The following is a 72,089-nucleotide window of genomic DNA, read 5'->3' as shown; positions in this document are numbered from 1 at the left end:
AAAATTCAATTCTGTTGAGCCGTATGCACCAAATGTCTTCGTCTTCAAGGTCCAAATCCATCGTTCAAGATTCTGATGCCTTTCAGAGATCGTTTCCGTCGATATACTCATCCTCGTCGGCCTTTGCTTCCTCGACTTCGACCTTCGCCTCCCGCTCGTCGACATTCTTCTCGCGCTACTCCACCATCCCCAAGCCCGTCAATCTCCACGGAGTCAGCCCATGCTCTCCCTCGTCGTCTCCGTCCGTACGGTTTTCGATAGAGCGGCCGACCTCTCCGGGCCGTTCTTCGATCTCCGTGAGTAAGCAAGCGAACAACAATGCGGTGTCTTCCAGCAAGAAGAAGGCGTGCATGTGTTCCCCAACGACGCATCCGGGCTCCTTCCGGTGCTCTCTGCATAGGACTTCGGCCACGCGGCATGGCCATCACCATGGAACGGCGACGTATCACCTGAATTTTCGGAGGTCGGCTATGACGAATTCGCTGGTCAGGATCGGAGGAGTTGAAGGTGGTGACTTGGTGAGGAGGGCCTTGTCGGCCCTGATTAGGCCCTCCTCGCACCAGCAGCGGCGCCGAGCCGCGTTCCAGCCGAGGCCGAGCCGCCTCTCGGCCATGTCCACAGCCGAGGATTCTTGAATTCAGTCGCTGAGTTCACTGGGGAATCACTCTGGAGCTTTTTGTTACTTTCCTAAGTAGCAGGTAGGACAGATGAGGAATTTTCTGTAAAGATTTGAGGGGTAGTTGGTACAATCAAAAACTCTCCACGAAGAATTTCAAAGAATTTAACAGAGTTCTTTTTGGTTAAACAGGACAGATCGAGTGAATCTTTGTTTTGTTTTTTTAAATTTTAGTCAGAGACTCAGAGATCAAGCTTTTCATTCTTGAAATTGTTAGACGTTAGGAAGTAGCTTTTCATCGTGAACTGCGTGATGGGATTTCGAATTTGGCGGGCAAATTCGTGGATGTGAATGCGTATATATGAATTCAATTTTTCATTATTTCGAATTTTCGTGTAAACAATTTTTCTTAAATTTGGATGTATACATTTAGATTGTTGTGGTGGGAATGGTTGAGATGATCTTGAGTTTATCTAATTTAGAAAGAGAACGCTATTATTATTCTTTATTTTATTGTTCTCAATCATCAGAGATAAAAGAATATCAGCAATGGAGCATTCTTTATTTTTGGATTGCGTATTAGACTTGCAATGGAGCATTCGGAATCGACCAAATTGTCAGTTTTTTTTTTTTTTTCTTAATCACAATCATTTGCATCCATATATTCGAAGTCTATAGATCCCACTACGAATCAAGGACAGGTTGGGTTGGTCTTGGGAATGGTTGGAGTTGGCAGAACAATCTTATGAGCCGCTTGTTGAGTGATGCATAGTCTCGTGGGTTGATGGTAATTAGATTCATATAGCATTTGAAAATGAGAAGGTAATTAAATTGGAAAATCCTAAACACTAGGTTACCATCTTTCATTCATTCGTGGAATAAAATGTGACATATTTATTATCATTAACATAAAAATAATAATAAAATTAAAAATAGTGATTTTATAATTTACTTACTTTTACCGCGTATATTTTCTTATTGAATAATATTATATATGGTTAGAGGATGTGCAAGTACTCCACACTCTTTGAAAAAATTGAGTAAATATAGAATTTGTATGAAAAAATATATATTTTTAATAGCGAATCATGTTTTTTTTAAAATAGAATATGCATGCGACACTTACATACCAAAAGGCTATATTTAGCATTATCATTTTTTGTTATATTATTTATTAAAAAATAATGTTATATACAGTTTTAGATTGTTCAAGCTTTGCACATTTCCTTTAAAAAAATTAGGGTTCATAATTAAAAAAATTATTATTATTATTTTTATGCGGTTACTCACTTTTCATTTTTTTAATAGTGGACCTTATTTTTTTTTAGGAATGGCAATTCGTATTCGTGTTGTGTCAACTCATGGGCACTCGACTATATGGCTCAACTCGAACACAACCCATTAAGTTAAATGTGTTATAACTTCAAACTCTAATACGACCCATTTAAATAATAGATAGTGTCGTGTCACCCATTTTAACTCATTTAATAATTAATTATAAATAGATCAACATGACATTTCAACTCATTTCAGGTCAATGGATTGAACTAATCTGCATAATCCATTTGACCTAATTAATATAATTTATTGTAAAAGTTAAAATCTATATTTATTAGTAATCACAATATCTAAAAAACCAATTAGACTACCCATTAACAAAAAATATAGATATTTTTTAAATTTTAACTTACAATAAAACCAATATTACAATATGGATATTAGCAAATATGAGTATAGGTTCTGAATTACAATCTCAATAACAAAAACATAAGCATATTGAAAAATACTAATATTACAATTTAACAATAATAAAATTGTGATTGTGAATAAAATCTAAACGGGTCATAACAAGTTGGTTTAGTATTAAATGAGTTGACCCATATATAAATCGCGTCTTACCGGATCAACTCGTTAATTTTGATCAAAATCCGTTAACATATAATCAAAACCCGCTAATTTTATATCGTGTTCATGTTGAATCCACATATTGTGTTATATATTGACACTCTTACTTTTTTAAAAGGCATAATATAGGAGTTGCATATTCTAAAATTATAAATATAATTTTTCTTCCCAAAAAATCGCGACTTTATTTTTATTTTTTCCCAGGCAACAAGAAGGATTGAACTGGGGTAGTGAAGTTGCCGTGAAGAACGTTTCGTAGGTAGGCATCCATTTACGATATTTGTATTTCTGAACCCAAATTCCAAGTTCTCTATTTTTCTAAACAATTATATAGATAAATAATATTTATAGTTGTAGGGTAGCAAGCATCATATAATTAATTTGAAAAAATAATAATATATACATAACTCACATAAAAAAAATTAAATTTTTAATTAATAAATCTTATTCTTTTTTAATAAAATTGCACAGTAATTACATCCTCACTATACTCAATTATATAACATGTTAAAGATTCCCTTTCAGTTGTTTTTGGTCCAAAGAGAAAAACATACTAATTAACAATGGCCTGCTGCCTGCACCAATAGCAACAATTGACAAACATCGACAATAATAATGAGAAATTTTGGTAATTGTTCCCTGCCCCCAAACAAAAACTACAAAAAAAAAACACATACAATGATAATCAATAAGTATGCATGAGCCCATGTTTCAAGGGAGGAGACATGTGCATGGGATTGTGGAAATTGTTTAGGCAATCTGGAACATAGGTTAAGATTAGTAGCGTGCTCTTCTGCTGACAAATCCAGTAGAGCAGACTGGGCCTTACTTCTCTACTAAACCTTTATGGCCCAAAGTAAAATTTCTGTCGGACCGGACCTCCTCGGCCATAAACCCATAAACAGCTTGCAAACCAAACATTTATGAAAAAATAATTAAAATTCGGCATTTCAAAGTCGGTTTCATGGAATCACGTACTCAATTTGAACTCTTCCTCTCCTTTCCCCGCAACGTGGCCTCTGTCACGTCTAGAGCCCACATTTATCTAGTTTTAGGCTTCGTGTGGTTGACAGAATCATTTGAAATTAATTGAATTTAATATCTAAACATTAAATTTTAAAATTATTAAATTTATTTTAACTCAAAATCTATTTACACATAAAATTTACAATATTTTTTTAATTTAATAATTATTTACACGTAGGATCCATAATCTTTTTTAACTTCTTATCTTAACGTTTAAATATATAACTCATATTAGATAAATTCTATAAAACTCACTCTATCATTCTAACTCACTATTATTCATAAAGAATTTAATTCAACTCAACATCTAAACGTAGCCTTAACGTGTGATCTTAATTGTTTGAGCTGTCAACTCTCACGTATCATATTAATAAGAAAAACGCTTTCTTGCAAGCGTTTAGTGCAAACGGCGTGTAAACGTGGCTGACGTGGAGACACTTGATAAGAAAGAGACCGAGCTGATGAGAGAGAGATGAAAAGAGCTGAAACGAGAGAGACCGAACTGATGAGAGATGAATAATTCATTTTAAATATGATGTGATATGAACGACTGCATGTCGATTGTATCTACCGATTGTATATAGAAGAACTATATTAATAATTACTCCATAAAATGGGACAATTATAGAGCTAATTCCATAAATCCCAGCCAATAAACTAAAATAAACTTGTTCATGGATAAGACATACACCGCAAGAAGTGGGAATCCTGCTGCACGGTTATTGATACGACCATCCCATCAAAGTAAAACGACAACGATTAATTATAGGTGTGGTCCTCTAAGCAAATCCCTGTCTTCTCCCTACATCCATAGGTCAAGACTCAACACCCTAGATTGAAGTGCATTCCAATGCATCTTGCCCACTCCCCCAAATGCTCATATTCCCTGCATCACAACCTGGTCATTGAGGAATTAGCATGGGTTATAAGGTTCTCTCTTTAATACTTTGTTATTAGACAACTATATATGAATAAACGATACAGAGTAACTTTTTCTTTTTGCTTCAATCGTAATAACAAATATTTATTTTAATTTTATAAATTAACGTGATTTGAAATTCATTTTAAGTCGTTATAATTAAGATGGGATGTGATTATTAAAATTTGGTTTGGATAATAAGATGAGGCGAGATAAATGTTAAATAAAATATTGTCAGAATATATTTTGTATTTTATAATTTGAAAAAATTAAATTGTTTATTGTATTTTATTTATAAATTTAAAAAAATTGTAATGATTAAATAAATTAGTTTCACAAACGAAACCATGCCTAAGTATTGAAAAATATATACTACAACCATTTAACAAAAGAGAATAACTTATAACCAGTGTCTCTTATAAGTGTTTATTATCGGAGACCAATGAGGATATGCCACGTAAGGAATTATGAAAACACCGGCCTCTCAGCGCTGCAGGGAATCCTTTGTGCATTCCCTCATCCCCTTTCTCTCTGCTCTCTCTCTCCCGATCCTTCCATCTGCAAAAATCTCTCTCTCACTCTCTCCTTCCCTCTCTTTTTCTCTGTAATCACCAGCTTTCAGGCCATGGCCGACTCGAACTCCTTCGTCCCTGGAACATTACCACCTTCTTCTTCTTCTTTTTCTTGCGGTAATCGTCTCTCTCTTAAACACATACTTGCTACTAATCCAACTAATTATAATAGCATTTTTACAATTTTCCCACGAACATGAACAGTTGATGTCAAAGCCAAACTCCGCCCTCGGAGTCGTATAATCGTGGCGAAGGGTGGTCGGAATTGCTGCTTGGAGTCAAATTTCCTTGCTCTGATTTCTTCCGGATTGCAGTCTTCTAACGCTATGAATTCGATGGTGTTTTGTCATTATCATTATCTACAAATGCTAAACCAATCACTGTGCCTGGTGTCTGGTGATCATCTTGTTCGTGGATCGAACCTCTAGTTCTTTCGTGTGTATGTGTGTATTTCGTTTCGTACACAATACATCCAAGTTAATTTGTCTAATAATATTTTACTATCTTTTAAAAAAAAATTGATTTAGATAAAAAAAGGTCATGCCATTGAGCTCAGATCACACAGAGAATTCACAGAAAGACGCTCAACCCAATCAGCAAGCAATTCAGAAAGAGATCGAGATAGTTTCGAAAATGGAAGAAATTTCTGAATCTGTTTCGTCTCCATGTTTACCACTGATACCCATTTCGCAAATTCTGAAATGCATTATCCTTCACAGTCCTCATCATTTGCTATCAAATTTCATGTTAGGGTTTTTGTGAAGGAGAGGGAAGGAGAGAAACGGAACTGAAAGGGAGAGAGGGATTTCTGGTGATGGAAGGTTTGCGAGAGAGAGAGAGAGAGCAAGCAGAGAGAGGGGGTGAGGGTATGCACAAGGGATCTCCTATAGCGCAGAGAGGGCAGTATCTTATCAACCCTTTACATGGCATATTCCCATTGGTCTCCGTTAATAAGCACTTGTAGGAGATACCGGTCCGAATCATTTCTCTTAACAAAAACACCCTTACATTTTTAACCTAAATTATCAAAGCTAGAAATATTATAACATCAAAAGTCTGATTCAAAATATCGAAAGAACTAATTTAAAAAAAAAAATGATGCGAAGAATTAAAATGTAAGTTATTTTGTTATGTTAATATCTTATTTTCAAGATAATTTCGTGCCACAAAAAATAGAATATCAATTTTAATAGATTGGTGTGGAAAATATATATTAAAAAAAATCCGTTAATTCCAAACCCTCACGTCCTCACGTTTATTTTTATAAGCATGAAAAATAGTAATGTAAATTTAAGTTAGATCAAACTTAAGTTTCGAATTCTGGTTTAGGTTCTGTTTAGATACAAAAATAATTTTATTTTATCTCATTTTATTATTATAATTTTTTTAAATTTTCATACAAAATATAATAAACAATTCATATTTTTTTAAATTTCAAAATAATAATAATATTAAAAAATAATATTTTAACAATATTTTATTCAAACACTGCTACTGGAATCCACGAAGGACCAATAAAACATATGTGCAAATGCACTTTTTTTTCTCTCTTTTGTTTCAATCATTTTATATATATATATATATATTTAAATATTTAAAAAAACAAATTTACTAATAATTACTTCATTAGTCATTAAATAAAATAATTAAAAATTAAAAAGTCAATTGCTAATTTTTATTCAAATAATATTTTATATTTTATTTACTTTTAATTTTTATCTAGATTCAACATATCTTTGACTTCGTTTGAGTGCTGAAAGCAACTCAGGTTAGTTCTTTTTTAAACTTCGTCTGCCATCTAAACGTACTTTTGAGCCGAGTTTCAATCTGCAACTCATTTCTACACTGTACATAAACGCAACATTTCTCTACTTTGTAGAGATTCTTGACTCCTCTCTCCACTTGATTTTTTTTTTTTTTTTTCCCCATTTCGTTATAGTGAAATGATAATATGAGAAATAAAGGAAACAGATAAAAAAATTAAAGAAAAAATAATATGAAAGATAACATTCACAAAATGTACGGATATGTGAATAGTGAATATTAACATTGACCATCAACTTATTTCCATAAAACCCGCGTGACTTCGCCCGTTTTGCTACAGTATTAAAATCTGATGATATTTTTTTAGCGCTGCATTTGGCGCCAGATCACGGAATGATTTCCGTTTTTAGTACTGACGTGAACAGTATAAAATAATGGTATGATCCACTTCTTTTACAATTTTTTATAAATATATATAAATTCATTTTAACATCTAAACATATTTTAAATTCATTTTAAATAAATCCTATTAAATTTATTCAATAATCTCAACTCATTACTATTTATAAAAAATTTAATTCATCTCAATTCATTTTAACATCACGCAGCCTTACTGTAACTGTGGGGGCCTTAAACTTCATCTTTGACTGAGGGCTGCAATTGTAGGATGTACATTTGCCGTTCATATTAAAATAATGAAATCCAACTAAACGTGTAAGGGACACGTAAGGGGTGCTACGGATCAGCCGTGAACAGTAACTGATCCGTAGCAACAGCTCTAAAATAATTTCACTCGATACAGCTTCTTCTTCCACGAGATCTTTCCGGCCCTTTAAATTCTTTCTTTTTCCCATCAGAATGATTCTCTGATCATCTTGTTAGTCAAATTACCCATATGATCTCTTTCTTTCGATCAGAATCCATAGCAAAGCTCTCTCTTTTCCATTTCTGACACTTCTGCTTTCCAACATACTGTCATACTCCGTGTGTTTTCACTTGGTACACAAGTGAATAATAGTGAACCCAATGCCAAAACTAGTTCTGAAAGTAGGAAGCAGACCGCCATGGGTGGGTTTGGCAGCCGCGGTCTGGGTCCAAATCGCGGCTGGAAATTCCTACAACTTCCCACTCTACTCCTCAACACTCAAATCCGTAATGGACTACAACCAGCAGCAGGTGACGTTGCTTGGAGTGGCTAACGATATTGGAGAGAGCGTGAGTATTCTCCCTGGTATTGCCTGCAATAAGTTCCCTCCTTGGGCTCTGCTTTTGGTTGGTGCCTTGCTGTGTTTCTTAGGATATGGTGTTCTATGGCTCGCTGTTTCCCAGACTGTTCAGAACCTGCCTTATTGGCTGGTAAGCGATCATTTCATCACTCTATTCCGATCTGATTATTCATTATTTAATTTCAAGAAAAGAAAAATCTTTTCGGATACTATATGAACTCGATTGCCTAAAACCACTAGCTGTTGAGTTAGTTTTGTCCAGAATTGAAGCTTTTTGGGTACCCGATTTAGGATTCAACTGTTTTGGCATTATTGCTCAACAGGTTAATTTGTCTTTATGCAAGCCTTTTTGAAATCTATTATCTGAGACAACTGACTGTTGAGTTTAGTTTTTCCAATACTTTTTTTATTTGTATTTCTTACATAACCTCGTGTATTCCTTTTTTTGTTGTTGCGGTGGGTTGAATTCGCACCGTCAAAATTTAATTGCATGAAAGAACTGTCTCGTAAATGAGATTAATCAAAACATTAGTTTTTAACCTGTTCGTGCATTTGTTTGTTTTGAAAATATTGCTGGATGGATTCAATTGTTTTACTGCTTAGGGCTTGATTTGTCTGCAATAACTGTCTTTGAGCATACATATTTTTCTTTTCTATATTCTGGTTTGAAAAAAAAAGCATAAATCTTTACATACCCATTTTTGAACTTGATCGTCCAACAGATTGTAGTTATTTCCTGAACCGGGTTTGTATGAATATAGAGGTTTGGTGGTTTATGCATGAAGTTTCGTTGATGATTGCTTGATCATAGCACTTCATGTGTCTGGATACTGCAAACATCTACACCTTCTGTTTGATTCTTGGGTATTGCAAAATATCACTTCAGGAGTGTTCCAAACGGCCACATATACCTAGTGATGGATGAAATCTGTTTTTTTTTTTTTTTCTTCTTTTCTTTTAATCAGTAAATAAGGATTTTATCAGTGAGGAATAGGACTAAGGACACAAGGAATTCATGAATATTCAAACCATTGGAATCTATTACAATTGACCAATGGAGTAAAGTGTTATAAAAGAGTACTATAAGCTCATCCATTGATTTGTGATCGCTTGGTTCTACAAAGCTTCTTTCTTTCCTCTTCCTTCAAAGACACCACCATAGACAAATGGGGACCAAAGCTCATCCATTGACTGCTCGCGATTGATGGAATCTTTTACATATTGATAATTTTGAATTTTAATTGCTTCTTTTCAAGTTAATGTATTCCCCTATTTTTGGGTGCTCTCTCTCTCTCTCTCTCTCTCTCTATATATATATATATATATTGAAAGAGGACGTAGCACCAATTTTATTAATAGCCCTCACTTATGGCGGAGGAATATCGTGGATATATATATATATATATATATATGTATGTATGTATATTTGGTTTTAGTCGATTTTATAATCCTGTTATCTGCATGCAAACTACAGAGCTACATAGTTCATTTACCCCCTTGAGCTGTTTGCAGTCACTGCTAATTTCATTTGTTTCCATCATAACATCTCATGCCTTAAATTTTTGTGGTGCACTTTGCATTTAGAATCCTGTTATTGTTATATACATATCCCTGCCCACTAAAGAATATGTAGTTATAATGTGCATCTCCAATGGCAGTTATGGCTTGCGCTATGTATTGGAGCCAACAGCTGTGCATGGTTTGGCACAGCTGTGCTTGTAACCAACATGAGAAACTTCCCTCTCAGTAGGGGCACAGTTGCTGGCATTCTCAAAGGTTATATCGGGATCAGTGCTGCAGTGTATACAGTAATATGCAGTATGGTGCTAAATGACTCAGCTTCAAAACTATTGTTATTCCTTGCACTTGGGCTTCCTTTTTTATGTTTAGCCATGATGTACCTTATTCGGGCTTGTACTCCGGCATCTGGAGAAGACTCTTCAGAGCATGTTCATTTTATTTTCACACAAGCTTCTAGTGTTTTGCTTGCCATCTATCTTCTCGCGACCACAGTGACAAGTGACACAGTTTCTCTAAGTGGCACTGTTTCCTACATTTTAGTTGCCATAATGGTTATACTTCTGATGTCCCCCCTCGTAATTCCTGCGAAAATGACATTTTTTCCTGCAAAGAAACTGGGTGCCCCTGTTTATTCTTCAGATGATTTAGTTGGTTCAACCCAAACAGATCCTTTGTTAACACCAACTTCATCATCTACACATCTTGGAAATTTCCATGAGAGAGAGGATGCTTCAGATGTGGAAACACTTCTTGCTGTTGGGGAGGGGGCAGTGAAGAAGAAAAGGAGAGGCCCCCGTAGGGGGGAAGATTTCAAGTTCCGTGAAGCTCTAATCAAGGCTGATTTTTGGCTTCTTTGGTTTTCATACTTTCTTGCGGTTGGTCCAGGAATAACAGTTCTAAATAATCTGGCTCAGATTGGGGTTGCATTAGGTGTTGATGATACAACCTTGTTGTTGTCTCTCTTCAGCTTTTGCAATTTTGTGGGTCGTCTTGGTGCGGGTGCTGTTTCTGAACACTTTGTCAGGTCATTATTTGTTGCCTTTGATTTAATTGGTCGTAAACTAGTTCGGAATATGATTCCTCTCTCTCTTTCCAATTGGTTACTTGTTTTTCGCAATAAAACTTGATTTTCTCTTACTCAAGTGAACCTTTGATTCCTGTGTGTTTTGAAAGGGGATATTTTCTTGCTACTTTGTAAGGCCATGATTTTCACTAGATATGAGACTATGTTTCTTGCAGGTCGAGAACACTTCCTCGCACGTTTTGGATGATATGTGCACATATTGTAATGACCGTATCTTTCCTTCTATTTGCATTATCCCTCACTTCTACTCTCTATATTGCTACTGCTCTACTTGGAATCTGCTATGGTGTTCAGTATTCTACGATGGTCCCAACCGCCTCTGAGATTTTCGGCTTAAAGCATTTTGGCATAATATACAGCACCATGGCATTAGGCAATCCTATTGGTGCAATCCTTTTCTCAGCTCTGCTTGCTGGTTATTTATATGATGCTGAAGCTGCTACACAAGGAGGGTCTACCTGTTTAGGTTCCAATTGCTTCAGGCTCACTTTCCTGGTTCTGGCTGGAGTTTGTGGGCTGGGCACCATCTTGAGCACAATTCTGACCATTAGAGTGCAACCGGTCTACCAACTGCTTTATGCTGGTGGTTCTTTTCGACTTCTTCAAAATACAAATTACTGACAATGTGGGTTCCTAGTTCCCGAGCTGAGATGATTGAGGTGTTCCAATGTTGTACAGGTATGCTTCCATAAGTTAACTACCAAGGGAATATCCGAGGTGTGCCTTTGCAAATGTACTACTATTACTTGTGTGAAAATCTGTTGAGCCTCCCTCACCCCCAAGGAGATGATTTATTCGGGGAAGCTTCAATCGAAGTCATTTGTTGTTATTACAAAGTTTGGGGGCTTAGAGTAGATGCCTCACATTCATATCGACATTTGCTACATTGGCCTTTTGAGGAACTGTACTTATTATGTATAAACACAATCACATTTCATTTTTGAGGAGAAATCTTCATAATTTTGACATAAATCCAGCTGCTACATCTTTAGCTTAGTTAGTCTGCTATCAGCTCACGTACCCTGTGAGACTCCATAGAATTCTGAAATTACACTTTATATAAATGCTCTTGGTATCCTCTTGCTCTCTTCCATTCTCAAGGGAAAACCATGCTAGAATGCTTTCAACGAAATTTTTTACTCATTGCAATCCAGCCCGTTTGGTAAATATTTCCCGACTAAAACGACCGAAGACGAGACAGATCCCGGATGGATCAACCTGTGTACCTTTCTTTTATGACAATCGAATTACATTTGGGTCAATCCAGTTTTTGTCAGACTCAGAAAACTCATTCATACATGTTTCGTATATACTCGATGGGTCAAAATTATCAACTGAAGTGAATTTGTCGAAGGTAAAAGAAACTAAAAGTCGTACAGAGTAATTTCACCAACTCATATGAATAAGTTGTGTCGGTCGTCGTCATAAAAAAATAAAAATCGATGCATTTAACCATTCTTGAATCTCAGCAGGATGGGGTGAAAGTACCGGACATTGCACGTTATCATTCTGCTCAGCTCATGATTCACGAACACATTAAAGATACTAGTGCTCTTTTTTTTTTTTTCCCCTATCTTTCAATAAAGTCATTGAAAATACAAAAGCAGGGGGAGACAATCTCATTACTGAAGCAGACCCTTGGGTGCTAAAGTCTGTCATCTGGATGATCCCACCATTAATGAAAAAAAAAATAATCTAAAAAGACAAAACAGCTCTCTTCTGAAACACAACCAAAACTCTCTGGTGGAAGAACCCAAAAACCCATCTCTCACCATTGAATTAACTCCACAAACACCCCCCAAAAGAACGAAAAGAAAGAGAGATCAAATGCGAAATACAAGAGGAAAAAACAGAACAGAGAGGGAAAACTCAGGTGGGTTTCAAATCCTGAAACATGGTATCCCACCTGATCTCTTCAGCACCGGCGGACCAGTACCCGTCATCGTTGCCGTCCATCTTTTCCTCCTTACGGAGATCATACCCCAAAGGGCTCGAAAAACTATCTAACCGAAGAGGCCCTGAAGCAAACACCATAGGACTCCCATTTGTGAGCAACAACCTCTCTTGTTTTACCGTCGTCAATGTTTTGTTCCTCTTCAACATTGCTCCCTTCCATCTTGTTCCATAACTAGGCCTCGGCACAAGCACCAGAGCCGACTCCTCACGGCGAATCCATGTGCGGATGCAGTTAGCCAAGCACCTTTTTGTCTTCCTCATGGCGACGAGAAGCCTTGATAAGGAACGCGGTCTTCCTCCCTTCTCCTTTCTAGCAAGCTTGAGGATTTCTAGCCTGTGCTTGGCTATGGAAATCCCCATGCTTTGGAGAAACTCATGGTTGAAATAAAGTATGTCTTCTTCTTCAAGCTCATTGTGAGCAAAAGCGAGACCGTACTCGTAAACTAGAGACGGCTCGAGGCCTGTTTTAGATAGCCATGAGAACCAATCCATGGCTATCTAGGAATGATGCGAATGTGTGTTAATTTTGTCTGTGATAATTTGAGAGATGTGTATATATATATATAGTTGAAGCCTTGAGGGTTGGAGATATTGTAAAAAAAAGAGGGTGATCATCAAGTTGAGGGTGACTTGGACTATTTTTGGGCGGTCTGGTTTTCTCTTGTAAATTTGATGTTAGTTGAAGCTTGAGAGTGACTAAAGAAAAAGAAAGAGCAAGAGAAAGTGGTGTGGGGTCTGCATGGCCATGTTCCGTTCTCTCGTTTTTTTTCTTTGTTTATTCGACGAGATCAGTTGAAATTAAAATTAAAAATTAAATAAAATATTATTAAAATATATTTTTTTAATATTATTTTTATTTTAATATTTGAAAAATGTTAAATTTTAAAAAAATTATAATAATTAGATAAGATGAATTGAAAAAAATTATGAAAATAAGCTAGACGCGTGATGAAACTTTGAGAGTTCCTTCTCCCTTGTGCAAGTTTTTGCCATCAATCACGGCTTGGCCGAAAGAGTAATCCGTGGGACACGCACTACCTGTTTTTTTCCAGTGTGAAGTTGCGAGGAAAGTGGAAAAATACACTCCAATTTAAAACTCGGAAATCCATTTGGCCAAAGATGGAGACAAGGGTTTGGCTTTTTTTTTTTTTTTTCTAGGCAAGTTTAGTAGTTTACTGTTTATAGGTAAATTAAAACATTACAGAATACAAATTTGAAGTCTCTTACAGTCATTCTAAAACTAACAAATACATAAAAACAAAAAAGGCTCTACAAATCAAGTAAATGGCTCACACCTATGTTCCATTAGAAGATGGCACTTGAAGCGGTTTTTGTATAGCGTAAAACAGACAAAGGTTCGGTTAGACAAAAACCAAGCAGTTTCTGTTCATTTCTACCAAACTTTTATGAAATACATGATTGATGGAATTCCCATAATTAGTTGGCCTACATTACTGACCCATCATGTCATGGTTTTTCTTCCTTTTTTTAGGCTACCCGTATCATGGGCACACATGTGTATAGGCATGCACTACAATTCCATTCCCCAAATTTATAATTTCTAGGATTTGATGAATTCTAGATGCACCAATATTTCAACTTATCATTAATACCTCAAAACCCACTCCAGAATTCGATTCATTCAATGCTTGAACTTCAAAGAGATTTTTCGAAGTATATCTGGTCCTTGACATTGACAGTAAAGAAAAAAAAGAAAAACTTTTCTTTTAAAAAATGTACAAAGAAATTGGCAACAATACAATGGACTGATTACTTAATAATATTGTTACAGTATTCATAATGTATAAAAGCTAATATGTTCAGTGTGTCATATCTTTATGAGAATCTGCTTTCTTTCGACTAGTCAAAAAGTAAGAACGCTCAAAGAATATTTTATTTGTAGACTAGAGGCCGGGTTTTACTTGATTAATTCATTAAATTAGGTTTTGTCTCCCATCACTAACTAACTTATACCTATATTATATCTAATGAGTAATGTTATTCATCATCTCAATTTTTATCATCTTCTCATCATCTTATAATGTGGCAATAGGTGATTGGAAATTATTTATTATATTTCACTTGTAAACCTATCATTTAATGCCACATCATGAGATGATGGGAGGATAATGAGAGTTGAGATGATGAATAGATTTTTTCATATCTAATTAATGGGCCACTTAGAACAGGATAATATATATATGATCTCGATTAGTTAGACGTTTGAACTGTTGTCGTGATCAAGAGCCTTTGTGCATACTTTTGATAGTACTGTTTAGCATTTACCAAACATGCATGCGCTAAGAAATTTCCTACCAAATGATTTGATCTCGTAAAGAATCCAAGGGCCTTTTTTAGTTAATTTTCCGCAAGTAAAAGCTTCCTGCAACTGTAATTATCTGGGGAAAAAAACTACGTACGTACGTACATTTTCATGTAGACTTATAAACTTGCAGTATGGTACTGTTCTATTTTTTATTTTTTCCTTTCTTTTATAGTTCATATATATAGAGTAAGGCAACTTATAAAAAGAAACTGAAAATTTCAAGAGCATGATCTGCTAGTACTAATGCATGCAACATTTTGTTTGAAAATTTGTCTCCTCATCAACACGATTTGTCTTGACATTTAATAGATCATGGATCCCTTATAGCTAGCTAGCTGATCAGTACTAACACTTGTCTCAGAAGGCACGTAGTACTACTACTACTAGTAGCTAGTGCTTACTTGCATATATGCATATATAGTTTTGTTTGTCTCCCAACTTTTTCACATGCGCGCGGCCTTATTATAGTTACTTTTTGAACTTTATTTTGTATAAAGAGATCTGCAGGTACTTGTAACTTACTTCACATGCAAGCCCTAATAATTAATTGAGTTTGGTAGCTAGAGATCAATACTATTACCTTGTGAATTATAAGAGGTGTTCTCTTGTTACTTTTTTCTTAATAATGAGGTTTGGACTTTTTGATCATTATATAGACAAAGATCATGATGAGTACGACCTAGACCTAGTACTTTAGTTTCAAATCCACATCATGAATCGAATCTAATCAGCATGCATGCATGTTTACGGAGGATAACGCAATTTTTAATTACACGCCCGTGAATCACCTAGCTCGCTCTTTTTTGTTTTGATCACAAGAATCTTTATCGCACTACAAGAAAATAGATTTTTTATAGCAAAAAAATTCGTTGCAAAAAATATAAAAAATCGTCGCAAATAAACATTTTCATTGATTTCTTTATTTATTCGCGATAAAAGTGCATGACTGCATGCATGCGAGTGGCATTGTCATCATTTTCTGCGCAGATCATGAATCAGTAAGGTAATTACAAATCATGATCATGATATCAATATCAAATAACATGGATGGTCCGATGACCGGCCTGCTTGTGAATTGAAACATTAATTGTCATTTAAACTAATATTCATGTCATCTATAGATCAACAAAAGTAGAATATATATGTATATATATAAGAACTGATATACATTGATCATGGAGGGAATACACCAACCCAAACTACTAACTGCAAACAATATCATGATCACGATCATTAATTAATTAGTTAGTGAAGGGGCTAATTAACTTGCACTAGGTTTGGTACTTGTAATTATTAACAATTTTGCTATGTACAACCGCCCTTGCGAAACCGTGTGTAACCAGATGACGTGGCTCTAACAGATTCTTTTTTTTTTTAAAAAAAAAAGAAGAAGAAGAAAGAAGTACTGAAATCTATAAGAAAGAGGACTGCATGATTCATTAGCTTGAAATTGAGAATGATAGTATCCAAAGAAACTGTAGTCAAAGGAAAATTAAATTCCCAAGAAACAAGCAACCTCCTCACTCTCCTCCTTCAAAATAAATTCAACCCGATAAATGATAGGTTATACTGGGCGGATCTTCAAGGTAGCGATGGGTCAAATCCAACACTACACGGAAAGGCCATAGAGAGAACAGATGACTCCATAATCAGTTCAACCCTTTTTTTTTACTTTTTTTGCAGTTTGAAATGGAAATATTATCATGTTGATCTAGAATATTGACTCTCTTCAGATCTTAACAGTAATTGCAAAAAAACCGGAAGCTTTCTCACATTGGTCTATATATTTGCTTCCCTTCTAAAGCATTCTAACATCTCCCTTAAAATTCCTGAGATCGTCATCTCTTTTCTTTTCCCTACTCAATTTTAGTCTAAGGAAAAGAAAACTAGAGGGATTTTAAAATGAGCAGAGAAATTATGGTGAAATACTTGGTACTGATTTCACCTTTCAAACACTTCCGGTTCAACCATTTTGGCACGTTTTCAAGATCATTTTTGAGTCTCTTGTCTTCATGGGTCTCCCATCATCTTCATGGTCTTCGGAAGCCTTAAATTTCAGCTTTGCATTAGACTTTTCAGCAAAATTAGGAAAAAAATAATAGAGAGAGAGAAGGAACAAAACGAAGAAGTGAGAAAAAAATTGATATAGAGGGAAGGAATGAAGGTAGAAAAAATAAAATTTTTTATCTACCGGTTACGAGGGGATTTTCCGAGCCAGTTGCAAATAGAAGTTTTCAATTATTAATTCAGATCTCATATATATGCATGTATGTCGAGAATAATCTTCACGTGATGTGGGACCTTGTAATTCACGTGCTGATCATGAGGTACGTAGGAGCTTTTGATCAAGTGGGATCGGGTCATGCTATCTTTCACTATAGCCAGCTAGTTAGACGTTTCTGTTGCTAGAGTACCTTAAATTCACGCTGACAACTAGCAAATTGCATTAACATATTAAATATTTCTTTGGATATGCTAATTTATATATATATATATATATATATATATATATATATATATAAAATCATACGTGCACACCATAACAAGGGTGTTGCAACTTGCAAGGATATTGCTAAAAATTAATTATGTCAGATGCGCACTGGCCTTCTTAATTCCATCAAGCAGTTGTTTTAATCAAAATAGATAGATTAATAGATAGACTCCAATTACCTTTAAATATTATAAATTTAAGATCCCGTACGTTCTAATTCAAGCATATATAGCCTCAAAATTAAAAATGTCAGAAATAGTTGACCTCTTAAGTCAGAACAAAATTAGGAAAACCCTATACATAAGAAACGATCGTTGACCGGGGAAATTGGGTTATTTCTGTAACACTCTCAATACAATAAGAACTGTAAATAGATTTTGAGCTCACTTAGAGGGTGAGAATTTTCCAAAAACTTGGTAAGAAAAGGTAGACGAAAGAGAAGGGAAACCTCAGAGAATATATTTCTGTTTTGAATATCTGATACCTATCTATTACACGCCTCAGTAACTTATAGCACCCACTACTGCTAACGGCTTTGACAGAGCCTTTAACCAAACAAGAGTCTGAATAACAAACATAAAAGGGTAAAACAGTAAATGACAACAAAAGTATGCCGTTTAAGGCCTAAAGGTAAATAACTAGACTCAAGCCCATCTGTATGCTTCCCTCACGTCTGGCCCAAACTTCCCGTGTCCCTGGCCCACGATTAGCTTAGCCCCTCAGCCCGATACGTGTGACAAAGCCCCCCTCCTTAGAACACCTTGCCCACAAGGTGTGGGTAGGTTTTCTTCATTTTATGGAAGGGCTCCCACGATGCGTCCTCACCGTCTGCCCCTGCCAACGGACTAGCAAGTCTACGACCGTCTGATTCCCTGCCTTTCGCATCCTTCTGGCCAACACCTCGGCTGGTTCTGGTTTAATCACGCCGTCAGCATCTACAGGAGGTAAAACCGGAACTGCTATTGCCTGCTGCCCTAACTTCCTTTTGAGTTGGGATATGTGAAATACTAGGTGAATCGAAGAAGAGGGTGGAAGATTTAGTCTGTAGGCTACCTTGCCGACCCTCTGCACTACCTGATAAGGCCCGAAAAACCTAGGAGAAAGCTTCAAACTTTGCCTCTGCACCAAAGACATTTGTCGATAAGGTTGAAGCCGAAGGTAGACCCATTCTCCTACTTCGAAATTTTGTTCCTTTCTTTTTAAATCTGCGTACTTTTTCATCCTGCTCTGTGCTCTGTGCAAATTATGCTTGAGTAGTTGTAAAATTTTTTCCCTTGATCTGAGATCTTCATCCACGGCCTTTAACCTTGTAGTTCCAGGGATGTATTGGATAAGTTTGGATGGGGAATACCTGTAGAGGGCCTCAAAAGGAGTGGTACGGGTAGAGGAGTGGTGGTTGGTATTGTACCACCATTCGGTTAGGGGAACCCAGTGTGCCCATGTTTTCGGTTGGTCACCCACAAAACACCTGAGGTAGTTTTCTAGGCATTTGTTGACGGCCTCTGTCTGGCTGTCAGTTTGAGGGTGATATGAGGTGCTGAAGGCTAATTGGATGCCTTGGATCTTGAAAAGTTCCTGCCAAAACATGCTTGTAAAAACACTTCCTCTGTCCGAGACGATGGATTGGGGCATTCCATGTAGTTTAAGGACATGCTTAACAAATAATTGTGCCACTGTTTTGGCATAGAAGGGGTGTTTCAGAGGAACAAAATGAGAGTACTTAGTGAGTCTATCCACTACCACCCACACACTGTTGAAACCCTGTGAACTTGGTAGTCCTTTCACAAAATCCATAGTTATGTGGATCCATGGTTGTGAGGGAATTGGAAGGGGCTGCAATAGTCCACTGGGTTTGGACTAATCAACCTTCACCTCTTGACAAACCTCACACTCCCTTATAAACTTCTTAAGATCAGTTTTGAGCCCGGGCCAATAAAATTCTCTCTTTATCCTCTATAGAGTCTTGTCATAACCCGAATGCCCCCCTAAGGGTCCACTATGGAGTGTTTGCAGTATCTTCAGTCTAGAATCCCCATGGTTCGCCACACATAACCTATGTTTGTAATAAAGCAGGGCTTCCCTTGCTGTAAAGTTCATAAGTAATTACTTTTTCTTGTTTAAACTTAGTAGGTTTTTAGTGAAAGGATCCTTAGTGTACCCATCCTTAATATCTTCCCACCATTCTGCAGTACGTACTAACAAGGCAGAAATGCTGATTTCTAACTCCTGTTTAATGTCCTCATCCCTTCTAGACAACGCATCAACCATCCTATTTTCAGTCCCCTTCTTGTCTCCACTTTTATGTCATACCCCAAAAGTTTTGAGACCTATTTTTGTTGCATCGGAGTCCCTATCTTCTGTTCTAGGAGGAATTTGAGATTCTGGTGATCTGTTTTAACAGTAAAAATCTGTCCAATTAAATACGGTCTCCACTTCTGTATAGCAGCCACCAAGGCATACAATTTCTTCTTATAGGTTGACCAAGCCAAAATTCTTCCCTTAAGGGCTTGACTAAAATAAGCAATGGGTCTATTCCTTTGCATCAGTACAGCTCCAATGGCCTTTCCCGAGGCATTACACTCAATAACAAAGGGTAGTGTGAAATCTGGTAGAGCCAGTACAGTGGGTTTGCTCACTGCTGTTTTTAGCTTAATAAAAGCCTCCTCCGCTTCTACTGTCCAGCAAAACTGATTTTTCTTCAACAAACTAGTTAGGGGACCAGCAATACCACCATATCCTTTTATAAATCTTTTATAGTAACCTGTAAGTCCAATGAAGCCCTTCAAGGCCTTGAGTGTAGTGGGAAAAGGCCACTCTTCCATGGCTCTAATTTTTCAGGATCTGCCCTCACCCCTTCTGCCGAAATCAAATGCCCCAAATAAGTCACTTCATAACAAGAAAAACAACACTTTGATGGTTTAGCAAATAAGCTATGCCCTCTTAAAGTCTCTAAGGTCAGCTGTAAGTGCTGAACATGCTCTTCTGCTGTCTTACTATAGACTAAGATATCATCAAAGAACACTAGGATGAATTTCCTTAAGTATGGCCTGAATATGTCATTCATGAGACTTTGGAATGTAGAGGGGGCATTAGTTAGCCCAAAAGGCATAACTAAAAATTCGTAGTGGCCCTCATGTGTTCTAAAGGCTATTTTAGGAATGTCTTCTTCTCTTACTCTGATCTGGTGATGACCAGATCATAAATCTAGCTTTGAGAAAACCTGGGCCCCACACAACTCATCCAGCAGCTCCTCTATTACTGGTATGGGAAATTTGTCCTTGACTGTAGCCTTATTGAGTGCCCTATAATCGACACACATCCTCCATGAACCATCGACCTTCCTCACAAGTAAAACAGGGGATGAATAGGGACTTTGGGAGGGCTGAATCACCCCATCTTTAAGCAATTCCTTAATAATCTTCTCTATCTCCTCTTTCTAAAAATAAGGGTATCTATATGGTCTGACCGAAACAGGTGTGATGTTTGGCAGCTAGGTAACAGAGTGGTCATGAGTCCTGTTAGGTGGCAACCCTTGTGGTTCCCCAAACACATCATGAAATTGATTTAGTAAGTCCTGTATTTGCTCAGGAACTTTTTCCTTTGTTGATACTGAAACATTCTCCAATAACTGCAGTACTAATCCCCTTTTTTCCAATTTATTATGTTTATTTAATCCCCCAACTCAATTCTGTTTGTAGAGCTTAAACCCTTTAACTTGATGGACTTACTATCTTGCTGGAATTCCATGGTCAGCTCAGCAAAGTTCCAGAGTATTGGCCCCAATTCCCTTAGCCATTGCACCCCTAACACCATGTCACAACCTGCCAATACCAACACTTGAACTTCTGTGGAAAAGCTATTTCCCTGCACTCAAAACCTTAGTTCAGGACATCTTCCTTCACTAGTGAGCAACTCCCCATTAGCTACTTTTACATTAACCCTTTCCTCCCCTTTTACTGTCAAATTCCCTTTTCTTACTACCAAGGGGTCTAGAAAGTTATGGGTACTCCCCGAGTCAACAAGTATGACCACCTCCTGGTCTCCCACCCTACCTCTTAGTCTCATTGTTTTCAGATTTTGGGATCCTAACAAGGCATGTAGAGAAATTTCTAGTTGTGTATTGGATGTTGGGCTCTATAAGGGTTCTTCCTCCCCCATTTCCTCCCCGAGTCCTCCTTTATCCCCTCAATAAGGAATAGTTTTGGGTTGGAGCATTTGTGGTTCGGGTTCCATTTTGAATCGCAGTAATAACATAGGCCTTTATCCCTGCGATCCTTCATTTGGGTCTGGTTTATTTTTTGGATAGGAACTAGGGCTTTAAGAGGTCCTTTTGGTGATGTGGATGGACTATGATAGGGTATTTTGGGATTTTGGGTTCGGGTAGGGGCAATAAGCCTTTGGAATTCTTCCTTATAGCTCCCAACAGTTCCTCCTATATCCTTGCTAGACCATAGGCAGTAAGCAATTTATCTGGTTTGAACATTTTAACAGACAATCTTATATCATCCCTCGAGCCACTCAAAAAACAACTGAGTTTGTAAAACTCAGATAGGCCACCCAACCTATTAGATAAGGCTTCAAATCTGGATTTATAATCCTCAACAATTCCCACTTGCTTCAAACGGGTCAATAATTCCATGGGATCATCATATGAACTAGGACCAAACCTAGTTAGTAAAGCTTGGGTGAATCCTTCCCAATGATCCAAACCACCCGATTCCTCCAAATCCTGAAACCAGATGAGGGCTTGTCCCTCCATATGAAAGGAGGCCAGTCTCAATTTGTGTTGTGGCAGTGTATTGTAAAAATTAAAGAAATGGTTGGCCTTATAAAGCCAACCAGTGGGATCCTCCCCCTTGAAACTTGGAAAATCAATACGTACTGACCTTGGTATCATTTCTCCTCCAGATTCTTGGTGATCCTCACGGCGGTGGTGGTGGTGGTTTGAAGACTCTGCGTGACCAGAGTTGTGGGACAACTTTTGCAACTCAACATTCATGGCTGCCAGTTACTGCATAATAGCATTAGATTGACGCTTCAAGGTCAACATCTCGGTGTCTACTGTCTTAAACTGGGAATCAGTGGATTTGTTGAGATTTTCCAGACCTTCTTGCGATTGACTCATCCTTATACCATCTGCCATTTGTTTCTTGTAAGCACAGTGAGATCGAAATCTCTGATACCAGATTGTAACACTCTCAATGTAATAAGAACTGTAAATAGATTTTGAGCTCACTTAGAGGGTGAGAATCCTCCAAAAACTTGGTAAGAAAAGGTAGACGAAAGAGAAGGGAAACCTCAGAGAATATATTTATGTTTTGAATATTCGATACCTAGCTATTACTCGCCTCAGTGACTTATAGCGCCCACTATTGCTAACAGTTTTGACAGAGCCTTTAACCAATCAAACAAAAGTCTGAATAACAAACATAAAAGAGTGAAACAGTAAATGACAACAAAAGTATGCCGTTTAAGGCCTAAAGGTAAATAACTGGACTCAAGCCCATCTGTATGCTTCCCTCACGTCTGGCCCAAACTTCCCGTGTCCTTGGCCCACGATTAGCTCAGCCCAATAAGTGTGACAATTTCTTTTTTCTCTGAAAAAAAAAAAATGTAAAGCCATACCCTTAATAGCAGAAATAGTTGACCTCATAACAGAATAATTAAAGAAAATGTGTCATAAGAAACAAATACATTGACTAGAAGGAAAAAAAAAAACATTAATATATGCTAATATAAGTCATATACAGATCTACGGGCGGCAGGCAGCTTGCACTGTTGACTCTAATATTACAGGTTAGGGAAAGGGTTTTCTTGTGTTTGTAGGTCATAGCCATAGATCATAAGGAAAGCTAAAACGGCCCTAATGAAATTTGGACAAAACAGGATGATACGAGCTTCTGTACCATGCATGGTGAGAAACTTGCCATCGGCCTAATGGGATCTTGCGCTTGCATGCCAAATGGATCACCAATTCAGATCGTGGATATATAATCTCCGAGTTTTGTGAAATTTGTTTCAAATGTTTACTGCGGGAGTAGATTCCTCCATTTTTTGTGGCCTGGCTGTGTTCTTGTGGGGATTATTGGTCATTATAAATTAGCTCAGTTGCTGAACAGATTACCTTCACTTCTTATGTCCTAATGGATTAGGAGATGAAATGTCCTGCTTTATAGGACGAAACCATATCAATCTCCAAATTATGCCAGTTTGAGAAGGGTTTTGTTACTAACGGTCATGCACTCGTGATCCTAGATGGACGATAACTTTTTCAAAGTTTTTTGTTTTCAATATCTTCCTAGGGTGGTTGAGCTGCATAAAAACATCCACACATCCAGTGCACTCGCTCAGTCGGTGGGTTCCTGGAGTCCAGCTCCACTGTTTTGGCTGACCGACCTCCATTTTAAGCGCATCGGCCACACACGAGTCAACGACGACGATCGTTTTGAAACGGTTTATTACTGAGCAGCACTGATCCCAACAGTCTAAAATTGGGCTGTCTTAACAATAGCCCTCATGCTTATCCTTTCTGGACACCCTTTAGGTACCAAAACAAAAGTGAGGTACCGAATAATGTTCAAAAACCAAGGAGAAATGTTCTGGAGCTCTCTTCATATATACATGGACTGGGACCAGTTAGTTAACATTGATGAAGGATTACTATGACATGATACCAAGAGCACGAGAAGACAAATCTTGGGCCAAGAAACAGAAAATGATGCTTGGTAATGCAAGTTTTTCAGTATTCATTAGAGAAGCTGTTTTGTTTCTGAAGTATACAGTTACAACTTACAAGAGCATCTCCCAATAAGAAATAAACATCGTGGAACTGAGGAAAAGTATGGCATGTCAATCCAAGGAAAAGTTTACGTGGAGGCTACGTCGAAGAAGATTCTCCTCTCAACATTCTTGACATGTCAATTCAACCTGTTACAGTTCTTCTACAGCATAATAGACATCGTATTTGGAACATTACCATGATGGTTTGACCTTTCAATCGTCACATGTTGAAGCAATGCATTATTAAAAGTCCCTGGCCAAAGACCCATCCGTCATGAAAAAGGTCACCCAATTTCATTTGATCCTTCGAACTTGCGTGGAAAATTAAGCAACATTGAACAGAGAAGCTGCGCCCATTACTGCATAAATTTTCCAAATCAACACCAGCAAAAGCCAATCCCATCATCACCATGAAAAAGTCATTCGGATTGGCTTTTGATGCCATAAATATTTCCGATCACTCCAACAATGCCAACTACTATGGCCAACGTTAACATCAGCCAGGACAAGAACTTTTCACCAAAGTTCAAACCACCCCCTAGCGGACCTAACCTTAATGCTATAAGAGACGGAAATATAAACCCCAATGACACTGCCGTAGTTGCCCCTGTAAACTTGAAAGCAGTCCAAATGTTGGGAATAGTGGATCAAAAATAAATAAGTACCAATAAAATTGCTGTCAACCCTAATGACCTCTTCCTACTCTCTAAGAGTGGAGCAGATCCCTCAAACAGCAAAGTATCCACTGTTTGCCGTAGGGAAAAATGAACAACTGGGAAAACAAGAACTAAATGAAGAATGTATCCAACCCGGACGATATAGTTCAATGCTGAACTGAAACAAATCCCTATCAAAATTGGTTAGTATTTAAGATCCAGTAAAAAAGCCACTAAATAACCCCAAAAAATATATTGCTTTTACCACATTTTTAAAATGTTAAAGAAACTAAACTTCTTGATCATATTAATATGTCATTCCACTGTCCACAACAGCAGCCAAGCCATCATATTTTAAAAGAATTCCTACAAATAAAATTAATAAATATATTTATATATGGACCCCAATAGGTAAATGTAAAGTACAATCCAACTACATCACCGTACCCATGCAAAAAAAAAAAAATAATAATTTTCCCTATTTTATATAGATGTGGATAATAAAGTTGGTTGGGTCACTCACTGACTGCAGGCCGTAGATCTGCTAAAATATATGTTTGGGCCACCTTGATAGCTTTAGCCCAGCCCACATAGCTAAAAAAACATATAACCATAGTTTGTTCTTTGTTTGTCTACTTTATATATATATATATATATATATATATATATATATATATATATATGGTTCAATAAATTATTTCTTATTTTTTTGGGGCATGGGTCAAACGAATTTGTTAAACTATGCTTTTAAAAAGTATACCCTTTTTTGGCCTTATGTTTAATTATAGGTGTCTATAAAATTAGACACGTTACCATCATATTATAATCATATTGACGTGATTTCCTTTTCGGTTTACGTGATTAAAACGTAGAACTCTTAACGACTACTCAAGAAAATATTTTTAAAATATATATGTGATCTCTAAGGACGGGGGTTTCTATCATTATCTAAACCCATTTTTTCTGTGATTTCTGGTCATCATTTCTTCCATGGTTTTTACAAAGAGTGTCTTCAGGGTAATTCGAATTTCGGAGTAGCAAGTCAAGCAAGTAGGAGGAATGGATGATGACCATTTTTATGGGGGAGCCCTAATTAACAGATAATATAAATTAATTGGTGACGTCTCTATCAAATTACCTTAATTAATTAATACTCGTTAGTCAAACATATTGCGGAGGATGAACAAATTAGGTTTGACGAGGATTGACATTTTCTTAATTAACACCTGTCGGATAGGTTTGGATAGGGAGATGATGATTTTTAATTTTAGATAAAAGTTTAAAATATTATTTTTTAATATTATTATTATTTTGAGATTTAAAAAAGTTAAATTATTTATTATATTTTATATAAAATTTTGAAAAAATTGTAATGATAAGATGAGATGAGAATTTTGTGTCTCATCCCACTTATCAAATCTAGACAGCCTATGTGCTTTTTTCTTATGATAAAACGTGGTTGAAATTTCCCTTAACTTTTTTAAAAAATAGAATGTTAACGGGGGTATTATAAAAAATATATGTATATATTTACTTTTAACTAATTATTTTTTTTATAAAAATAATTATTTTTTATTAAATTAAATTTATTATTATCGTAAATAATCCAAATACTTATTTTTAGAGCAGTCGCGGTGGCAGGGCATGAAATTAAAAAGTTGGGTGACAGTACCCATGCATGATGCTAAAATGCCTGTGTTGGATGGCCTTGTCAAAAGTTGAATGATAGGTGAATCGCCTGTTTTATATGCTAAGAAACATTAAAAAAATTGATAATGACAATCACCCACCACGACAGAATTTATACGTCATGTCGGCAACGATCGTTTTCTTTCAATTCTTTGTTTGTTATTTATAATTAAATCATGAATTTTGGAGTTATCCTTACTTAATATATTACAAGTATCACATCCAACATATTATTTATTCAATAACCCAACAACAAATAATTATCAATTTTAAATTTTTTTTTATAATTATAATAAATATCTCTCTTTCAAAGAAAAATAATAAATATCTCAATAACTGTTGTCCGCGTTGTCACGTAAGATTTGTAAGTTATAAAATTATAGAAATAAAAGAATTAAGATATAATATTTACAGTTTTAAGATCTCACATACTTTTTTTATATGAAATAAATAATTTTTTTAATGATAATCTTATTTTTTTTTAAAAAAAATAAATAAAACTTACATATTCTATAACTATATTTAATATTATTACGTATTCAAGAAATACGCTCCTCTCATCTAAGAATATTATATCATGAGTATAGTCGTGATGCATTTAGCCTTCAACGTGTAAGAAATTGAGTTGGGTAAAGGCTAAAAAACAAAAATGGGGTCTAATATTTTACTCGACATATCTTTCGTAGTGGGCAACAATTTATCTCTCACTCTCTCTCCTTTGTCTTTTATCTTTTTCTTTGTCCCCACCTCACCTTTGGAATCATATCACAATGTCAATATTATTATATATATATATATATTTCCACCGTCAATATCTCGCATGCAGTAGATCAATTTAAACTCGAGAAAATAAAGAAACTTGAAATTAAGTTCATCGTCTCGAGTACGTACATGAAAAGAGATCTTGTGGTCTTTTTAATTTATTGCAAAATTTATAGTGCGTTAATTCAAGTTGCATCAAAGTCCAAACAATATTATAATTGGATAAGTGTGCGTTGTATATATATGGCAAATGAATGGACGTGGAAAAGAAAGGACAAACGACGTTTGTGATAGGAATTGGGTGCATCAGATTCAAAAGAGCCTCAGCCACTTGGCATTATCATCGATAGTATGGAGTACTAGATCTACGCCATCAAATATTATGGTTTCTGACTTGGAATGGATGCATAATAATTAAATATTAAAAATTTTATGTACAGTTATTTTTATATATATATATTTTTTTTGTGCACTCTATTATGTCATTGGCTGTGTATTAAAAGAAATGTGATGTAGTCAATTACATTAATAGAATACGTAAAAATGACTGTATATAACATTATTCATTAAATATATACCTCCCCAACTGTGCATTTTTAGTTTAGAAAATGAAAGAAATTAAGATATTAATAGAGATTGATCGGTCCAAAATAGGGTTAAATAATTGAAAAGGGCTATCAATTATATCGCTCAGTAGGATTATTGGTATATATTTCCCTCGTGAACATGCACTACTTGAGAAATCATGTACTACAAAGATATTATCATGTTTTTTAAGGAAATAAGAGAAATGATATTTACAGTTATAAAGTGTTCAAGTGCAGCATATATACTCTTTTTGAAAAATATACATAAATATGAGACTTATATAAAAAAATTAATTTTTTAATAGTACATCTTAATTTTTTTTCAAAATGAGTGCAAGACGCTTACATAATTCGTGACTGTATTTAGCATTATTCAAAAAATAATTCCCAAGGGCGTATAAATATATTTATACATGTTTGCCTGAATGAAACCAAAAAGATTCACGCATCATGGATTGGAACTTGGAACAGATGTTCAAATTAACAACCCAGCTGATCATGACCTAGCTATCCAAGTTAGGTGGGGTGTCTCATGACCCGATACCAACTTTGTGAAAGCTAGGATCATGATCTTCATGAGTTCATGCGTTGGACTCTATGGCCTATTATATATATATATATATATCTGTTTAATTATAAGCTAATTGATTGTTGACATGTATATATATATATATATATATATCTGTCGCTATATATGGGTGGATAAGGTATGGGTATTGAATAAAGGAATAATGGCCGTTTTATGATGGAACACTCTTAATTAAGCAACCTCACACGTTGGTTTATAAATAATTACAGTAGCCTTTTAATACCTTCGAGAAGATCAGTCATGCTATATATATATATATATATATATATATATATATATGAGCGGTGCTACTATGCTACCTGAGTAGTATCGTTCAGTGTTACCGCTAGTTGTAAAAATATTTTTTTTTTCTATTCACATTTTTTAATGTATTTAAATATTTTTTAAAAATAAAAAAATATACCGAGCAGTCAAACCGAGCGGTATGTTTGGGGCGGCAGAGTAATGTTTTTCTATATATATATATATAGATATATATCACGTATGCTTTCATTAGTGTAATATTGCATGTATTGATTTGGCATTACCTAATTAATGGTAGATCAACTCTAATTTTTTTAGAATAATAAACTATACAAAATTATGAATAATGTTACATTAATAAATGCAGTAGTACGGTAAGAGTACTACTACCGTATGGTATTGAGAAAAAACGACAATAAACATTAATAACTTTGGGTCATATTTCTACGTTCATCCGGCCTACTTTCAGATCACTTCAGTTAAGGGTGGCGAAGGCGTGTGAGATTATATATAGTCGCTTGCTTTCAGTGTACATGCGTATGTAATTGGTTAGATCTGTCCTTTTATTTTTGTTTTTATGTTTATTTTTATTTTTTATTATTATTTTTTTATACAGGAAGAGGAAAATTCGATCATTGATTCTTTAGTTAGAAATAAATGTGTTACCAATTGATTCAAAGGATTTTGACGACTGTTTTTTTAAATTTAAAGATGATTAGTAATGTTACATATATTTATATTTTTACTTATAATTTTATTTACAAAATTTATTTCGTTAGTTTTATTTTTAGATTTAAATTTTGAATTTTAAAATTCATGATTTTTAGCGTATTAATAATTAACATGTAGAAAAGTAAATTTTTTATAAATTTCTTTTAAGTATATTTAACATTTTCCATAGGCTATATATAAGCCTGGCCTTTTTACTTATTTTATTTTATTTTTATCTTTTACATGGAATATTATGAGTTTTCCTCCGCTTTAAAATACTTATATGCATGCACTTCTTGACACATAAATTTGAATAAATATCTGCAACCTCCTCACATTCTACATCTCACATTTTTTTAAATTTTTATTTTTTTTCTTTTATCAAATATTTATTATATGAATAATGAATAGAAAATTTGAAATAATTTAAAAAGAATAAACTCAACAAATATTTAAAAAAAATATTAAAAATTTTAAAAAAATATGGAGTGTGGGGTGTGGTTGAGGTTATGTAGCAAAATTCTATAAACTTGGCCATCAGTTTTACGATTTCTCATCCATATATTCATAATTCTCACGACTTTCATTTCATGTATACGTCTTCAATAAGGGTGTCAAATCGTGTTAACGGGTCGTGTTCGTATCGTGTCAAAACATGTATATTATACTATATAGGTCAACCCTAACTCGACCCGTTAAGCTTATCGTGTCAAAATTTCAAATCCTGACACGATCCGTTAACATAACGGATCGTGTCGTGTCAACCCGTTTATATAAATCGGTTGAACAGACCCGAAATTAACTTGTTTGATCTAGTTTAGTTTAACATAATTTTATATAAATTTTAAAATCTCAATCTATAAAAATATATATATATATATATATAAAACAAACTATAAGTCCAAAATTACAATCCAAATAATTAAAATATTAAAATTAAAATTTCAACAATTTTATTTTTAGGTATAAAGGTATAATTGTAACTTTAAATTTCTTAACGGGTCATAACGGGTTGACCCATTATCAACCCATTAAGAAATCGTGTCTTAACGGGTCAACCCGTTTTGACCCGAACCCGTTAAAACTAAACCTTAATCTACTTTTATCGTGTCGTGTTCGTATTGAATTAACGGGTCGTATCACATATTGTCACCCCTAGTCTTCAATGATTTTTATTCAAACTCTAAGCTGACCTGTTTGATTATACAATTATTTTAAGTTATTCTCAGCCTATTATTCATTAATATTCGCAAACTATAATTCAATATTATTCACAAAATATTTATTACTATCCACAAATTATTTTACTATTATTTATAGATCATTTTAAATACTCTTAGCATCCAAACCCATAAACTATGTTGCACATTATTTATTGTGCATTAATTAATACTGTATAATAAATTAATTTTCATAATATATTACTGGATCCGTTATTTTAGATGTCGTTTGAATAATAAATTGAGATGAGATGAGTTGAGTTAAGATAAAAGTTGAAAGTTAAATAAAATATTATTATAATATTACTTTTTAATATTATAATTATTTTGAGATTTGAAAAAATTGAATTATTTATTATATTTTACGTGAGAATTTAAAAAAGTTATAATGATAAGATGAAATACTTATTCTATCCAAACTGGACCAAAATGTCTAACTTTTAGATAAAGAATAATAATAAAGTGGGGCAACTATCACCATTAGATCAATCTTGTCCAATTCTTTCACATTATTAAACATGAAAAGCTTTTCTTTCCCACGTGATCAAAATATATAAATGCTTCAAAATTCAAACGCCCAACTTTGTAAGATAATAAGTTAATTAAAGAGGGAATTACATTTATATATAATTGGCATATTTTCGATAATTTTTACCCTTTGACAGAGTTGACAGGCTATTATATATCTCTTGATTGAAGGAATACCTCTGGACCTTTATACCAGCGATCTCTATATATGTCTAAACTTTAATTTTAAGAGGTGAAATTCATTTGCAATTAATATATACATATATATATATATATATATATGCTCATGAAGGGTAATTTGTCGAATTGGATCGGGAACGTATTATAAGTTCGTTCGAATATATTATTATAATATATTAAAAATAGATGAGATCTATTTCTAAACAAGTCGGTAAAATAGGAGACACACAGCAATGATAAATATCAATTGATATTATATTTTATAAGTTAAGGCCACGGGTTTAGTTGACCAAATACAAAGCGGGTTGCATTGAATGGTGTATGTTATGGCTGTGCAAACATGGTACTAGAAATATTGTTTTCCGCATTAAACGTTTGGTCATTTAAATAAAGCCATGTGGCTTGATTCCAATCTAATATCTACCTTAGAGAAAGTTGAAACCTCATATCCATCAAATCTATCTCATTGTTCTATACGTCTTCTTTTGTTCTCCCTGTATCATGAAAATAAAAATTTACAATTTTAAAGTGTGTATATTTTACATATATTTTTTTAAATATATAAATTTAAAAATTATATGAAAACAATATTTAAAAAAAAAAAATCATATATGCGAGATTTATACATTCTAAATTTATATTTAATATTATTATAAAAGATTAAAAAAACTCATACATAATCATAACCAGGTGTATTATAAGCATGTAAGAGCATCCTCATTGACTTTGTCAAATAAGAAAGTTGGTTAAAATTTATATAATTGATATAAAAAATATCCCACGTTGAATTGGACAAATCTAAAATAATTTAGACTTTTACTATCGTGATTGGCTAGAGATAGAGAACTACAATTGATTCACCAAACATTAAAATACTAATTTATCGCTCCAATCAAACATTAAAATTTTAGTTTATCACTCAGAGCAAAAATACGATTTGGTTTGTAATTAAGAAATTTAGATAGAAATTTAGATAAGTTTAATCAAATATTTTTTATTATTAGCATTAAATGATTTTTGAAAATATGATTTTTTAATATTAATTTAATTAGAATATAATTATTATTAATATTTAATTGGTAGAATTATAAAATATGATAAAAATAAATAAAAAAATTTATTAAATTAATAATATTTTATTATTATATAAAGAATGAATAAATAATCTAATGTGAAGATTAAATTTAAATAAAATAAATAAATATAAAAAGTGTGATATTCACTCAATTTTAAAAATAAATTTGATCAAAGCAACGAGGATGTTCTAAGCAGTGACCTCAGAATATATAATACAGTGGATGTAACTATCAAACATCAAACTCATAGCATAGGCCACCGAATCTGGTAGAAGTAACCCGAGATGACTGAACCACCACCATCCAAAACTATTTCAGAATGTCCAATTTTTTTTTTTTTTCAATCCTCTTTTTATTTCCAAGACTCCATCTAAACAAGGACTGACACACGTGGAGGCAGCCAGATCATCTAGTAACGATTGGATTGGCTTCCAAGTTTCCACCTATCGAATTTAATTAAAATATATATATATATATAATTTAAATAAAGTTATGAATTGTTCAAGTATTCCACATTCTTTTTAAAAATTAATTCATTTTTTATATCTTCTTATGTGTAATTGAATGAATATGTTATTTAATAGTTCTAGGTGAGAAAATATGAAATTTGTTACAACGCTTTTAATCAGTTTAATTTAATATTTTCATCATATAAAGTCGATCTGTCAATAGTTATTAAAACCTTATTGAAACTCCATCATTTGATTCAAAATAATTTAGGGATATGATTAAATTTTTTATAAAAAAAGAGTGGAGTCTAATATTAAAAATTTAATTTTTTATATGAATCTCATATTTATTCAAAATGAGTATGAATTTTATTATTATAAATATTATTTATCTTTACCATTTACCAAATATAAAAATCTTATTCTATTTCATTTTTAAATAATTTTATTTCACGATTATTTTTCTTTTGATATCTTTATTGATAACCTAACAATAGTAGATTAAAATTACAAAAAAAAAAAAAAAAGAGCTTATTGAGTGTTCAACGAGAGTGATAAGCATATGAAAGAGTAATATATCAATACAAGAAATTTTACAATAAATAATATTAGATATAGTCTTAAAGTGTGCCAGCTTTACATTATGATTGTAAAAAGACGACCACACCGGCTGTCACCAACGCAATCTAGTTGCTGAAGTTTGGAACCGACCGAAACCGACAAAGAATCAGTATGCCAACAACAAAAAAATAAGAAAATCGACGTTGGCCAGTTCGCTCCCAGTTTAAATTTGCTGAACCGACCAATTAAATATATAATCTCAACTTATCTCACATTATCTCCTCCTATCTTAATATCTAAAAATCACTTAAACACACATATTTTCTAATTTTTAAATTTTAAACTTTTTTATCTAATAATTACAACTACCACAAACTTTCAAATAAAATATAAAAAATAATTTAAATTTTTTAATATCAAAACAAAAATAATATTTTAGTTTTAATTTAATATTTTGTTATTTATCGAGATTATATAAAACATTTTATTTTAAATAATTTTATTATTATTCACATATTAATTCACTATTATCGATATATATATATTTTTTTATCTATTCTCATTCTCAACGTAAAACTCAATTGAAAAGGTCGCGAAGGACGACGTGATGAGTACGTAAATATCGTATACGCGTAAGTTATGAGCCAATCGGTAGAGGGACATTTATTGGAAATGATGGTCGGCAGGCCATCCTCATCCATCCTCTCAAACAGTGTCTGTCAATTTTTAAAAGTACCTCCCTTTATTTATTTATTTATTTATATTTATCGTATACATTCATGCCGAAATATTTCTATATCAAGAACTCTACTAATATTCTATTGAATTAATTTGAACTTGGATAGTCAAAAGGATTTATAATTTTTTTTTAATATGAAAATAACAAAATCTAAAAAAAAGATAATTTCCAGTTTTTGATATGTGTAAATAAACTATAGAAAATATTATTTTATCTCCTAATTTGACGGTTCAAAATGATCGTTTGATTTTTTTTTAATTTAATAATTAAAAAAATAATTTTAAATATATTAATATATTTTTTTATTTTTTAAAAATATTTAAATGTATTAAAAAAAAAATTCAACAGTAAGCACAGCCAGGGTAAAGGCGGGGCGGCAGAGCAACCCACCCATAAACTATAATCTCCTAACAATACGTGGCTGCCATAGTAAGACGTGGCCCCACTTTGGTGCACGGGTTAATTTCCAAGACCTTAAAGTTTCACATGCACCTGTCACTTTCGCTGGGAGGGTACGAACGATCCGTAATTTCAGGGAAAACCGTGGGTAATTTTACCGGAAAATAATTTACAGAAAATATTTTTTACAACAATTTATATAATAATTTTTTAAATGAGAAATATCTTATAAAAATAATATTATTTTATAAAAATATATTATTTTATAATATTATTATATAATATATTATGCAATGTATTATATCTTGACCTTTTCGTGTCAGTGGATATCAATGACGTGGCTCTCTGTGCTACTAACTATTTAGCAGCAGTGGCATTGAAGAAGATCCCTCCTTTACAGGCCCCACTAAGAACGTGATCTCTGATTTATGCACCCCACAAATATGTCACCGTCACATGTCACTCTTATCACAAATCTAAGGCAAGATAAATAGAAAAATAAAATTTATTATCTATTAATCACTATTTATTCTCATATATAATATTTATAATTTTTTATGAAATGTGTAAATATTTTTTTATAAGGTGTAGTGATAAATAGTAATTTATGAAAATAAATTTTCAAATAAATAACTCTAAGCTTAAAAATCAATGGTCCAATTTTATGAATTATTATAGGACATTCGGGAATTAACTAAGGTTCTGTTTGGATTCACAATCTATCTCAACTCATCATAATCTATCTCAACTCATCTCAATATTATTTATTACCATTCATCAATTTTAACTTATAAATCTTATTATTATTCACAACCTATTTTATTATTATTTACAATTCATCTCAATTTATCTCAATTTATCTTCGAATCTAAACTACACCTTATTCTGTATTTCAATTCCCATAAAACGTTGCAATCATGGGCTTGACAGTTTCAAATATACGTGAGTACAAACAATTAATTTTGAATAACAGCTTTTGTTGACTTAGAAAATAGACGAAATCATTTTATTTGTAGATTATTACACCATATTCTATCTATATATTTTTTAATTTTTATTTTTAATTTTTAATTTTACAAATTAAATCATATCATGTTAATAATGTGTAGCATAAAAATATTTAAATAACCATACTCAAATAGAGAATAAGATCTTCACCTTGGTTTTTGCTCTTAAGTACTCCAAATCCTAACTAATTAGTTTCCGTTCATATAGTTCAGCATGCAGTGGCATAGGCGTTGCAAGGCCTCCTTGTGCCCATAAATCTCGGGCTTGAACTAGATGAGAAAGAATGTGACCATGTATGGTCACGACTTTCTTATTCATGCGGCCTTGAATACGTGACGAGATAAGTAGTTTTTAATCTATCGTTACGTATAAAGTAGTAGATAGAAGCAAAATTACTATTTTATATGTAAATATTTTAAGTGCTAATTGTATACATCTAATTTCAAGCTTGTGGGTTTGGATATAAAGGTATTCTCAATTCATCTCAACATATCTCATTTAATCATTTCAATTTTTTTCAGATTTTCACATAAAATATAATAAATATTTTAATATTTTTCAAATATTAAAATAATAATAATATTTTATTCAATTTTAAATTTTTATCTCAACTTACTATCAAAACCTCCTTTAATATTTTATTTTATTTTATTTTATGAGAAGAGACAAGATTAGTCATTTGAATTCATTAACTTTACATCCATTGTATGAGTTTAATTAATAAAAAATTAGCATCTAATTAATAAAGGGTGATATAATTTAATTTAAAATATAAATATTATAAATAAAATCTTGGAATGACATGCTCTATATGGAAAATAGAATAACTTTTATATTTTGAGTCTCGTTACACAACCTTCACCATACTCCACATTCTACAATTTTTTAAATTTTTAATATTTTTTTGAATTTTTTTTATTTTATTTTTTTTAAATTATTTCAAATTTTTTATTCATTATTTATATAATAAATATTTGATAAAAAAATAATAAAAATTAGAAAAAATATAAAATATGAAGTATTAGAAGATTGTAAAGATTTATTCTTATGCTTTACATAAATATAAAAGTTACGTCGAGTCATCTATAGAGAGAGGGCATCCACTTTCCAAATTATTATTATTATTTTTTAATAAAAAAATACTGTCTGACAACTGATAACTTTCTTTCTTTTCATAAAAAAAGAAAAAACAGAAGAAGAAACAGATAAGTTTCTTTGTTGGCAACTTGGCCGAACGACCACAGACAAATTAACAAGTAATGTCTTCGAAAGTGAGATTGCTATTTATATAAGGAAACTTTTTTCTTTCTTTCTTATCTTTTTATTTTATTTTATTTATTATTTTAGCCATTAACTCATTTATTCTTCCAATTTCTAAAAAACACAGACTTTCTCGCGACATGCTGTCTTTAAGCTCGAGATATTTTGTTGATTACGATTATCGCGATATGGTATGGGATTAAAATAAATTTAAAGTAGTTTCATTATCTCGGATCTGGTGACTGGCTGGCTTGACTTTTTTTCGCCGTTCAATACTGTTTTTCCCCCCAAAAACTAATAATAATAATATATAATATGTGGGGAAAGTGACATGTCCTGAAAATTATTGTTTATGAAACTAAGGACAGGTTAGCCCCACCCCCTTTACTTTTTGAGTAATTTCCCAACATCCACAGAGAAATTCTCTACGAACATTTAAAAATCTTTTTTTTTTTTTTGTTTTAACTTTTTCTTTCACCATTTTTTAAAATTATTTAGATATTTTTTAAAAATAAAAAATCATATATTTATTTTAAAATACTTACTTAATTATTAAGTAAAACAAATTAAAAAAGATTTTGATAGAAGATTTGAATAGAAATATTACACAGACTTTCTCGCGACATGCTGTCTTTTGGCCATCGGCCTCGTTTGCATTCAAAATCCACCTCAACTCATCTCATCATTAGAATTTTTTCAAATTCTCACACAAAATATAATAAACAATTCAACTTTTTCAAATCTCAAAACAAGTTTTTCAAATTTCCACATAAAATATAATAAATAATTCAACTTTTATTCTACTATTTATAAACCATCTCAACCCATCTCTGAATATTTTTCTTTCCCCACCAAGGATCAAGATTCAGTCTATAAGCACAATATATAATGCACTTCTCACTCCTCATCATCACATGACACATGGACGATATGACACAATATAATATAATAAAATAAAAATGTGTATAAAATATTTTTTTAAGAAACAGTAAATTCATTTCCTTAAGCAATTAAGCTCTCTCCTCTGCCCATAAGATAATAATACATTAAGCTGCGTTTGGTTCTTTGATCTGATTTCGATTCAGATTTAGACATTTTTTAACATCTAAATACTCAATTTTCAAATCACTAAGAGTCTTACTAGGTACAAGTGCGTACCAATGCTGACATAGTTTTTTTATTAAATGGATGTCTTACATATCAGTATTGATGTGCAGTTTGGAGCACGAACTCGCTTGCAAGAATAATTTTTCAATCACTAAACTCATTTCAACTCAAAACCTTTTTATATGTAGAACCCACAACATTTTTCAACTCAACACATTTTTACACGCGAAACCTATAACATTTTTTAACTTTTCATAAATGCCTCTAAACTTATCGTAGCATCCAAATACATCTAAACTTATCTTAGACGGGTTCCATATAAGTTATTACACCATCTCAACTCACTACTATTCACATAGAGTTAAACTCAACTCAATATCTAAATGCATACTAAGCAATTATCTTTACTTTTAAGTTTTAACAAAGTCATCATCTAAAGGGCAGTAGCCGTATTGATTATACCTAAAAATTATAGCTTACGCCTTAAAAAGTTTAGAGTTTTGTTACATATAAATTGATGTATTAACACACTATTTATAACGAGACTCGTTAAAACTTTAAAAAATCAAAAATAAAAACATCAATTATGTTTTAATATAGCTAGTGATGTAAAAAATTTGATTGACATCCACGGTGTATTGAATTTGTAAAACATAAGACACATATATTTTCCCTACAAAATTTGAGTTAAACCCGAATTATATATAGAAAAAATGACTTTTGTGATCAGTTAATTCTAGTGAAATGACTATTTACATCTAAAATTGATTGTGAATAATCTTTTGGTTGTAATAAATTAGTAACAAAAGTCTGTTTTTCTTATAGTATATATTATATTAACCATATACCCTTAATACGTACTATAATCTCAATAATTATCAATACAATAACGTACGATTCCATAGCCCGCTAGAATGGTGGGCACATAGAGTAAAATATGAAATTATTTTGAAATAACTATAATATTGTAATTCCCGTGTCTTCTATACACAAAGCCAAATTAATCAGTAAACCTATCCACGTATGAAAGCAAGATGTTTACTTGTATGAGTGATCTTTTGATCCCTGATTGACAAAAAAAAAAAAAAGGTTATACAATGAAAACGTACGTTTTTATATAACGGTACCATGTTATACGTGCGTGTGTGTATATATATTGATGCATTTTTCGACATCAGTAATAGGGTTAGATGACTTGCTCAGTAATAAATGACCGAAAATAAAAAAGACAAATATTTACGTGGTTCAATACTAAAACTTACATCCACGAGATTTGATGTAAAATCCACTACAAATATGGTTGAATACAAGGTCTCAATTCTTACTTAGCTCTATGAGATTAGCTTCAAAGCTTTATATATGGTGCTTTATGGTGAGCAAAGTCCAACACGCACCCCGCCATCAACCTCCCCAGGCGTCGATCTTCAAGACGATAGAAGAAATCTGCCCATTCGAGTGGTGCATAAACCTCATGCGCGGTCTATGCCGTGCGCAAGTTTCACGCAAAACCATGCCTACGAAAGCTTCCTACCGCCACACATGGCATCATCGAGATCAGCGGTGTCGGATCTTCCTATTTTGTCCCTTCAACCCTCTCCAGGTGTGGCGCGTGTACTGCACAGTCAGTGGTGGCCCCTTGCCAGAGATTCGTCTCAGTTTTTTGTTGCTACACTATGTTCCCGTTTTCCCTAACTGAAGATCGAGTGAAAGTGGATGTGACAGTTCCTTCCAGCCAGTCCAAACCAACATGTTGCAGCACACCCTTTTGTACTGCAGCTTCTAGTTGCAGTTTAATATTCTGTTCATCAGACTATATAAAAATGTCACCAAGTGATCTTCCCTTGTGAGAATTGGGTGGAAGTCAATTTTTTTGCTCCAATCACCTTCTTTGTATTTTTACTTTTGTGTTGTAATATATGTTGGCTTTAGAAAGACTGTAAGGGACTCCCACCCCCATCAAACTTATGTCTTGTATCTGTTAATTTATCTTTAAATACTTACTTGCTGAGGTAAAAAAAAAAAAAAAAAAAGCTTCGAAGCTCCATGGTTTTCCCATTCTTCCCATTGTCTCTTCAGATCTGGAATGAAACTATCTATCTCTTTTTTACCTCTCACACCTCTTTAGGTCAAAGCTTTCTATTACTTTATGTCATATCCTCAAACTTTATGTCTTATCTTTCTTTTATGTTTGATGGAGTTTTGTTATTGTCAGGCCCTCCATTTCTCCCTTCATTCCAATCATAACGAGTTTTCATCTTCTATAGATGTTCCATAGACTTTACATTTGCGCTCATTTTACCTCCTACTTTGATAGTTTCGGGGGTTGAAAGTAGGAGGTTACGGCCTAAAACTTCATGTACATATATGGTTTCAATCGCACGGATCAGTTTACTAGTGGGCAAGTGGGGTTTGATAAATAATCATCCAAATAGAGCTATCGATCCCATGCATGACGTCAAAAAAGAAAAACGACAGCGACGCATCTAAGATTTATGAACATCGATTGAAAAGAAAAGAGGAAGGGTACGTAGGGGATGGAAAGAACAAAATTAGGAAAATGACAAGTTATATTGAGATACATCATATAACATGATATATCTCTAGATCATTCATTTAGGGAATTGATAAGAATGTCCTTGAGCAACCAATTAAAAGCTTTCCTTTTTCACTCCTAGCTATCTTGCTTGCTTCAAGTGAAATCATAATATTTAATTATTACCATGAAATGGATAAAATAATAATTAGACAAGCTCTGAATTAGATAAATAGTCCCTTTCAAAATGCGTTTCCATGAAACTTCTCTCTGTCAATGGCTGGCATCATCAACACCTTTCCTGAATATCCTTAATTTAAGGTGTCTCAATCGAACAAAAATGCCTTTCTTCTTTTCTGTTATTACTATATATTATTATTATTATTATTTGGGTGTAAAAGCATGCACGAAAGAATGTTGATCATCATGTGGTCCTGGGGTCTTGGGTTGTGATAAGGTTGATAAGGTGAGTATATATAGTCGTAGTGAGATGGCTGCTAGCTCATGTACATTGGCCAAAGAAAGAATTGCATGCAACCAGGCGATTATGATATATTTATGGGTTCATATATATAGATGTGTTTGTTTTCTGATATTATCTCAAACTATTTTATTATCATTTACAAGCAATTTACTTTTATTCACAAATAGTTTATTATTATTCACTACTTTATCTTGGTTCTTAGTTAAAGAAAACGAAAAGATAAGAAAATAACAACCAGAAGATGAGTCAATTCATTGGCAATCGATCATTACTGACTGTGGAAGCGCGTATGGTTAGTGCACCACTCTTTGAAGGAAGGTAAAGGTCGGATCTAAGAGATCCGAAATCTCAAATCTCGATAGTGCTAGACTAGACGCACTACAAGAAAACTGCTTATTTGCAACTAGTTAATTCTAGAGAAATAACTATTTGCAACTAAAATTGGTTGCGAATAGTCTTTTGGTTGCAATAAATTGGTCACAAAAACTCGATTTTCTTGTAGTGACAGTGGTAGATTCTATTTCACTATAAGAAAGCTGTTTATTTGTTGTCAGTTATTTCTTGTGAAAATAATTATTTTCTATAAAAATAAATTTATTTTTAACTTAAATAATTATTATCGTCGTAAATAATTTATCTAAATTTTTTTGTTTTAAGTGCTTGATAGGGTTGGGTGTGAGATGAAATGAAATACATTAAAAAAAATTAAAAAATAAGTATGAAAACGCAGTGCAATTGTACTCGATTCTGGGCCTTTGATTGTGATCCTTTATGAATTTCACGAACAGGACAGATCACATGACATCAATCCAATGAATGGCTGAATTTGCAGCCAAATATATAAATGGGTCCCCTATACGTACAGAAGATGTCAAATAAAACGCACGTACAAAACATAAAACTAAATAAAACAAGAAATGCGTCACTGCGCGCATTGATGATGAAAATTTTTCATGTCAGTAGAGCGAGGGGCTAATGATTATCTAGAAAAGTGCCTCCTCGAGAGGCCATTGGCCATGCAATGGGGCAGCGATCCTTGGATAAGATCAGTCGGAACATTAATTAATAGGTTTTGGATGTTAGCTCTACGTACTTACGCATCCCTATTATCGCCTTAGAACCCACCGATCTTACAGAGTCAGTCGTGCATCGATCGATCAGATGATTCCCATGCATTCATGTGCCATACCCCACATTGCATACAACGGAAACGACAAATAAATAACGACATTAATACGGTAGCTAAATATGTGTAACGGTAGTAATTCTACGTTAAACGGATCACGTATATTCGAATATATAGATGACAAGATCGATGTTTTGATTATAAAGAATCAATGTCTATGAAGTTTTGTAGAGTTTTTTCTTTTTCTAATATATAGAGCAATATCATTATTTTGTTCTAAATCATATTTCAAACTCGCAAAGCTAGCCCTTCATATATATATATATATAATGTTACAATTACAACGATGTTTCGTAAAAATAATTTTATAAATTGATATAGTTATATATAATATATTAAAATTATTCTATAATAAAAATAATTATATAATTTTAATATATCTCATGAAATTACTTAATTAAAGTATTTCTCATCTAGCTGTATACAGCGTCGCTTGACCATAGGGCTCAAATCTAAGGTTTTCAACCCTAGCTCTATTTTTGTTTTGAAAAGTGGTCCCCGTCTAAATCCTTTCTATCCGTCTATTTTGGTTTTCTACTTTAGTTGTCAAGTCACCATAAATACAAAAGAGTAAGGACTGATTTGATTACATAAAATCAAATTATTTTATTTTATTTTATATAATTATTATAATTTTTTTTAATTTTAATATAAAAATTATATTATAATAATATTTTATTTAACTTTTAACATAACATTTTATTTCATCTTATCTTATATAAATTGTATAATTAAACGAGACTTATAAATTTGTTTGGTGACCAAAATGTTATTAGATATTCTCAAATTACTACATTATTATTAATAAATTATTTACTGTTATTCACAAACTATTTCAACATCATTCATATACTATTTGAAATATCCTTCATATCCAAATGAAAGCTAATATTCAAGAGAAAGCATTAACCAATCCCCAAGGATGCTGGTGGAACCTTCATTATATTTGAGCACTGCTTAATTACCTATGATTACTTTCCAATTGATCACAAAACAAGAAAAGACAAAAGAACAAAATGGGTACGTGATACTCTGCAACTTGTACAAAGTAACCAGGAATTTGATGCATAATTGAGGATAATTAATAAATCAATGACTTGATCCTCATGACTTATCTAGAAAACAAACCTAGCTTTACACGTATTAGCAATGTGTAAATGATCATGTCCTACGTCCTATCTTGCGACTTCTTCATCAGTAAAGGCTTCAATCATACAACTCGCAAAAGAAAAAGAAAGAAATCTCCCAAATGCTTGTAATTTGGTTGGTCTATCGTATCGGGTTTCGGGAAAGAGTTTTTCTCGTATAATTATTTTTATAAAAATTAATTAAAATTACATTTAAATGTTAAATTGAATTGAATTAATAAAATATTTTTAGAATATTATTTTTTAATATTATTATTATTTTAAAATTTGAAAAAATTAAATTATTTATTATATTTTATATTAAAATTTTAAAAAATTATAATAATAAATTAAAATAAATTAAAATGATTTTAAATTTCAAACGTATAAGAAAAGAAATTGAATAGGAAGGGAAATAAAAAGCTTTTAAAACTACGTACGGTCGATACATCAAATGGCCCCACCGTTTGAATTCCACGACCAGCTGAGAAAAATGCAAAAATATTGTAAAAAAGAAAAAGAAAAAGAGAGAGATTAATTTCCACAACTAGAAAGTCTACAGCTGTGACGCGCACGCGCTTACTGACAGTTTCAAACTCTGTTGGCTGTTGGACATTACTCGGGCCTTTGATAGTATGAGATTAAATTTAAAAATTAAATAAAATGTTGTTGAAATAATTTTTTAATTATTATTATTTTAAAATTTAAAAAATTTAAATTATATTTTATATAAAAATTTAAAAAATTATAATAATTAAATAAAATAAAACGAATTGCGATAAAATATTTTTTATATTCAATAAAGTCAATCTTAATTCATCTTATTTAATTATTATTATTTTTTTAAATTTTTAAATAAAATATAATAAATAATTTAATTTTTTTAATTTCAAAATAAAATAATTTAAAAAAAATATATTATAATAATATTTTTTTAAATTTTAAATTTTTATTTCATCACAATTTAATTGAATATCCAAACATTTCCTTACGGACACACGGCAGCCTACAACGCCTGGCCCTCCCCACCATGTCTCTCTCTCTCTCTCGTAAAAACAATAAGTTCAATCGCAGGAACATGCGTGGGGACCATTTTCCGGACACAACTCGCACGCCCACTCTGTTTCCTTTTCAGTGGCTCTTGCTGGATAGCGCGTGAGCATCCAGTCTTGTACCGAACTTTGTTGCCCTTTACACTTGCACTAAAAACCTTCACCTTTTTGGCAACCAATATAATATATATATTTATATATATTGAGGAATATATATACCTTTACTTATTCTTTCCGATCACGTTTATCAAAATCTTTCTCTCTCTCTTTTTTTTTTTTTTTTTTTTTTTTTTTTTTTTTTTTTTTGAAATCTAGAAGTTTCTAAGCCTACTTTAAATTCAATTCATTTTAACTCATCTCATTTTATTATTATAAATTTTTTAAAATCTTATATAAAATATAATAATTCAATTTTTTAAATTTTAAAATAAATAATAATATTAAAAATAATATTCTAACAATATTTTATTCAACTCATCTATAACTATCTCAACTCGTCTCTAAATACAAACGTAATGATAACAATAATTTAGTAGAAAATCGATGAATAGTGATAATTGCATGAATTACCTTATTCCTTTAGCATTAAATCAACAAGAACTCAAATCCGTGACTTTGTATTAATAAGCTATAATCATCCTAATGAGTTCTAATAACAAATCACTCGATTCACCCATTGTTCTATGATATAATGTTAAATGATTTGAGATTATTTGTTGTATTTTATTTATAAATCAATTATTTAATATCGTATAAAAAATAATGATGAAAATTAATTTTCTTACATAAATGATCTCTAAGAATTTTTTTTTCTTGGTTCACTAGACGCTTATTGATATCATTGTCGAATACCTATCTCACACCACCTCCCCCATTTCACTCGTTGATCAACATGACACGCTCCGTAATCCATTTCCCTTGCTTATAATATATATACATACGGACAATTTATAATAGTACCGCGAGTACATGCCAAAAAAGAAAACACAAAAGTTACACTCACGTGTAATATGCGTGCATTATTGGTAGTAGGTAGTTGTTTATTTAAAATAAAAGGTTTGAGTTGCATTCATGTTGCGGAGTGACAAGTGGGACCTCCACATAAATACATTAGGTGAGATGAAAGAGATCATCAATCATCTTACTCAACACCATACTATTAATTTCCTTGCCTTTCCACTATTTAAACCGCAAATTCTATATCATATCATCTTGAATGTAACATCTGCATAGTGATAGTATTGACATGATAAATAATAAGACCAATTATTTTTTATTTATTACGTTGTGATTGATGTTTAAATATTTTAAGATATAATGGTGGTATTTATTATAAGAGTTATGTTACATATAGTTATTTTTACGTATTCTACTGATGTGATTGAGTAAAACAATTATTTTATATTAAAAAAAATGATGTAACTAATCACATTAATAGAGTACACAAAAAATATATAAAAGTAACTGCACGTAGAATTTTTGTTATTATAAGCCTATCACTACTATTTAATATTCTATCATTAATTTTTCATTACTATTCACAGAATATATAAGAATATCTTACTATCGAGTTGGTGTGTAAAGTAAATCATTCACATAACTAAAATAATAAGTTTTAATTTGTTAAGATCTAAGATTTAAAATTTATATTTAAAATTAAATGATGTCATTTAAACATTTTATTGCATATAATCTGCCCACAATAACATTTTTCCAACAATAATACAATCTAAATCATTCCCAATAATCTTAAAAAAAATATTAAAAATTTTGAGCCACGATAAAAGTATATATCTTATTCTTTACCGCCGAGTATCTCTCGTTTAGTATCGCAATCATGAACGGTATTACTGTATCACGTGATATATGATAATAATACTGTGTAGTTTAGTACAACTACCATGAGTGGAACAATGGCAACGAAAGTAATATTGTGGCTGCTCCGGGGGTCGAAGTTTATGGGACTCGTCCGAGAAAGCTTGTCGTTTCACGAGGGATCTGAGACAGAGTAAAAATCGCTTTCTCGGACATTTTCAACATTTTCTCGAGTGTTCCTCTACCTTGTTAATGTACCGTTGGATGGATTTCGGGTAAGGAGATAAAATTAAAGTGGTTGAAATCTACCGCAGCAAGTGAAGGATAGTCGTACGTACTTTATGTAGTCTATTATTTCATCTTTAACTCTAGGTCCAAATCAAGCTGAAGGACAGCTGTCAGCTAGAGATTCCGAGCCGATGACCTCAACAAAGTCTAGCCGGCTAAGTGGGACCCGTCTTGATTGGACTTATTGATAACGAGTACTACATTTCACCATAACTTGGATATGTGGATTGAAGTATCAGTTGATATGTACATCTACTTATCAGTGCTTTATCTGTCTGCCTCCTATAAAATCCCCATTTCTGAAAGCTCAATGTCTCATTATATAATTGTCTAGACAGAGACAGAGAGAGCGAGTTTTTAGAGAAAGGAAGAGAGAGGGGGAGAGAGAGAGAGAGAGAGAGAGAGAGTAATACCATTCCATTTCTAGAGGGGGAAAAGCTTCTCTTAGCTCTCTCTTCTGTGCGCTCGTGTTCGTTGGTTTTCAAGGTAAGGGCTTCCTTCAATTCTCTCAACCTCTCTCTGAAATTCAGAATCTTTTGCTTTAAAGTCTGCAGTTTTTTAACCCTTTTTATTTTTTCCCGTGGGATGGGGGGTTTGCTTTTGCATCTTTGATGCCCATATGGTCTGAAAGCAGCCTTCTCTTCCGTGAAAAATATCACCCTTGATTTTTTCAAAGATTTTTAACCCGATGTTAAGCTTCACCCATGTCGGTATTTTCCGAGTACATGCGATATTTTTGGGTGCAAAAATGGGTTTCTTTTTTGTCCGATGGGTGGTAGTTGACTGATCTATCTCAGGGGATAGATTTGAATCTATGTGCTATTTTTTATTGCTTTTCCAATAATTAAGCTAGTCAGAGATGGCCCCTTTACAGATTTATCTGTCGCTTATGATATTTTTTCAGATCTAGTGCCGTTCTTGGTGATTCGTATTTTTGAATCGAAGAAGACGGGGCGACTACCATGTCGTCGCTTAGTAGAGAGCTTGTGTTCTTGATTTTACAATTCCTTGATGAGGAAAAGTTCAAAGAGACTGTTCACAAGTAAGCTACTAAGAATTTAGCTTTCTTCTTTGTTTTTATTTTTATTTTTATTGTTAAGTCATTTTGAACAATTGATTATGTACTTTTGTCTCATCAGTTGCTTTGTTTATGAAATAGGCTTGAGCAGGAATCTGGGTTTTTCTTTAATATGAAGTATTTTGAGGATGAGGTGCAAAATGGGAATTGGGAGGAGGTTGAGAAGTACCTTTCCGGGTTCACAAAAGTGGACGACAATCGGTACTCAATGAAAATCTTTTTTGAGATAAGGAAGCAAAAGTATCTCGAGGCATTGGATAAGTAAGCTTTCAAGTTTTAGGTTATTAATTATCTAAGTGTCGGTTTTATTAGAAGTGATTGTTTGTCTTTGGTGATTCTGTGGCATATAGCATGTGAATGAGACTGTTTAAATTTTGATAGGCATGATCGTTCCAAGGCTGTGGATATATTAGTAAAGGATTTGAAAGTTTTTGCCACATTTAATGAAGAGCTTTTCAAGGAAATCACTCAGCTCTTGACATTGGAGAATTTCAGGTATGATGAATTTGTGTTCAAGTCTTCCACCTTACATTTGAAATCAACTATAGAAAATGTTGTCAAAATGGGTTTGTTGTATCACAGGGAAAATGAGCAACTTTCCAAATATGGAGATACCAAATCTGCTAGAGCAATCATGTTGGTGGAGCTTAAGAAACTAATCGAAGCAAATCCTTTATTCCGTGATAAATTGCAATTCCCAAACCTTAAAAATTCAAGGTTACGGACTCTCATCAACCAAAGGTAACTCATTTAAAGATGCTTTAGTCTTCCTCTATACTAGCTTCAAATTGACTTTGTGGTGGTTTTACTTGGTACTGAACTTATTTTGGTGTCTTCATTTCTCTTGAATGGCATTTGAAATGAGTATTTTATAATTTTAGCTAATGATCATGATATTTTGACCATTTCTTTCATGATTGATCCTACCCTGTAAGTTGGGACCGTGCCATGAATGCTGGGATAAACAATGCAACAATAATCAACTTTCCAGTGATGCCAAGAGTCGTTTGTCTCTGAATATCAGCATGAAATATATGCTTCACAGTCTAGGGTGCTCGGAATTATATCAGTTTCAGAGAAACTTAATTAACATTACTGCTCGTCATAAGTTTACACTCATGTTAGTTAAGTTCTACAATCTGATTTGTTATTGTAAATTGCAGCTTGAATTGGCAGCACCAACTATGTAAAAACCCTAGGCCAAATCCAGATATAAAAACTCTATTCGTGGATCACTCTTGTGCACAACCAAATGGTGCACGTGCTCCATCACCTGCAAACAATCCACTGCTTGGATCCTTACCAAAAGCTGGGGGTTTCCCTAACCTAGGTGCACATGGGGTAGGTTACAGATTGATTGGTTGCAATGTCAACTTAGTTGGATTTTTACAGCCTTTCGTTAATTTTCTTGAACATATGTTTTCAGCCTTTTCAACCTGCACCAGCACCTGTGCCAACGCCCCTTGCAGGTTGGATGTCCAATCCTTCCACTGTAACTCATCCAGCAGTTTCTGGAGGAGCTATTGGTCTTGGTGCTCCATCAATCCCAGGTATTATATTCATTTGTTTAGGTATTGGCTACTGAGTACATCTGCAATTTTTTTCCAGATATAAGATGTTGTTTATAGTTCCAATTTTAACCATGGAAGTGCTTCTTTGACGTGAACAGCTGCTTTGAAGCATCCAAGGACTCCTCCTACTAACCCTTCTCTAGACTACCCATCTGGGGAGTCTGATCATGTTTCTAAAAGAGCTAGACCAATGGGGATTACTGATGAGGTATTATCCTCGTATTTTTGTTCATTGGGTTGTGAAATCATGTTTTCACGTAACTCCTCATGTCCCTAAATTATTTTCCACATTTTTTTTTGGATGTTAAAAAATTGTCCATGATTACAAGTGAAAAATTAACTTTAATCGTATTTTCAACATTATGGTTCTCATTGTAATAATTCCACATCGAGATAATTATGATTTCTCGAATAAAATTACTACTGATAAAAAAGGTTTCTCTAATAAAATTACAATGAGGAGAAAATTGGAATGCTAGAATACAATCAATCGGTGTGCATTCATATGATGGACTACAGTAAAATAGTCTGATGTTTCAGAGTGGTCTAAAATTATCGGATGGCCGGATCAGAAGCATATTTTTCTTTCCAAGTCTCATCATTTTTTTATTACTGTTCATGTGTGCAGGTTAATCTGCCCGTTAATGTGTTGCCAGTAACATTCCAGGGTCATGGTCATAGTCAGCCATTCAATGCGCCAGATGACTTGCCAAAAACTGTTGCTCGGACCTTAAATCAAGGATCATCTCCCATGAGCATGGATTTTCATCCTGTTCAACAAACCTTACTTCTTGGTTGGCTCTCTTTTAAAGCCTCTTGATTTTATCTATAAATATTTAAGCTTGCTACCAAGTGTTGTAAATGTTATATTTCCTTCCTACAAATGTTTGGTGTTTTAGGTCAATTGAATATTTTGCATGTTGTGCTTCAGTTGGTACCAATGTTGGGGACATTGGGTTGTGGGAAGTTGGTTCTAGGGAGCAGTTGGTTTTGAGGAATTTCAAAGTTTGGGATCTTAGTGCACGTACAATGCCTCTGCAGGTGTGTCCCCTTTTTTTTTTCTTTCATTAATGATACAAGTTAATGTTAGTGCTATATCCTTAATGCCTATAATAGTAGAGTAATTGGAACTTGTTTACCAATAAAAAAATTGTAGAGTAATTGGAACTGATATTGATGGATTTCAGGCAGCTCTGGTTAAAGATCCTGGTGTATCTGTTAACCGTGTGATTTGGAGCCCTGACGGTTCTTTGTTTGGTATGCTTAATACATTGGAGTTTTTCACTCTATGTACACAACCAATATATATCTTAATGGTGAACTGGACAATTAGATGATGTCTTCTTTCTATTCCAATTACAGGAGTTGCATACTCCAGGCACATCGTTCAAATATATTCTTATCATGGGAATGATAATATACAGCAGCACCTGGAGGTATATCTAATATGAATTTTTCTGATTCATTCTTTTTGCACTTTAACTTCTGTGGTATTTGAGATGCTATACTGAAAGTTGCTTTAAATTTGCTGATATAGATTGAGGCTCATGTTGGTGGAGTAAATGACATTGCATTCTCCCACCCAAACAAGCAACTTTGTGTGATAACCTGTGGTGACGATAAGACCATCAAGGTCAGTTGGTTTTGTTGCATGTTTGGTCGTTTTGATGTTTTGAGTGGAGGTAAGTTCGCCATTCCTTCCTAATCTTGTTTGGTAATTGTAGGTGTGGGATGCTACTACTGGTTCAAGGCAGTATACTTTTGAAGGTCATGAGGCTCCTGTTTATTCTGTCTGTCCTCACTATAAGGAAAACATTCAGGTATCATTTTCATTTGTGATTATTTTTGTTCTGATTGTTTTAGTTGAATGCTTTGAGCTTATTGTGGTTATTGGTTTGGCCTTCCTTTCATGGATTCTTCCTTAAGTCCCAGTATTTTTGTTCCTAACATCCGTTTTGTGCCTTTATGCTTAGTTTATCTTTTCAACTGCACTGGATGGAAAGATAAAAGCATGGTTGTATGACAACTTGGGATCTCGAGTTGATTATGATGCTCCTGGTCGCTGGTGCACGACAATGGCTTACAGTGCCGATGGTACTAGGTAATAAAATGGACCTGTTGTGTTGGTGCTGCTTGTCCTTTGCTCTTTGGTGGGGGCATGGTCAACTAAATAGGGTTTTATTTTTTTAACCTTTGTTTTTGTCTGTTTGTTTGTATTTATTTATTTTTTTGTGGGTGGTTTGTGTGAATTTCAGGCTCTTTTCATGTGGGACAAGTAAAGAGGGGGAATCGTTTATTGTTGAATGGAATGAAAGTGAAGGGGCTGTGAAAAGGACCTATCAAGGATTCCGTAAGCGTTCTTTGGGTGTTGTGCAATTTGATACAACTAAAAACCGGTTTTTAGCTGCTGGTGATGATTTCTCTATCAAATTCTGGGATATGGACAACGTTCAACTTTTGACTACTGTTGATGCCGATGGAGGCCTCCCAGTAAGTCCATTAAGTTAAAGTATTAATTGAAAGTGTCCCTTTGAAATAATAGTTGCTCAATTTTGTATTTTCTGCTTCCTAGGCAAGCCCACGTATCCGCTTCAACAGGGATGGCAATCTCTTGGCTGTTTCTGCCAATGAAAATGGAATTAAGATTTTGGCAAATACAGAGGGCAGTAGGTCATTACGCAACTTAGAAAATCTTTCTTATGATGCCTCAAGAGCATCTGAAGCTGTGACGAAGGTAGCTTTTTATCAGATCATTAGTTGTTGTGACACCTCACCTCAGCATGAACTAATCTTGTGTCCATGCGTGACATCTCTTACAGCCGACAATAAACCCAATTTCAGCTGCAGCGGCGGCGGCAGCAGCAGCTGCTGCGACTAGTGCCGGACTTGCAGACAGAGGTGCCTCTATGGTTGCTATTGCTGGAATGGTTTGTGGCACTTACTTTTCCCACTTCATATATAAAATTTATATAAGTTGGACCGTCAGAGTTTTTCTGCTTGTCATGGTTTGGATAGAAATTACTATTCAATCACAGAAAATATCGATATCATATTTTTCTCATCTATGTTTAAATGCATTTTGTATCATGAAATATTATTCTTCTAATACAGATTAAATTGACATTAATCTTGCCAGAATGGGGATGTCCGGAACTTGGGGGATGTGAAACCTAGAATAACAGAAGAATCTAACGACAAATCCAAGGTTTGGAAGCTCACTGAAATCAATGAACCATCTCAATGCAGATCTTTAAGGCTTCCTGAAAACCTGAGAGTAACCAAGGTGTGATATTTGCTAACTGGCTTTATTCTTGGGAGATTCTTTTACATAACAGTGGTTTGATTATGTTTGCAATCTGGCTTTCTTCTTCCTAAGGCACTTCCTCTAGTTCAGCAACAATGTATTCCTCTTCTACAATTTATTGATATGTGCTGTGCTTACTACATTCTTTCCTGCGCACAAACTGGTGCTTATTTCAAACTGGTGCTGAACTTTTTGGTGGTGTCTCTTTCTGTGCACTTAGCTACATTACTCTTGCTCTTTTCATTAATCAAAACTCCTTAAAGTACATAAATATTAGTTGGATAGCATGGTAATCTTCTTGTTAGTGAGAATAAACTTTGTGATTGCAACTGATGATGAATCTGTAGGTGTAATTACCCAAAGACTCGAATAATTAATCAAGCTAGCTCCATGCCAGTCATGGGAATTCTGATCTTTATAATACATAAATATTACTTTTACCCCAATGTATCTAAGCATACCTGGCATGCAATAACATAAGATTAGTAGAATAAAGTTGGTACTTTTCAATTGATGAATGCTTTGTGATTGGCCAGTTTAGCCAGTTTAGCCTAGCATACACATAAGTTCACTTTCAAGCCATCTTGCCTTGCAAAAGCTGCTTCATCTGCTTCAAACTCAATGGATCATTTACAGTTTGCTTCATCTCCCTTTGCCTTGAAAACGGAGTGGGCTGGCAAGTGAGTCACTGCCATCGGTCTTGATTAGACACCAGCAATTCACCTATCAGACTCCATCTCAAAGGCAGGAGAGGAGCCAAATCCCTCATTTACTTTTCTCAATACCTTTAGGTAGAAACAACCGAGTGTTAAGATCCAGTTAGCACAGAGATTGTCCTTGCCTTGTTCAGGTGTATCGTACCACGAGAGGTCGAACTATAGTAAGAAGGTTATGGCACAAAATAGGTGGATTTGTGGAGAAAAAAATTCAATAGGAATGATATAACATTTGCAAAAAGAAGAGTTGTTTGATGTAGTATAAAAGAAGAAAAATGTGATTGGTACAATATGAAACTGTAGATACTGAAATAAGAACTAGGAGAGGAAACCTACTAGAGAGAATGATCTACAAGCAAGAGGGGGTAAAAAAAAATAAAATAAAAAAGAGGGGGTGGACAGAGCAGTGATGAAGCACTATATTTATTGATGAAAAAATTGATGTAGTTTTGATCTTTTAATTTGATGCCATGCATGATAACAGGATCAAGAGGATTAATTAACTAAGGGGGATTGAATTTGTAAATTTTAATATACTTCCAACTAAGGAAGTCAGCATATTGCGCTAAATCTACTTGCGCTAATTTGAAGATGATAAGTTGGCACAAACAAGTATTAAATTAAAAAGAAAGTCGACATTCATATTAACTAAAGGCTCATGAACTGTAAAACATCTATAGTAGGTTATGGTGCTCTTCGGCATTTGTTTATTACTAGAAATTAGAAGGGAATTTGAATTCAAGAAGCGTAAAATGGGATCTCAAGCTGTCTAGTATTTAAATGTTATGTAGCTGTTTTAATTTTTCTTCAACTTTTAGCCTGCTGTAATTTATAATGGTTATTTCAGGATATATAGACATATTCTATTGAACTCTCATTTTGCTATTGTCTCCTCATCTTAAACAGTAAAAAATTTCCTTTTGTACCAATGTGATTGCTAAATATACCTGGCCTTTCGTTTTTGTATATTGGGCCATCCTGTATTAGATCAACCCATGAGCTATCAACTTCATTTTGACTCATAAATTTTTATCATATTCCATCCTGTCTCCAACAAAATATCCTCATTAGCTTCCTCCATGATTATTACAGATATCAAGGTTAATATATACGAATTCAGGTAATGCCGTTCTGGCATTAGCATCAAATGCCATTCATCTGCTCTGGAAATGGCAACGAAGTGATCGTAATACTTCTGGAAAGGTATGAGGTGTCAACCCTTGGTAGTTCTTTCATCATAGACCTAACGAAACTCATTACGTTTTATCTATGAAAATGGTGCTTTATCTTGCAGGCAACTGCTAGTGTGTCACCTCAATTATGGCAACCACCAAGTGGAATTTTAATGACCAATGATGTTTCTGACACTAGTCCTGAAGAGGCTGTGCCCTGCTTTGCTTTGTCCAAGAATGATTCTTATGTCATGTCGGCATCTGGAGGAAAGATTTCCTTGTTCAATATGATGACATTTAAGGTAAGCCATAAGTCCTGTGTAGCATTTTAGTTTATTTTCTTGTTTCATTCTGACCAATTTCATTTTCTTTTGGTTACTGCAGACAATGACAACTTTCATGCCGCCACCACCTGCAGCAACATTTCTTGCTTTCCATCCTCAAGATAACAACATTATTGCCATTGGCATGGATGATTCCACAATTCAGATATACAATGTTCGCGTAGATGAAGTATGATGCAGCATATTATCACAATCAATAGAACTCATGGTTTGAAATGTTATTGACCTACATTTTCTTGATGCAGGTTAAGAGCAAGCTTAAAGGGCACTCTAAAAGAATAACTGGCCTTGGCTTTTCTCATGTACTGAATGTTCTAGTTTCATCTGGAGCAGATGCTCAGGTAATAATTTTTTTATTCAGATGTGTTTTGTAATTTGGTCTTGCGTTTCAGATCACTTGGGGACTTTGACTCAACCTAATCAAAGTCCCCAATCTCATTCTGTAATGAATCTGCAAGCATCATTCGATTTCAGCTAGGCAGAGCTAAAGGTTGATTCTACTGCTCTCTAAAAGACCTGCCAATTCACCCTTTATATGATTAAAGGATTAATCAATGTTTCAACTTATTTGTGTGGCATCTTTAAATAATTTCAAGATAACAACCATGATTATTTCTTGTCTGAGATGCAATGCTTTAACTAACTCATGCATTATTGATTTTTTTCTGTAATTAACCGTATCATCGATTTTTCCAAACAATCATTAAAGTTCGAGGTACTATTATCAACAAATTACTCCTAATTTTGAATTGGGCATGATCAATAATTCTCAATTCTAGAAGGATGTTTATGTTGGTTCACATAAATGGTACGATACTTTCTCCAGCTCTGTGTATGGAGCTCTGATGGATGGGAAAAGCAGAAGACTAGATTTCTGCAGCTTCCAGCTGGAAGGACTCCTGCACAGTCAGACACTCGTGTACAGTTCCATCAGGATCAGATACATTTTCTGGTTTCACATGAAACTCAGCTTGCCATATATGAAACAACAAAACTCGAATGTGTCAAGCAGGTATTTTAATATCCAAAGTGTTTTATATTTTGGAAATAACATTTTTCTACCCTCCCTCTTCTTTTTGTTCTAATATGAATTCTTCTATCTGTAGTGGGTCCCACGTGAATCTGCCCCCATCTCTCATGCAACATTCTCTTGTGATAGCCAGTTGATATATGCCAGCTTCTTAGATGCGACAGTGTGTGTGTTTGGTGCTGCAAATCTCAGACTACGATGTCGAATCAATCCTTCTGCTTATCTTCCTTCTAGTGTCAGGTACTTGACCTAGGCCAAGCTAACTCAGGTTCATTTCAGATAAATTCCAGCTTTGCTTAGATTGGATTCATCTTTTTGTTGCTGCTATTGTTGACTTCCTTGGTGTATCTGAATGGTGGAATTAAACTTTCTCAGCATCTTACACTTGGATCAATTCCTCAACTGTGTAGGATATCCATAACAATTTACTTATAAAAAAAAAAGGATATCCATAACAATTTGAAATATTGTGCAGATATTTTCTTCATACTAAAAATATACTGCTAATGGTAATAATAATGGACATAACCTTCTCACCATACCACCGCCCAACCAATCTTGGTCATGTTAGATAATTGGGTCCTACTTTTGCGAGACCCAAAAAATATTGGTCAAAAACTTCTTTGAGCCCTATGCACTAAAATATTCCTTAATGAAGTCCTGCATATCTCTATCAAAACTCAACTATTCCATGCATTATGTGTTCAGCGGAAACTTTCATCCTTCAGAAGAATTCATCTCCTCTTGCAAATTCCTTCTTTTACATTAAAGATTAAGTTTTTGTTCTTTAATGTCTCTTAATATATTAGGAATTATGCAAGTAGTAATTCATAGACATTGGAAACTTTAATCTAAACATTCCATTGGTTTTTTCAGAATAATTTTTTTTTTTTTGGTTGAAAACTCACAAACTACCACTTGTTTTTGAATTTGCATCCCAAACCATCAAAAGTCTCAAGTTGGACCCTAAACTATGCATATTTTTCAATTTGCACCCCCACCATTCATATGAACAAAAAATTGCCTCCGTGGCATAATTTTAACTGTCGGATCTAAAGCGATAGTACACATTGAAAAGAATAGGTGTTTTGGGGTGCAAGCTGAAACTTAGGTACAAGAAGCTGTGAATATACTTCTTGATAATTGAATCCGCGGACAACCGAGGATTGACAGTCATAATAAGGTTTACAAGTTGAAGTGAAGAACAAGTGGTAGTTGTGGTAAAAAGTTTAATTCCCTCAATATTTTTAACCCTAGATAATTTACTAGACTGCTGAAGCTGAGGCTCCAAAATATGTCAAATTCTTGACGTTGACATCTAAATTTTGATCAAGCCTATCTTTGACCTGGTAAATTGCTTGTCCAATGCCAAATAATTTGTCAGTTCAATATGCGTCTTTTTCTGCAATTACTCACTTTATTTGATAGGTAGAAATTGCTAGTTTGGCTGGGGAAACTTGACTGCACTTACTTACCTATGTGAGTGGTAGATTACGAGCCTTTGTTTAATGTTTACTCAATGCAGCAGTTCTAATGTACAACCACTCGTGATTGCGGCACATCCACAAGAACCAAATCAATTTGCATTAGGGCTGTCAGATGGGGGGGTTCATGTCTTTGAACCCCTTGAATCTGAAGGCAAATGGGGTGTCCCCGCACCTGTTGAGAATGGGTCAGCAAGCAGTGTGCCAGCTACTTCTCCAGTTGGAGCTTCGGGTTCGGACCAAGCCCAGAGATGATCAAGCAGCTGCCAGTGAGAAGTTCTTTTACATGCTTGCTTGCTGGCCCGTCTCGAATTCAGGTATGCTGTACATGACTTTTTTTGCTTATATATAAGCAAAATGTAGGTCTATCGAATCTCAAGACTTCAACTTTAAGATATTATCTGCTTGTGTATTTGCTTGTTATGCAGTTTGCGGGTCACGACATGTAATTTACTCAAGGAAGGACGCTGCAAAATGTGTAGAGTTGACATTTTTAATCAGATTCTAAGGTAAATGCTGTAGTAGTATTAATAGTTGAAGGTCAATTTAGTTTTTGGAAGGAAATTCTTCGAAAAAGGATGTCTTTACCTCTCAATCTCTGCTACGAATCATTAAGTATAAATTATGTGATAGGGTATCAAATATCAGTGCAGTCTAATTGGTCATTATTTACTTATCTTGAAATGCCCAATTGCACAATGAATATATATATATATATATATATATATATATATATGAAATCAACGATTGGACTTTTCCCTTCCCGGGAAACTTGCGACAATTTAAAACTCACTTTTGAACCCTTTAGCAAACAGTAGTCGCCACCTTTGTGTTTCTCACACTGCTCCAACCCGCAAATATCAGATTCCGGAGAGTGCCTGCCTGTTTTGAGTGCACAACATTTCTCTGTATTTCTACTCATATCGGGTCCTCGGAAGCGGAGCAAGTAGTTCAACAGGAAAATAATTTTTATTTTTATTTTTCAAATGTGTGTAATACTATCCATCAATCGGTGAAACTACATCTGGACCCGAGTTATTGAAAAAAACCAAAACAAAATCTGAAAAATGGTCCAAAAAGGAGCATTGGGGCCGAGCTAGGCTGCAAAATTTCCCAAGCAAAGGCGGTTGGTTTATTCGAATTCGTTCTCTGAACCGATTCTAACCCGTACGACTTCAGAGATCGTTCATATCTAGAACTGGACTGAGACTGAATAGTTTTATTAGTCGGTTGGTGTATTTTTTTTAGATCAGAGCGAAACCGACCGAATGTATGTAAATATATAAATATTTTTTTTATATATTATATATTATTTTATATAATAATTGTATTAGTTAATTATGTAATTTTTATTCAATAGATATATAATAATTTTATGTAAAATATTAAAAATATCACTTAATTTTAATTTTATGAATTTAATTCTGTCAAACAAAGAAAATTGAAAAAAAAAAATATACTCATGAACCGACCGAACTGATAGTTAACAATTTGATCTGGTAAAAATCATAGACCGAAATTTTCGATCTGTGACCCCCCACTCCGACCGATCACACCCCTTCCTCCCAAAATCTTGTATATTTCTAAATGCTATTTGTATTAAAATTCTAGCACCCAATATTATTTAAACGATTATAAGCACTATCTGCAATTTTGCGTGCTTGCAAAAAATTGAAAACAGATTCGTTCATGGAAAACAATCTAACTATTTGAAAGCTTGTTGTACCCACTTAAAAACGTTAACGATGCCCAGCAAGCCTTCTTTCCATGCCTAACGCTATCAGTGACCAGAATAGAACTAGATTCATCTTTAAAGCCTTTGCCCAGAACACGCATATTATATTCTGCAGCAATATAACGACTGTTACCTTCAGCAATAATTAGGGTTCGGGTGGGACCAAGTCAACCAGCAGTAACTGAAGGAAGGAAGAGAAGAGGAGAGGAGGAGAAGGGAGCAGATCAGAGATTTTAATAGATATTTTTATTTATATATGTCAATAAAGTTGGTGCGATACGATACCAGGCACATGATATGTACAAAAACCAAACCACGGATGAAAATAGCGCCTGAGACCCATGCCAAGGAAGCTTTTTATCTACATTTTCTTTTGCACCACATTTGATTCAAAAGAATGCCTTCACACAAAGCATTGGGATAATTCCTAGATTGCTTACTTCCTTAATCCCCTTCATGTTTAACCATATGTACTTTACCTCAATCGTCTCCTCTTACCTCAAATGTTATTTTTATATACATAGCTACACCCCCAACACCGAAGTTCGCCATGGTTACTCTGGACGGAAGCTCACCAGATTAGGCAGATCAGTTGACTGTAGCTTCTTAATATCATTTGCTGTCACCTTGCAGGCCTCCATTGTCAGTGATTTCAAATTCTTCAGAGTTTTCAAATGGCGCAGTCCTGTACTGGTGATGCGAGAATTTGAAACATTCAAAGAGACCAATCCTGTCAAGCCTGCATTCACATGGAAGGATGTGAGAAGATGAACAGAAAGAAACCCCAACAAAATCCCTATAAGATGTAGATAGTGGGTCAAAATATTGTTCATGAGAAGTTCGTCCCCAAACAGTGTTTAAGAATATAACCGGTGGGCCTGTAGATTCTTAAACAGGCCGCAGCATGCCAACAGTGTAACCAATATAATTTTAAGGCTGGAGCCACAAAGTCTTGCAAATTTAGCTTTGGTTCCCATTATAAAGAAAAGCATATTCATTTAAAAAAGAAGAACAGCATTTTCTTGTAAGTCAAGTTGTCCACTCCACTTCTGGTTGAATCAGCATTTTCTTGTAAGTCAAGTTGTCCACTCCACTTCTGGTTGAATGATAGTGCGCCATAATATACTGTTTAGGCACTCCATGTTTTCCATTTGCAGTAAATGATCTATAAGTAACCTTCTAATACAAGTGCCCCAACTTATTTTAAAGAACAGAGCCATAGAGGTAATCCATGCAGAGATATTGGTGGTCGGTTCAATAGATGCTAGAGATAATATTGGCCACATAAATTTCAGGATATTTCTATCATGAGCCACACAGAGAATGCATTTCTTTCTACCGCATAAATTAAATAATAATAATAAAAAAAAAGTTCATGGAGCTACCAGAAATCAACTCCAAGGTTTTATCTGTCAGGTTGGAGTTTTGTGAAAGATTGAGCACCATCAGGGACGAAAGATCCTTGATATTCTTGACACCAGTATCTGTCAGTCCACCACCACATATTTCGAGGGACCTCAGGTTCTTGAAGTCTGATTCATCAAACAAAGGGAAGGAAACAGATGAGAATTAATCTAAATCAGAACTTGCCAATCATTTGCAAAACCAAAGTTCAAATCTTTTCAAGAATGTTGCTTGTTAAGTTGGATAAGGCCTGTTGTTATTCATAGTTCTAAACTAGTGCTCTCTCATATTCAATCACCAACAGAGGAACAATTTGTATATATTTTTTGTAAGTAATTTGTTTCCATATTTTATAATATTAGTATCTTGTGACTGATAGTATTCCAGGTCTCTTTTGTGTTTAATTAGATATCAGTATGCAATAACATAGGTGTAATTAACATAGTACTCAGCATTGTTCCCTCAGACATAATTCAGTGAGCCCACAAACGCTGTGTATGATAAAGAAATTTGTTAAGATTAGCAACCGCAGTAGTGTGCTAACTAACATACTTCGCAGATGGTTTGTTCCAGCATCTGTAATACGAGCTCCAAAAAGATCAAGATGAGTTAATCCAGTCAAACCTGCTTACAAAAAAGCATGAAAGTGCATCACTAAGTTTAGATAAAAAAAATCGAACATTTCTGTAGAACTAAAAGCATAATCATGCAATCCACAATAAGCTGTTTTTGCAGTGTAACACAAAGAATTGAATTTTATGAGGCTTGAGGACTCGCATTCATATCATAACTCTGTTATGATCATTACGAGGCTCAGTAGCCCAAATATACACGTTTGTTCTAGGTTATTGAAACATTTATAATGAGTAGGAACAGAAACGAATTGTTCAGTATCTACTGAACCAAAAGCAAACAATTTTTTTTAAGGAAATGGTTCAAATTACAACAATAAAAAATAAAAATATAGATTGCTCCCACCGCATGCATTCTTGCTAATGTTGATCATAACAATTCCATTATGTTCCCATTCAAACACAGGGTCCACTAAATCACTTACTGGTAAGAGCTGCAAGTCCAGCATCTGTGATATGGCGAACATCCAAATTGAGTGATTTAAGTGATGAGAGTCCAGCCAATTTTCTTAAACCTCCATCAGTAATGACAGTGAATGATAAATTTAAACTCTCCAGGTTGGTCAAACCTAACAGGAAATCAACCAACAAAATTTCAGGTTACCAGAAAAATCTTTTGGAAAAGACAGTTTTATTAAGATGAGCACTAGGGCCGCAACCCAAGTACACAGGAAGCATACAAAGGAGATACACATAAGATAAATTTAAAAAAATCTGCAAAAGATGACAAGGGATAGCACAAAAAGCTTTTCTTTCTGCTTTGATCTCTTGTTGGGGCTTCATAAGCCGAGAGACACAACCAAATATATAGCATGCACAAGTTGGCTATAAGAGCAAACTCGGCAAAGAGAGTTATGTGATGAATATGGTCCACAGTGCTATGCACGCACCAAAGAGTTCACACCATCACTATGCAAACCAAAAGAGAGGAAAAAAAACACCACTTTAATCTAGATATGCCGATTCTGTCTAATGTACCACCCATCTCTATCCAAACCAACATTTGGCTAAAGAAATTAATCAAATTCAAATAAACCACTTTTCTCCAGTCCATGATATCATCCAAACAACTTAATTTATTTATTTTTTGGTGTTTTGATAAATTGTATCATTCAAACAACTTGCTCCAGAAGCAAAAGTAAAAAAATAACCATATAAAACATAAATTGAATCCAAAAGGCCCTAGAACCCATTAATCCTAGATAACAAAGAACAGCCAGATAAGCTTGACAAGGCTCCCAGATAAGATTCCCTTGGTGCGAAAAAATCTTCAACAACAATAGTGCAACCAAACAAACAAGCATGGAATTTATCAACAGAATGCAATATACATCAATAACCCAAGTGAATATGCCACACTGAATTTATTGAAAAAATATACATATGGAAACCAGCCATATTCCCCATAATCTGCATATAATTTGTTTATACTTCATAATCTGTAAATAAATAGAAGGTGAACATCTAACCAGATAGATGGCGAAGTCCATTACTTCCAACTTCAGTATCAGATAACACCAAGCATTTCAGATGTCGAAGGCCTAAACATCAAAGCATTGCATATTGAAAATTTCAGTATTATTTACATATGAAGGGGGAAACAAATAGAGGAGAAAAAATGGAGAAATAATAATACAAAGGGAACGAAAGAAACCTAGAATCTTATATGCAAATGAAAAGAATAAACCACGCAGAATTTGCAAGATTGCTAAGCGAGTCTTTGTGCAATGCAGTCACAACGCTTTCAAAAACTTCCTACTTATCGCGTGATGAATGTTGAGAAAAACAAGGATCCAGATGCAAAATATGGTTTGCATGCCTAGACATCTACATCACACCTCAAACTATTCTGAAACAATGCAAATTAGAGCCAGCAAAGTCCACAAAAATGTATATCAAGCAAAAAAATGTGTATCAAAAGCACCTTCAAAAGAGCATGCAACCCACACGGTTCGTAAACATGAGGGACCCACAAGCCAAACTAAGGGAAGTTCATTGCATGTGTTGGGTGAGGTTTTAAAGGCAAATATAGCCATCAGAGCAGCTCCGGTATTAAATCACATGGCACAAAAGCAAGCAGCAATCATGCCGTCTCTAAATGCAAAGGAAAGAAACACAAAAAATAAAGTATTTTGTGCAAGTATTACATAAAAGAAATCTTTTACCAGACCAATTTGGTTGGAAGCAGAACGGCTGCAAAATCAAGAGACAGAATAGAAATTTCATAGATAATAAGGGAAACCATTTGAACACCAACCTGTCAAGTTAACCAGCCCTTCATCACCAATCCTACATGAGTCCAAGTTCAAGCTTTCCAAAGTTGTCAGACCTGCTTGAAGCAAGATCAATAATTATGTATAGAAACCATTTATTCAAAATGTAACGTAAACACAAGCAGCAAGACCAAGATACGTGATAACTTATTCAAGACATCACATGCATGCACTCTCAAACTTCTTTTACACAATTTCATGAACTAGCCATGAAATCCCAATGCTCAAAGCAGTTGCAGAAGTGAACATTGTAGGAACAATTAAATTCTTAGTCAACAAATAATATTGCTCAAGCTTAATTGTCAACAAGAACATTAATACAGTAATAAAACAAGAAATTAATCATTTCTATCTTGTGCATAGAAGGATGAGGAAGATCTCACATCCCAAATACCTAAATAAATCATGGAGACTGCAGTTAATAAATTTTAACGGACACGGAATGCTTCCATATAATATAAGGCTCAACCCTTAACACTCAAACCAACTCTTCCATTGATAGAAAATGAAGACAAAACGGAAATTAAAGATCAATGTTTTTGAACTTGTGTAGGGGAGTGAAAAACACCAACCTTTCAAGAACACCAAGCACCCATCCGAGATGTCATTGAACCCCAAGTTTAACACTTTTAAGTTCCTAAATCCTACAAAAAAAGGGTATGCTAAAAGTTCAATGCAAGGTTCTTCTTTCAATAAATAGTAAAGAAAACCACCATAATAGAAATATTCTCAATAAACTGCGCAATATATCAGTCTTAATGCTACTCACGGGAAAACTTCTCACACCCATCATCAGGCAGTTTACATCCATTAAGATTCAAATATAACAGGGCAGAAAGAGCTGGCACCAAAACAAAGATGCAAGTTAGATATCAGGCCAAAACAATTCCTGAACAAAAGATGGAGAAGATATAGTCTAGAAAATGAACACTTGTTCTGAACTTTTAATTGACGATGAAGTGTATAATTTCATGAGATACTGCTTCAATCATTATCAATTTAACATGCCTGGTTCAAATTATCTAATGTAGTCTAATTCACCATGCCATCAAGAACTTAATTTTCTTTAATTTTCACTCCGTGTCACCAGAAAATGTGAATAAACATATTATAGCGAATTTGCATTACATACTTAAAGCATCCAATCAGTCATAAAAATCTCTTCTTCACCCAGCAAAAACATTTCTAGGGGTCAAAAGAAATCAAAGATACTTCACCTTCAGAAGCATATCATGCCCAAGCTCCCTGTCCTTTAGGGCCATATATATTTCCACAAACTAAAACTTCATTCGTATACACATTGAGAAGAAACTTCGAGTGCACATAAACATTAAAAATATCTACAACAAAATAAAGATTTATTGGCAATATTTTCTCAAAAATAAAGTGAAAAAGATCCTAGTAGTTTGGGTGTGTAAGTGTGGTTGAGGGGCAGGGAAGAAAGAATGAAGAGAGACTGGAGAAAGGTAAGTTGGTTTAGAAAATAAGTTACGATATCTCAAATCAATACAGATTGGATAAGAGTAATGATACATGTACAACCCTTTTTACAACCCTTTATACAACCATGTTTTAAAATGAGGGTATTTATGTAAAGTGATTTTAATTTTATAAGTTATTTTACAAAAATGCCCATCATTTAAAACATAGTATAAAGGATGGTGAAAAAGGTTGTATGTCTTATCATTTTCCTTTTTCTTTTTATCAGTGTTCATTGCCTTTCATGATAACAATTTACACACAGAGATGCAGAGAACATGAGAACGTTCGAGATTGCTATCCTAGAGCTGCAATTACATCATATAAATAACATTGTGTAATTACAAGCCTTATTCATATTGGAATGAGAATAAACAGATTGGCAGGAAAGCCAAGCCCTTGAAAAGAATTAAAACCTGAAAGAGAGTCCAAGCATGCAGTAGAAACCGGGCATCTCTCCAAGTTCAACATAGAAAGCTTGCACAGCCCTACAACACAGAGAAATGATATGACAGAAATTATAATAAAGGAAGAAGAGAATACAATGTTAGGATAAGAGAGACCCAAAATCTTTTCCTACAAGTTGTTTAAAAAAGAGACCCTGTTTAGAATACATGGAAATAATTCAAAACCAAAAAGCCAAACAATCATGAGAATATAAGTATCATTTCCTTCATTTCAGTTTTTTTTATAAGTCATTTCCTTCATTAACTTAGAAGAATACAAAAAAGAAATCCTAGATATGAAGAAGATGAAAGGCTTCAGCCCAGAGGGTCTCCTGCGGCCTGATTCACAATCTACGCTACAGAAGGAGAGGCGACATCTTTCTTTTATGAGTATTACATAAAGAGACTTACAGCTACTCATAAAATATTTGTTAACAACCAAGTTTTCTAACTGAAACATAATTACCAAATACAAAACAAATCCAAGTTAAGTGCAAACAGATGTCACCAGGATTCAAGGAAAAGGTGGCACATAATTAGAATGTCTGGTTCAGCTACCATTATTTTCTTGGTAAGCTGGTTCCAGCCTGACAGCTTCGTACCTTTTTTAAAACAGAAAGAGAACCTTCCACATTAATTTTCTTTCTTTTCATTTTTTTTTCCCATTTAGTAAAAACAGAACACCCCAAGGTAACAGGGATAAGCCCAAGGCATGGGCCCATGACCATTACAGGGTTATCCTCATACATGAAGGCTAAATAAAATATAACAACAAATATAGAAAACATAACTTATTAGAAAAATATAGCAATGGTACCTTTCAAGAAAGTAATGCCGAGATCAGTCACCTTGCTGCATGAAATCTCCAGTCCTTTCAAGTTGATAAGCCCTGACATTTTACTTTTTTTTTTATAAGTAGCCCTGACATTTTACTAATGAGTGATTCACACAGTTCCGCAATAGACCATCTCAATCACTAAGCACACATCTTAACTCAAAGCACATGCCAACACAACAAAAGCTTTAAATGAAATTAGCAATATGCATTTGCTGTAATTCCACAATCTGTTTAACTTCACAGTCAAGATGATGCAGGAGCTTAGCAGAATAAGTTTTTTAGGAAAACACGGGAAAAACCTCTTGGGTAAAGCCAAATGCTAAAGTTTTATTGCAATCAGACGAAATCCTAAAACCTTGATCTGGTCCATAATTTGAAACACTACTAGCCACACATCAGCTTAGAAAAATAATAATACAAAATAAAACCCTTAAAGACCCTAGCTAGACTAACACAGTCATAACTGTTAAAACACTGCCACAATGACCGAAGGAGCACTTTCTTTTATTCCCAGTCTTTTTTTCATGCGTCAATGCACCCCATTTATAGTCTTATCAAACAATTCTTCAGAGACAGAAAGACAGACAGACAGACAGCGAGTGACAATAGTCATACAAAAAGACTGCAGAATTAAGGTTCATACCACCGCTAAGAGAAAAAAATAAACTAAAAGATCCCAAATTGTAAGTTACCAGAGAGAGGCTTCATGTCATCATCTGTAATGCAATTACAGCACTTGAGATTGAGAGACTCCAACTTTTTTAAACCTGCAAAAAGATATATACCACACCAACAGTAAGAAAGCAAAAATTGGCTGTTGCATGTGATGTTCCGGTTGTCAAGGGAAAACTAGTGTCATTCATTTTTACAAATGTCCAATGACACCTCTATCAAGTACTCATTTTGTTTGAAAACGGATACTTTCAACAATATTTCCATTGGATTTTTATTTCCACTCTATGATCGGCTTTGATCATCTTTACGAAAAGAAACTCTACCATAATTTCTTCTAAATTAAAATAAGCTTAACCAGGTAGTACTCATCCCTTCAGATTGGGGAGGTCTTGGGTTCAACCTTTGGGAGGGAATAGATTTGTAAAATGAGAGAGCTACCCACATTATGTATCCCTCAATTAGCATTTAATCTAAAATAGTATCAGCTAACAATATCATTTATTTAACCAATCGCCTAACTCATCATAATTCATGAAAGCATTGGTGTTTTATCTTCTCTCTTTTTGGGGGTGTGTCCCAGATGAAAGTACATGCAGATACTAAATACCTTTGAGATGAACAAGACCACCATGAATCTCAAGACATCTCTCCAGGTCCAACTTGACCAAGTTAACTAAACCAGAAAAGGCACTCATTCCCTCAGCAGTAATCGCATTGTTTCTTCTAAAACTCAGACTTGTCAAGTTTGAAAGACCTGAAACGTTTAGTAATTGTCATACACAACATACATAAACCACCCAATTCAAGAATACAGAGAAGGCACAATGGCAATTCACATCCATTTCAAGTTTGAGGAAAAATTCAAAAGCACGGAGGAAGATAAAGTTAATTCATGTAGAGTTATGCCCAAAAAATAAATGATTTTAAGAGAACTTCTGACAAAACTGGGAAAATAAGGGAAGAATTAATCTTGCAGTAACATATGGTAGACAAAATGCATGTCATAAAACTCCAATTTCCAACACGTTACCCAGAATTTAGCACACCAATGACATGAAACCAATCTTATTTGATTAGGAACATCTGGCTTCCTTTCCTCTCAGCAAATGTAAAGGTTGAGCATACAGTTAAGAGCCCTTTTGGCTCTGAAGATCTGAGACACCTATGTCTGAGTTTGATTTTTAGATACTTTTAGGGCCCATTTAGATAGTAAAAGTATTTTATCTCATCTCATCATTACAATTTTTCTAAATTTTCACAAAAAATATAATAAACAATTCAACTTTTTCAAATCCCAAAACAATAATAATATTAAAAAATAATATTCTAACAATATTTTATTCAACTTTCAACTCATCTCATCTCATCTCAACTCACTATCCAAATGGCACCGTAGACTTCTTGATTACCTATTAAAAAAAAAAGTCTCCTGTTATTCTTTTTTTGATGTAATAAAGGGTTTTATTGATGAGAATATTAGCCATAGCCCATGTACACGTGATGTATTTTTCTATTAAGGGAGCATCATTAGTCTGATTCTCTTTTTCTACACTCTACCCAGCACTTCCCCTTTATCTTGCATCCAATTTTCATTCTTTTCTTGATCCTTCTGTAAGTGATACCTTCTTTTTGTAGATATAACTCCTCTTATTACAGTACTTTCACTATCTCATCTAGAAAAATTAAATTACTGACTGAAAATAGAAAATGACCAAAACCAACACATTAACATAGAAAGCACAGGAAATACTACCACTAAGGTATTCCAGCCCACGGTTGGAAATTTGGTCACAACAATTAAAATATAAGGCTTGAAGATTTGTGCAATCTTTGAGATGAAGCAACCCGGTATCGGTAACTTCAGAACCAGATAGATCAACAGAAAGCAAAGATGACCCCTGTGAAGAGATCACATCCATCCAATTATCATTCACCCCAGGGTATTCTCCCAAGTAAAGATCCTGTCAAGCACATGAAGGAACACTAAAGCATGGCAGACTGAGAACTAATGGGAAATTTAACACCAGCAAATGAACTAAAGCCAACTTTCGAAATAATTTGCCCTGAATTACCTGAAGAGCACAATCTCGAAAAGCTTCCAGAGAAACATCAGTTAGAAGTTGGCAATACACCAATTTATTAAAGATCTGCTGACTAATATCCCTTGGGAGCAAAGAAAAGGTTCCATACCTATCAATGTCCTGTGAGAGAAAGGAGCAAAAGAGATCAGACAAGGAGTTGGGATCCTGAACCAAGCATGATATATACAACAAGTACCTCACATATTTTACGTATACACAAGTCCATAAGTGATGGGCATTTTCCTCTACCCAGTTGAATATCTATAGCAGGCCGCAAAAATGAAGTTGCCAACCACTTCGAGCTCCCACTTTTACAATATCTTCCAGTTGGACCTCTAAGTAAACCATCTTCATTGTCTACCTGGTCTCTCTTCCTAGAACAAGCTCCCCCATTGAGAAAATGTCTCGTAATCAATACAAGTCACAAAAACTGCGGCAGAACACTACTTAATCCATTGAATTATAAAAAATGAAAGCATGCATTCATCTTCATCCTGTAAAGCAAACAAAGCATATCAGAATAAGTATTCAGCACAAGTGAACAGTAAATCATCTAAAAAATACCTTTAAAGAATATGTTTTTATGAAAAACAGAACACATGCACATAGCCAGATTTGTGTGATAACAAGACTAAGAAGAGTAGACATTTGAAAATGCTAACAGGACCATGGAGATAATGCGAAAATGTGATTTTCTACACCAGGTGCCCCTGCAAGCATTCATCTTCCAAGTATATTTGTGTGCGTATTATTAACAAGAATGCTCTGACCTATATACTTAGAATGTTTTAAAACTTAGGATTAGATTTTATCACCAACACGGTTTTACCACTGGAATGGCGATGGGATGCACTACGGAAAGGTTTTCCATCCGATTATCCAAATCTCCTCATTACGCTCACAATTTACAAGTTTCTCTCCATTCTTGCCACAATCAGGGTGGGGGCAAAACGTTGATCCCCATCACCCCACCAGATGAAGTCTTCTATGCCCACATGCAACTTATTTGGAAAAGAAAACAATATTGAATTAGATAAAAAGATCCCCTATTGTATACTTCCTGGTACCTGGGCTATGCCTTTGATTTTTATAACAAAAACTTTGATTCTTATGGAAAAAAAATATGAGGGAGAAGGAGATAAAAATGATGGTTACTTTTCTTTTATTGGCACTGGGTGTCCCGAAACAGCATCCCGACTAATCCCGGGGGTGCACAGGCCCTCGAAAAGGAGTTTCCGCAACTGCCTAGAGATTGTTTGCACCCAAGGGGATTTGAACCTTAGACTTGGGGGGAACATACCCCCAAGCCCAAGGCCTTTACCACTTGAGCCAACCCCTAGGGGTTAAAATGATGGTTACTGCTCTGCATGAGCTGGAGAGACAGAGATAAATTAGTTGGGATAGGGTCTGTACCCCTGTACAAAGTACAACCCAGCCCTATGCTGAAGACCTGTTGGTTTACAATACTCGTACCTGCCCCACCCTCCATTTATCAGACTCCTTGTGCATTCATTAAAAAAAGGGTCGCTTGCCTACACATTTATTACATCTTGTTCCTGCACTTGTTTTAATAGGCACCGGGTGTCCAAAAACAACGTCTCGACTAATCCCGGGGGTGCACAGTCCCTCGGTAAAAAGTTTTTCTCAAGTGCACCTCGGGTAATTCAAGGGGAAAATCCCCCAATCCGATGGCTCCTAGGAATTGTGTGCACCCAAGAAGATTCGAATCTTAGACCTGGAGAGAGCATACCACCAAGATGATAATCAAGATCAAACTGATGACTTCCACCACGTCAAGGTGACAGTCTACTGCTGAGTTATACCCCTTGCCCCCCATCGAGAAATAGTACTAACTAATCCTAAGTCAAATGACCAAAGCATTTTACCATTTGAGCCAACCCCTAAGGGTTAGTTGTTCCTACATTTTTGTTTGGGGAAAAATAATAATCCTAACAAATACAGTCCATATAATGGCAACCTAGAGACGCCGAATCACGTAAACATAAGTCATGCCTATGTAAGTCCTGCATCAAATTTTCCAACAATACCAGAAATGCGCAGAGTGCACAAATATACAACTAAAGCGTGTATCGGTATATGTGTTCGCACAGGCATGTATATCACACTCCAAACAGCTACACAATATCACTTCAGTATCGTATTTTGTATTTCTTCCTAGGTGGCCACACTGATACGGTAAGGTAAGTAACTAAGAAAACTGCTACGGAAAATTCATATAATTTATCAACCCAACCCGTTCGACTGCTATGGAACACCTTTATAAACTCTACGATTTCCTTCCTTCCACCATGTGGCTACGCACTCACCAAGCATAAACTGAATAAGCCCTATTGGTTAAATTTAGCTCAAAGCAGTGTGTGCGTGGTTTTCTCCTCTCTCTTTTTGCCCCCAGATGAATAATATCACTCACAAAAATAACAAACGTTTAGATTATTTTCCTTTCTAAAACTTTTTCAGCAACCAAACACGAGCCCATCATCGATATAAAAAATAAGTACGAAAGGAAAGCACCTCAAAATCATCCCTTCAACTGTAACAGGAATTCACCAAAAAGTAAAACACCTCAAGACATAACAACATCATACAAATCGAACGCAAGGACACTAAGATCGCATAGCACGCGAACCATTACGCCGTTCGATTCCCGATAGTGCCTTTCCACCGAAATTTTACCCGAGAGAGAGAGAGAGAGGAAACAGATTTAGCGTAAAGATTAAACTCTCTTTTACAGAGATTTTACCCGACCATCACAACAAAAACCACTCGATAAATCCATTAACATGAACAGGGAGGGAGTCAAAAGACAAAAAAAAAGCGATCGTTTCCCAACCAAAAAACTTTCCGGGAAAAGTTTCCACGGAAAGAAACAAGGCCAAAACCAAAAAAAAAAAACGCCGATCAACCGAATATACCTCATCACGATCAATAACCGATGATCAACACGTCTCTGGGTGGTTTTCGTTCTGGAGAGAGAGAGATGGGAGAAGAGAGAAGCAGGAGAAAGAGTGAGGAGGAGACTGAAAAAGTGCCGGGTTGCGTAAGACCGAGGCGGAGTCCAAAGCAACAGATGAGTGACAGGTCGAGTTTATTGGTCAGATACGAGATGGTTCGGAGTTAGGTTTGCTGCCTCGGGAGGATGAGATAAGAGAGAGGAAATAGTGGGTCCCGTTTTGGGCCTTTGTTTTTCTCTGGGGTTTATCCATTGGGAGAATGGCCCCACCGGGGGACTTTGGACGATTGTGTACGCAACGTTTTCTTAATTAAAATTAATTAACATTCCAATCTTAATCATTTTTGCAATCTAATGGAGGCATCATTAATTATTCATTGTTAATTATTATTATTAATAAAATTCTATATACTATACTATT

The 72,089-nt window shown here is 34.2% G+C and overlaps 5 protein-coding genes across 7 annotated transcripts in view; 3 read left to right on the top strand and 2 right to left on the bottom strand.

Moving 5' to 3' along the window:
• Window positions 1-805, top strand: part of LOC121261223 — an 875-nt gene extending 70 nt beyond the window's left edge. The window contains exon 1 of the mRNA XM_041163478.1: window positions 1-805. This exon is cut by the window's left edge and continues 70 nt beyond it. Within this exon, the coding sequence (XP_041019412.1) occupies window positions 24-635 (612 nt within the window). The 5' untranslated portion in view covers window positions 1-23 and the 3' untranslated portion in view covers window positions 636-805.
• Window positions 806-7,587: 6,782 nt separating this feature from the next.
• Window positions 7,588-11,605, top strand: LOC121259075 (protein NUCLEAR FUSION DEFECTIVE 4). The gene is made up of 3 exons (XM_041160567.1): window positions 7,588-8,158; window positions 9,687-10,573; window positions 10,789-11,605. Exons 1-3 carry the CDS (start codon window positions 7,829-7,831, stop codon window positions 11,252-11,254), a joined length of 1,683 nt encoding a protein of 560 aa, XP_041016501.1. The 5' UTR covers window positions 7,588-7,828; the 3' UTR covers window positions 11,255-11,605.
• Window positions 11,606-12,169: 564 nt separating this feature from the next.
• On the bottom strand, window positions 12,170-13,189 carry LOC121261286. Its single transcript, XM_041163593.1, has one exon. It carries the CDS (start codon window positions 13,079-13,081, stop codon window positions 12,503-12,505), a length of 579 nt encoding a protein of 192 aa, XP_041019527.1. The 5' UTR covers window positions 13,082-13,189; the 3' UTR covers window positions 12,170-12,502.
• A 33,559-nt stretch (window positions 13,190-46,748) lies between these two features.
• Window positions 46,749-57,802, top strand: LOC121257802 (protein TOPLESS). 2 transcript variants are annotated; one of them, XM_041159054.1, is made up of 27 exons: window positions 46,749-46,921; window positions 47,340-47,477; window positions 47,595-47,774; window positions 47,895-48,008; window positions 48,096-48,254; window positions 48,677-48,854; window positions 48,940-49,063; window positions 49,183-49,292; window positions 49,713-49,878; window positions 50,016-50,125; window positions 50,272-50,341; window positions 50,447-50,520; window positions 50,622-50,717; window positions 50,809-50,904; window positions 51,058-51,185; window positions 51,340-51,574; window positions 51,657-51,818; window positions 51,904-52,011; window positions 52,221-52,367; window positions 54,197-54,307; window positions 54,399-54,578; window positions 54,661-54,789; window positions 54,866-54,961; window positions 55,447-55,632; window positions 55,727-55,890; window positions 57,179-57,451; window positions 57,563-57,802. In XM_041159054.1, exons 2-26 carry the CDS (start codon window positions 47,398-47,400, stop codon window positions 57,387-57,389), a joined length of 3,414 nt encoding a protein of 1,137 aa, XP_041014988.1. In that variant the 5' UTR covers window positions 46,749-46,921; window positions 47,340-47,397; the 3' UTR covers window positions 57,390-57,451; window positions 57,563-57,802. The 2 variants fall into 2 exon arrangements, with proteins under 2 accessions (XP_041014988.1, XP_041014978.1); XM_041159044.1 differs by having other exon boundaries at window positions 57,176-57,451.
• A 1,296-nt stretch (window positions 57,803-59,098) lies between these two features.
• LOC121259231 (F-box/LRR-repeat protein 14-like) lies at window positions 59,099-71,778 on the bottom strand. 2 transcript variants are annotated; one of them, XM_041160745.1, is made up of 16 exons: window positions 71,631-71,778; window positions 68,894-69,191; window positions 68,689-68,817; window positions 68,370-68,577; window positions 67,224-67,370; window positions 66,634-66,708; window positions 65,921-65,992; window positions 65,074-65,145; window positions 63,948-64,019; window positions 63,751-63,822; window positions 63,163-63,234; window positions 62,375-62,446; window positions 61,331-61,474; window positions 60,826-60,897; window positions 60,255-60,401; window positions 59,099-59,608 (listed from the first exon to the last, which is right to left on the bottom strand). In XM_041160745.1, exons 2-16 carry the CDS (start codon window positions 68,921-68,923, stop codon window positions 59,424-59,426), a joined length of 1,569 nt encoding a protein of 522 aa, XP_041016679.1. In that variant the 5' UTR covers window positions 68,924-69,191; window positions 71,631-71,778; the 3' UTR covers window positions 59,099-59,423. The 2 variants fall into 2 exon arrangements, with proteins under 2 accessions (XP_041016679.1, XP_041016684.1); XM_041160750.1 differs by lacking the exon at window positions 71,631-71,778 and adding an exon at window positions 71,304-71,579.
• Window positions 71,779-72,089: the final 311 nt, after the last annotated feature.

The sequence above is a fragment of the Juglans microcarpa x Juglans regia genome, chromosome 1D (genome assembly GCF_004785595.1).
Source record: "Juglans microcarpa x Juglans regia isolate MS1-56 chromosome 1D, Jm3101_v1.0, whole genome shotgun sequence".
In the NCBI taxonomy this organism is placed as follows: domain Eukaryota; kingdom Viridiplantae; phylum Streptophyta; class Magnoliopsida; order Fagales; family Juglandaceae; genus Juglans; species Juglans microcarpa x Juglans regia.
Note: the sequence above shows the minus strand (reverse complement) of the source record. Positions and strands in the feature narration are given on the sequence as shown.

Excerpts from the sequence above, each read along its gene's own strand:
- LOC121259075 (XM_041160567.1), top strand. The coding sequence starts at position 7,829 with ATGCCAAAACTAGTTCTGAAAGTAGGAAGCAGACCGCCATGGGTGGGT. Across the intron at positions 8,159-9,686 it reads AGAACCTGCCTTATTGGCTG|TTATGGCTTGCGCTATGTAT; the intron begins GTAAGCGATCAT and ends CTCCAATGGCAG. Across the intron at positions 10,574-10,788 it reads GTTTCTGAACACTTTGTCAG|GTCGAGAACACTTCCTCGCA; the intron begins GTCATTATTTGT and ends TGTTTCTTGCAG.
- LOC121261286 (XM_041163593.1), bottom strand. The coding sequence starts at position 13,081 with ATGGATTGGTTCTCATGGCTATCTAAAACAGGCCTCGAGCCGTCTCTA.
- LOC121257802 (XM_041159044.1), top strand. The coding sequence starts at position 47,398 with ATGTCGTCGCTTAGTAGAGAGCTTGTGTTCTTGATTTTACAATTCCTT. Across the intron at positions 54,308-54,398 it reads ATCGTAATACTTCTGGAAAG|GCAACTGCTAGTGTGTCACC; the intron begins GTATGAGGTGTC and ends TTTATCTTGCAG. Across the intron at positions 54,962-55,446 it reads CATCTGGAGCAGATGCTCAG|CTCTGTGTATGGAGCTCTGA; the intron begins GTAATAATTTTT and ends TACTTTCTCCAG.
- LOC121259231 (XM_041160745.1), bottom strand. The coding sequence starts at position 68,923 with ATGGACTTGTGTATACGTAAAATATGTGAG. Across the intron at positions 68,578-68,688 it reads TTCGAGATTGTGCTCTTCAG|GATCTTTACTTGGGAGAATA; the intron begins GTAATTCAGGGC and ends TGTGCTTGACAG. Across the intron at positions 65,146-65,920 it reads CGGCATTACTTTCTTGAAAG|GGCTGTGCAAGCTTTCTATG; the intron begins GTACCATTGCTA and ends TCTGTGTTGTAG.